The sequence below is a fragment of the Camellia sinensis genome, chromosome 9 (genome assembly GCF_055761805.1).
Source record: "Camellia sinensis isolate YWXY chromosome 9, ASM5576180v1, whole genome shotgun sequence".
In the NCBI taxonomy this organism is placed as follows: domain Eukaryota; kingdom Viridiplantae; phylum Streptophyta; class Magnoliopsida; order Ericales; family Theaceae; genus Camellia; species Camellia sinensis.
The window spans coordinates 140,408,715-140,480,803 of NC_138969.1; the positions used below are offsets into that span (position 1 = coordinate 140,408,715).

At 37.9% G+C, this 72,089-nt stretch overlaps 3 long non-coding RNA genes across 3 annotated transcripts; 2 read left to right on the forward strand and 1 right to left on the reverse strand.

Annotated features, from left to right (window-relative positions):
• The first annotated feature begins 48,539 nt into the window (after nucleotides 1–48,539).
• On the forward strand, nucleotides 48,540–53,782 carry LOC145798779 (uncharacterized). The gene is made up of 3 exons (XR_014340384.1): nucleotides 48,540–48,701; nucleotides 52,688–52,740; nucleotides 53,508–53,782. It is a non-coding gene; the product is annotated as an uncharacterized LOC145798779 (long non-coding RNA).
• Nucleotides 49,292–52,337, reverse strand: LOC145798778 (uncharacterized). Its single transcript, XR_014340382.1, has 3 exons — nucleotides 51,345–52,337; nucleotides 50,557–50,632; nucleotides 49,292–49,719 (listed from the first exon to the last, which is right to left on the reverse strand). It is a non-coding gene; the product is annotated as an uncharacterized LOC145798778 (long non-coding RNA).
• A 3,836-nt stretch (nucleotides 53,783–57,618) lies between the features above and the next one.
• LOC145799191 (uncharacterized) lies at nucleotides 57,619–59,993 on the forward strand. The gene is made up of 3 exons (XR_014341213.1): nucleotides 57,619–57,894; nucleotides 58,817–58,869; nucleotides 59,637–59,993. It is a non-coding gene; the product is annotated as an uncharacterized LOC145799191 (long non-coding RNA).
• Nucleotides 59,994–72,089: the final 12,096 nt, after the last annotated feature.

Genomic DNA, 72,089 nt, shown 5'->3' on the forward strand with positions numbered 1-72,089 from the left:
GGTTCACTCGGGTGTTGACACTCTCCTTTTGGGCTCTAACTTTTGCCAAAGTCGCCCTTCCAAGTTTTCAACCTTGCGAGCTATTTTTCTTTCTTCTTCTTTTCTTTTTCTCTTTTTCTTCTTTCTTTTTTCTTCATTTCCATTTTTTCATTTTTGTTCCTTTTTTTTTGGCTCTAACTTTTGCCTGGGTCGCTCTTCTGGGTTTTCAGCCCAGCGAGCCTCTCAAGGATAGAAAAGTTTAACTTGTCTACGACCTCAAGCCATCTGAATCCATGAGAATGGTTGTTGTTGCTGACTAAATAGTCTTGATGATATACGAGCCAATCCAATTGGGGTCTAAATTTTCCCGTAGTGTTGTGGATAGGAACTCAATTGTCCTTCAGCAATAATTTCTCCTCTCTCAGATTCTAGGATTGGGCTTTCTTGCCAGTCTTCATTAGCTTGAGAAATGACCCAGTTTTGAATCTTCGAGCACATCTGACCTTTTGTTGCCTCTAGTTCAAGGGATGCTTCTCATCCAGCTTTACAAGCTTCCTTTGATGACATCTGACCTTATTGCTCCTAGTTCCAGGGCTGCTTCCGATCCGGCCATACAAGCCTTATGCTTTGGTTGATCGTTGAACATTCTGAATTAAAGTTTGAAAGCAAAGAGGTCAAGTCTCGAGCCCGAGAGTGATCTTATGATGTACAATCCCAAGAGCGATTCCACACATGTTTTCGTAGGACCATGCAAAACATTTTTTGAAATCTTTTAATAAAGCAACTAGTCGCTCAGGCTCCTCTAAAGACAATGTAGAACCAATCTAGATCACACCAGGATTCTTCTTAGTACTCACATTAACAAGCACGATCCCATTCATTAAGGGCTTAGCATACCTCTCTTTCTCTCAGTGGATCAAATTTTTGCAAATCCTGAGGAATTCCTTTATCTTTGTTTTCATCATAGTGTTAGAAAAGTTTTGAAAAACTTAGGTCAATGCAATAATTTTAAGGCACAAAAAACTAAGTGAAAATCTCTGCTATTTCATTCAGATCTTCTGGCGCAATTGGCTCAATGGCAGAAATAGACGCAAAAGAAAGAGTGTAAAAGACAAACATAAAACAAGATAATGATGTCCGAGGTAACACCCTTAAAATCACCCGACTCTAACACAACAGGATTGACTCGATACAACAAGACGGACTCAATACAACACAACAGAACTGACTCAATACCCATCAGCAAGTGGTTTATCCCCTGATCACATAGTCACATTATCCCCCCAGTTCATTGATCTGGTGCTGATAGACTTTATAGGACCTGGTGCGGCAATGACCTCATTGTCAACCAAATCTTGTATTTCATGGCGAAGACGAAAACAACTGTTAGTGTAATGACCGGTTTGTTGATGGAAGGCACAATACTTGGCATCATTATGCTTGGCTGGAAGGGGATCGGGGAGAGGTCGAGGGTCAATGGGTTTGAGATGGCCTTGTCTTACGAGGATTTGGAGAGCTTTGGATAAGGTCATGTAAAGGGGATTATTGGTGCGGTTACTAGTCCTAGAGGGAATGACAGAGGGGTTGGCAGGTGCTGATTGGGTTTGATGATCTCTTATGGGTGTGGGATTAGAGCTGAAAGTGGTGTTTCTGGTACGATAACCTTTTTCTTGGCTTGCCCCTTGATTCGAAATGCCCCGAACCTGAGTGGAAAAAGTGTTATCCACAGTCTTGCAACAATTGCAAGCACTTGCTGTTTATTCAGCCCTTCGGCTTTCAAAGCCTCAATAGCCCACTGAAGATGTTCATAGGGACCAATGCCTACCCCTACCTTGTTCTTTCCATTTACCTCCACTTTGCCAAGGGATTGGCCTTCTTCCAATGCAGCCCGTCCCAAGATTGGGAAGCCTTTTGACATGAAATTCCTGGTATGTGATGTGGTCGATGATGGAGCCAATATCCCAAAGGCTAGATCTGCCACAGTTCTCTGAAGATTTTCAATCATGCTCATTAGCTCAGAAGTAGTGGGTTTTTGGGTTTTAGATGATTGGGGTTCAAGTGCATCCATCATACACAAGTCCATGCATTTTGCAATGAACACCTCAGGCTTGGGTAAATGGGCTAGGGTGATGTATATGCTGGGGTTTTAGGTAGATGGCAGTGCATGGACTAGATTGAGATATGGAGGTAATAGGTTAGGGGTGGCTTGAGGTCCTTTTGGTGGAGCCATGATCTCTTCGTCAATAAGATCCTGAATCTTATGACGGAGACGGATGCAACGGTTTGTATCATTATTGTGCTGTTGATGATAGGCATAATATTTAGCTGGGTCATGTCTTGTTGGAAGAGGATTTGAAAGGGGTCGGGGTTCTAGGAGTTCTAGGTACCCTTTTTCTCGTAACATTTTGAAAGCTTGAGAGAGACTAATGTAAACAGGATGGAAATTTTAAGCTTGGGGCCGAGTTGAAGTGGTTGGTTTTTGGCCATTAAGGGGAGTGGTGACAGTGTTTACTTCTGAGCATTTTGCAGCTGTGCTACCATTAGTAGTAACATTGAAACTGCGAACAACATTCTTCTTCAAAGGCTCATTATCTTCCACAAAGATCCCTTGTCAGATGGCATCCTCGATTTGAACCCCCATTTCATGATGCTTTCGAAAGGTAAACAGAGGTAGAACGATCATCTTCTGTAGCAACTTGCCATGCAGATTCTGAACAATCATCATGTTCTGATCTTTTTCGGAAGGCCATGTAGTCATTATCGAGGCCTTCACTCTCCATCTCGTCATAAACTCTGAGAAACCCTCTTTTAGCTCTTGACGGATGGCTTCGAGATCATGAGTTGTGACCTCCATCTGTGTGTTGTAGGAGTATTGAACAATAAAGGCCTCAACCATCTCTTCCCAGCTCTGTTTCACAGAGTCCTCTAATTTCGCATACCAGATTGCGGCTATGCCAGACATGGTTCGGCCGAATAGTGACAACTTCTAGGCCCAGGTCAAACCTATTGGCCTTAGAATATCAGAAAACAGATGCAAATGCACCATCAGATCTCCCGAGCCATTGAAACAGTCAATATACGGCATCGTAAACTGCTCCGGTAAAGTAATTTCCAATTCAGTGTGCCCATCCTCTATATCTGAAATAGAGTTGACCCCTTATGCCTTTTTGAACAGCTTTTCCAACTTGTTGACTTTAAGTGCAGTTGGATCAACCTCAAATTCAAACGGTGCCTTGGTTTGATACGCCAAGGCTCTAGGAGTTTGTACTGGGATGGGTTCTACTTGGATTGGGAAAGCTGGAACAACCTCGGTTTGTGGATCTCGAGCAATGGTAGCATTAGTGGTGGTACTAGGCATTGGGATAGCCACAGTGGGTACATGTGATGTAGAGGCCGTTGCTGGCTATGGTTGCTATTGCTGTAGACTAGTTATAACCTCGCTCTGACGGGCCGTAACCTCGGCTTGACGGACTACGTCATGCTAGAGGGAGTCAACTTTTTGCTGCAGATGAAGCAATAATTCCTCCAAATTTGTCAAAGGCTAAGCCATGATAAGAGTAGATGCCCGGGATGAGCTGGATAAAAGTAATCTAACTGGTGAATGCCAGAACAATGGAATCAATGAGCCCTGTTTGGCCCTTCTTCGCCTTGCCACCGGCGAAGGAAACACTGATTGCCTTTGAACTAAATTTATGTCCTGATAAACTCCATCGACACGAGTCCAGAGTTTCTGGAGGATATTGGAGCCTTCTGAAGCTATGGTTTCAGGGCTACCTAGAAAAAGTGAAAACAGACAGCACCTCAGCCTTAATTCACTATAACAAATATGATCACAGCTGAATGACTATTCTCTCTACCAAATTATGCCCCAAAACAGATACCAACTTGACAACTGATATGCACATCCCCGTACAGTTTCACTGTAAAGCACATACCAGCTAAGTAAGAGCCAAAACACCCCTATGATGGGGTAGGGTTACCCTATCCTAGTTTCATCAGGAGCTAGGGTTTTCACTATGCATAACAAGTGGTTTCACACAATCTTGCATTCCGGTAAGCATCCTGTCCTAGTTTGAAACAATCTCTATGGTTCCTGATATGCAACTAAGCCGATTGGTCAAAAAAGGGTTCCTCAACAAGACTACCTAATATACCTTTCACACCTAACACCGAGAAGTGAAAGGAGGATCAAACGGTACAGCGGTAGTCCAGATCCAAGGTTTGTGTTCCCATCGTGGCAGAGCCCGTAACCGGTCAGCCTTTTGGCAAGCTTTTCCAAGCGAGCCTTCGGAAAACTGTTCAGGAATAGCATATGGCAAACACTATGACTTAGGCGCACATGTCCGTTATCACCAAAGTTGCCTCGGCTCGGGAACTTGGGTACGAGGGGGGAAGGTCATGAATTGAGCACCCCCGCTGGCCCGATCAAAGATCGACCTCTACTAATCATGATATGATTTTTTATAAACATTGTGCGTTCTTATTCCGGTTATTAAACTAGTTTTACTGTGTGATGCGTACAAGCAAGTATAGACTAGTTTGCTCAATTTGGAACAATTCAACTCTTGTTTGTTTGCGAAAATAGTTTGAATTTGGCACCTCAAGTAGGCTTAAAGTTTGCAAATTTGCCACCAAACATAGTGGACTTAAACTGATTTGCCACTTAACAAAGTGGGCTTAAAACGCACATTCGTTGAATTGTTCCAATTAAAATAACAAACCTTCATCCACAGGCATTCAAGCAGTTTAGCATTTAAGCACATAGCCTCATGGCAAGAATGCTAATCATGGCAACATTCACATTTATGCAAGCATGCTAAAGCATAAAAACTCACCCAGTACTCCAAGCTAAGAAGATATGAGTTAGTAAAATATGCATGATTCCTAACTATACAAATGCCTAAAGCCACACATGCAATATGCAATTAATGGGCTCAGCTACTAATATGGCATATTGATCGATTTGATAACATGCGATTAAACACGTACTCAAAGATGTATTGAAATGACGATGCAGTTTGAATGATGCGCCGAGCCTCGGTGCATGCAATACGAATGAATGGATGCAAGCATAAGGTATGGTAATTAAAACATGTCCCTAATATAACCATCAAAAGTGATTAAATAAAATGGAGAAAGACTTGGGGTTGAAAACATACACACGCACGCACACTTATTACAACATTACGCCCTCACGAATGAGGGTTCAAATGAACAAAAGCTAACTGGCTACACTAATTAAGTTAACTAATTATTACAAACCAAAAATGAATAACTAGTTAAATTGACTAATTATTTACAACTCTTAATTAGCTACAACTAATTAATTACAACACATATTTGATCTATTGCTAAGTAAATTAATTAGCTAATCTCGGGAAGCGAGGGAGCCTCGTGTATGCTCAATTTCCATCCGAAAAGCCACTGCCTTGCCACTGAAAGCCTCTGTTTGCACATATGAACACCAACAAAGCTGTCCACTTCCAAAACACCTATGCTCCACCTTACCAATACACTGTGCAAATTTCATTGGTGGTCGATAGGGGGCCGGTCGGCTGCCATTGGCAGTCGGTCGGCCAATGGTGATGGTTGTCGGCCACTGATGAGTTGACCTTCCTTGTTGCAACAGAGAGCAAAACAGAGCAAAACAGTGTATTCTCACAAGTTGTTTGTACTGTATACCCTCCTTATCATCACACAAGCTCAAAAGAGAGAAACTCTTGGCCCTCTAACCATCAATCAACCAATTTTAATGCATGTTGGCTAAGGGACCAAGTTGGTACAAGTTCAATAAATGCACAAACATGACCAAAATGACCACCACCCTATCATGCATGATCAAGGGCAATGGAGACCTAGGAAAATGACACATTTCATCACTTTGAGTATGAAATGTCCCATTTTCCTTGTGTTCAAATTAACATTCGATTTGAACACATGCAATGCAACACAAAGGCATGCTTATCTTGCCTCTTTTACTTGCCAATTTTGTTTACACATTTTAGTTACCAACCATCCTTTAGTCTATTAGTCCTTTGGTGAGTGTCCTCTAAGGGAAAGAAGGCTCAAACCACAAGGTTGTTTTAGGCATGAAAGAGACCTCATGCCCCTGGTAATGAACCCCAAAAGGGATTAAACCATCTCAATTTCATGCTTTAAACAAGCAGATGGTTTGAACCACTTTCAAAGCAAAAATAAAACCAAGAAAGGAGGGAGGTTGTAGAGATGGTTAAGTGCTGAAAATGAGTGATAAAAGCATAAATAAATGCTATCAACTCAAACAAGAAGGTGTCTAGTGCCTAAAACACCATGCTTGTGAGGGTTATTGCACTACAACCAAGCAAAATAAGACTCAACTGACCCAAACAGCCCAAAATAGAACTAAAGTAGGCTATTTTAGAAGCAAAAACATGTTGGAATTAAGCTAAGTTAAGCTAGAAAAATATGCTAACATATGAAGCTAACTAAGCATGCAAACAAGACACAAGGAGGGGAGGCAAACCCCTCCAAATTTGGATTTCAAAACATGATTTTGGCCACTAAAATAGTTTCAAAAACAGTGTTTAACAGCTCTGAAAAGGATGATGCAAAGATGGGAAACACAAGGGAAAAGGCCTCCAAAACAAGGTACAAAGAAAGGCTATCAACCCCTCAACCTTTAATGGCCTTAGCACCCAAGTTTCAGCCCAAAAACATAGACTTTTTATAGCCCAAAATCAGTTGGAAAACATGTTGTAATGAAGACAAAAGTAGCTAAAACAGTAAGCTAAAACACAGAGCTTTTGAGCTAGTAAACAAGCATAAAGAGGGGTGGCTAACCCCTCTATTTTTGGGACCTCAAAACAACATTTTTAGCCTCTGAAAACCTCTAAAAATCAGTTGTAAAAAGGCCCAAAAAAGTTGATTTGAAAGTGATGAACAACGACCCAAAAACTTTACAAGCAAATAAGCAAGAAGGGTGAACCACCCCTTATCAAAAAATGGCCTCAAACCACCATTTTTAGGCCACAAAATTACAGTCCAAAGACAGGCCAAAAACAGTCCAAAAATACTGGAAAGAGATAGGAAAACAATTGTGCAAAGCAAGCTTAAACGGAGAGTGTTATACCTCTTGCAGCCAAGACACAATTGAGGCAATAAAACAAGCCAAGGCCGCCTTCTAGAGCTCAAAAAGGGTCCCAAGTAACCTCAACCCAAAGATAACCAACTTTGGTTAAGGGTTGATAGGCAAACTTGAAGTGTATCTTCACTTGTATGCACAAAAATTGAAGAGAGAAAAAGAAATCTAGAGAGAGAGAATTGTCGAGAGAGAGAGAGAGAGAGAGAGAGAGAGAGGCTCCCAAAATTTTTCCAACCCTGAAAAACATAGAGAATGCCCTCTACATATAGAAAAAAGTGGCTTCAGGTCGAAAATATCCATATAGGACAGCTAGAGCAGCGTGAAAATAGCTGCAGGAAAATATTTGCAGAAAACTGCCTTTTTTTGCACCAATGGTCGATCAGCCATCACTGGTGGCTGAAAAACCTCATCCTTGGCTGACACACTTCACCCCTAGCCGACACATGGCCGTCAAACCTCACTAGTGGTCGACAAGCAAAAAACTGGTTTTTGGCCCCGACTTCAAACAGGCATATCTCCTTCATCCGAACTCCGTTTCAGGTCAGTCTTGAGTCTAAATTGAGTCCCCAAAAGTAAGCTTTCCAATGGTGAAAGTCTCATATCAAAATTCCAAGTGTGCAGAAAGATATGTCTATTTAAGTGAAGACTGCTCAGTTTTGGCTTAACCAGATTGATGCCTAACTCCAACCAGTCATATCTCCCTCATCCAGTCTTGGCTTTAAGAGATTCTTGAGTGTAAAATAAAGCCCCACAAGTCCTCTTTCCAATGGTGGTGGCCTCACAACTTAAGTCCAAGTTTAGAAACGGATAGGCCTGATTTAGTGAAGGTTGCCCAGTTTTCTCTTAACGGTTTATGCCCAACTTCTTCCCCAAATAGGTTTCTTTCCTCTCCTCCAATTTTCTTCAACTCCAAACCTCTAAATAAGATGTTTTGAAATATTTTTGAAAGAGTTCACCTCTCTTCCATTTATTTTCACTTTGCCCTTGCTCAGTTTACTGAAAAGTGCAACATTTAACGAAATGCAAGCCTTGGAACATCGTAGAAACTTTTTCAAAAATTTTTTGAAAGAGAGGGTTTTCAAGGCTAAAATAATTTTGGTCAAAAAAATTTTTGGCCCAAAAATGGGGTGTAAGGTTGGGATTTAGAGCTCTTCTTGCTAAAGAAATCAAACATTTGCATAGCACAACTCTCATCATCGAGTGATCAACCAATGGCACCCAAGTGCTAAGGGCGGTAAAAATGGGGTGTCTACAATGGGTTATGACCTCGATCTGGGTGTTGTAGGAGTACTGCGGGACAAAGGCCTCAACCATTTCTTCCCAACTCCGCTTCACAGAGTCCTCGAGTTTTGCATACCAGATAGCCGCTATACCCGACAGGGTCTGGCCAAAAAGTGACATCTTTTGAAGTCTAGTAGGGCCCATTGGCAATAGGATGTCGGAGAATAGTCGGGGATGGACCATAGGGTCTTTAGAGCCATCAAACCGATCTATGTATGGCATCTTGAATTTGTTCGGCAGGGTTACTGCGGAGTCAGTATATCCATCCTTGATGTCAGGGATTGAGTTCACATCCTGTGCCTGCTTCAAAAGCTTTTCTCGCTTGTTGACCTTTAATGCAATGGGGTCAACCTCGAATTCAAATTGCGCCTCAGTTTGGTACACTGGTGCCATGGAGGCTTGCAGTGGAATGGGGTCTACCGGGTTGCCTAGATTCTCTTGGACATTGATAGTGACTCTAGGTGCTGGAATACCCACTGGAGGTACATAGAATGCGGAAGCTACTGTCGGCTGTGGTTGCTGTGGCTGCAGCCTATTTATTACTTCAGCTTGTCGGGCAACATCTTACAGCATGGTTTCAATGGTTTGCTGGTGATGACGAAGCATGTCTTCCATGCTAACCGAGGGATGTTGAGCCATCAGAACTGGCAAATAATCTCTTATTAGAGTAGAAGTAGAAGCCTGAGCCTGACTGGGCACAGGTGAAGTAAAAGGTGACTGTTGGACTGGTGACTTGTGTGAGAAGCCAAATATAAAAATTGAGTAAATAATTAAATAATAACAATAATAATATTATAATCTCAAATATTTTCATGGTGAATCCTAAAGTGCAAATTAAATATTTGGGGGATCTTTAATTAATTTTTAAAGTATAAATAAATTTTTATGGAAGTTCACAATTTTTTTAAGACTTTTGATAATAATCTTAATGATAGTAACAATAATAATAATAATAATAATAATAATAAACTAGTTAGTAAGGGGTCATTTTGGAAATTTATATTAGGTGGATAAAACCCTAATGGTGAGATATCAATTCTTTTTTATAATCAACGCAATAGAAGCCACTTTAGGCTTAGCAGCCGTGAGTCATTAAGGGAGAGAGAGACGAAGAAGCTTGTGGCAAACAAGGAGGGAGAGGAATTCTATGTAACCAATACTTTGTGGGTAATTTAATTGTTTATTCTCACTTCTATTATTATTTTTGATCTTCTATAGTTGAGTTCATGAAATGCATGGTTTGATCATTCAGGTATATATTAATTTATGGTCTGGGGTGAAGGGAAGTTTAGTATATCAAACTTGGGTTATGGGAAATAATGATGGAAGAAGAGCTGCTGTGTGGTTGCGTGAGTCTCATTGTGGAAGAGATGTGACATTATTTTTGTGTGTTTTGTTGACAGTGGACTGGTGCCCTTGTTTGGTATAGGTCTAGATATAATGTTTAAGGTTCAACACATTCATGCATAAAGATTGGGTATTATTCAAGGAAAAATTCTGTGCAGAATCATAGACTTTAAAAATCAAGAAACCATATCAAACGAATGAATTTTAATCTGAAATTTTTACAGTAGATTAATTACATATTGAATTGCATATATGAATTTTTTTATAATTTTTGGGAGTCAAGATCCACATAAATTGAGGTATTCAAATCTATCCAGGAAACCAGTCCGAAATAGTAAATTCGGGAGTGTTGTTCTCTTTGGGTATAAATCCAAAAATTATCAAATTAGTGTCATTAGAACCAGTTACGAGTCTAGTTTCGTGTATTGATTTCTCGTGTATATTAAGAGAACCGTCAATTTCTTTAAAGTGCTGCAGAAAACAACCCGTTTGGGTATAATTAATTGTAGATAATTATTTTGATAAGCAAATCAAGTGAAACCAATTGGGTTTGAAACTTAGGATATATTAGATCATATCTGGAGGTTATTGGAATTTTTCGAATAGCGTGGAGTGGGTTTTGTAATTTTCAAAATTAGCGAATAGGTTGGGAAGGCTTGTTTGAAATTATGTTTTATCTTAAAGTAACAATTAATTAAGTTTTGACCAGAACCCGTGTCTTGGGTGATTTTAAACATTGAAGAACATGAACTTAGCTAATATTTAAGAGTAATGGTGAGTTGGGTTGAGCCATGTTAGTGCGCTTTAGTTGAGGTTACTTAGTTCCTACTTTGTAGTATTTTAAATTAGTTGTGACGTGTAGTTTTTTTTTTTATACTTCGTTTAGGGCACTAGTTGGACTTTTACACTCTATTCGATTCAAGGATTATATCATTTCGTTTCAGGTGAGTAGTTTCATGCTACGTATTTTTATAAATGTTCCCCTACCCTGAACTGTTGGAAAATTAAATTTTTGTTTTAAGACTAAACTGTTTTGATAAATTATTATATTATTAATTGAATCAAATTATTTCCGAAACATGTGTGAACTTGGCATACTGTAAACTATTTGTTTTGGTCTCATATTTATAATGATGAACTACTATGTTTTACAAAACTGATGTGTATTGATTATTGGGACCATGTGTGTATTTAATCTAGGGAAATTATTCCACTGTGTGTGGTGACTCTGGCCACTAGGGAACAGATCCGGGTTGGGCCGTGATGACTCTAGTGCTCAACGATTGTAAGGAAAAGACCATTAAAAATAACTAGGTGACCTTCAATCGGATCGTCTTTGAGAAAAGGCCCAGGTGCCACCCTGAGGATGACTCTTAGTTCGGTATTGGATCCAACGGGGCTTATAGCCTGAGAAATGTGTGGCAGATTATTTGTTTTTCTTGGTACCCAGAAAATTATTGGTGTTCATGTTACATTCTGTTTTAAGTGGAAAATGTTGTTTATCATGTTCTTGCGAGACATGAGTATTTTAAGTGTTGAATTGTGGAACATTCTTTTTGAAACAGATTGTATTTACCAAACTGTATGCCAATCTAGTTTCTGTGATATATATCTTATTTTGGAATTTATCCTTGTTTTCAAAACTGTATTTACTATCCATGTTGCTACTCACTGAGCTATCAGCTGACTTAGTTTTATCACTTCCAGGTGTTAGAAGGACTTAAAGTGGATTCATGGCGTAGCGGGGACTCAATTGCATGGACCTCTAGGGCATTTATTTAATTTTTTTTAGGTTGCTTGTCGAGTTTTGTGCATACATTGTGGTTGTGTTTTATTTAGGATTATTTTATGTTGTGGGCGGTTTGTGTCCTATTTAGTATATATATTTTTTGGAAGTTGGTTATGACTTGTTTTTCACTTGTAGCATGTCCTGGATTGAGTTTTGGTTATTTATTATTGGACCATGGTTTAATTGTTCAAGGTGATATTGAATGCGTGTTTAGGCTTACGTGTGCCTTGGGTTAAGGCCCTGTGGGCCACGGCCGGTCATACGCAGGTTTGGGTTGTGACAATTGTGGTATCAGAGCTGTAGATTTATCAAGTTACATACCTTGTATTTCATCATTTAGACGAGGTCCGAGTCCCTATAGTCCTTAGTAGTGTTTGGTTAAGTTAGTTTTGTTTAAGCTTGTGTTAAATCATTCTTGATTTCATTTTGAAGGTTAAGAGTTGACAGCTTGATATTTATACAGATTGTCTATTCTTTGTGAGACTTTGATGTTTGTATTACCGTGTCTGCTCCATTAGGAGAAACAGTTGTATTGGGAGATATCTGTAGATCTTGTGTGGTAAACTTGGATGGTTGGATTTTTCTAGTGGATTTGAATTCTTTAGAGATGAAGGATTTTGACGTGATTTTGAGTATGGATTTGTTGACGAAGCATCACGCCTCTGTTGATTGGTTTAGAAAGAGGTTAGTTTTTGCTATGCCAAGGCAACTTGAGTTTTTCTTTCAGGGGGATGGGAAAGGATCTTCTATTTGTTTTATTTCTTTCCTTCAGGCTAACCGAATGTTGAGAAAAGGGTGTCATGATTCTTTAGCTTGTTTGGTGAGTACTGAACTACCAGAATAGAAGTTAGAGGAATTGCCCATAGTGAGTGATTGTGTTGATGTTTTTCTAAAGGATCTACCTAGACTTCCTCTAGATCGTGAGGTAGAATTTTTTGTTAACTTGGTCCCTGACACAACACTTGTTTCTAAAGTGCCCTGTAGAATGGCATCGTTGGAGTTAAGGGAGTTACAAACTCAGTTACAGGAGTTGCTAGACAAAAGTTTTATTAGGCCTAGTGTCTCACCTTGGGGAGCACCTGTGTTGTTTGTGAAGAAGAATGATGGGTCTATGAGGTTATGTATTGATTGTAGAGAACCGAACAAAGTCACAGTGAAGAATATGTATCCTTTGCCACATATTGATGACCTATTTGACCAATTGTAGGGAGTTCAAGTATTCTCTAAGATTGACTTGAGGTTAGGCTATCACTAGTTGAAGGTAAAGAATAAGGATGTTCCTAGGATAGCTAGGATGTTCCTAAGACAGCTTTTAGAATCCGTTATGGGCATTATGAGTTCTTGGTGATGCCTTTTGGTCTCACATATGCACCAGCCGCATTCATGGATTTAATGAACATAGTATTTAAACCCTAGCTAGATAAATTTGTGGTAGTGTTTATTGATGACATCCTAATTTATTCGAGGAGTAAGGAAGAGCATGAGCAGCATTAGAGGGTAGTACTGCAGATCCTTAAAGAGAAAAGACTGTATGCAAAATTTAAGAAGTTTGAATTATGGTTGAGCAGTGTATCCTTTTTGGGTCATGTAGTGAGTAAAGATAGGGTATCTGTGGATAGCACCAAGGTGACAGCAATTGTTGATTGGCCACGACCTACTTCTGTGATAGAAGTACGTAGCTTTCTAGGGTTTGCTGGATATTATAGACAGTTGTGGAAGGATTCTCTTGTATTGCTTTGCCATTTATAAACCTCACTAAGAAAGAGGTAAAGTTTGAGTGGAATGATGATTATGAGTGCAGCTTCCAAGAGTTTAAACAGAGATTAACATCAACTCCAATCCTTGCCTTATCGATAGATGGAGGTGGTTTTGTGATTTATAGTGATGTTTCACGATAGGGTTTAGGATGTGTGCTTATGCAGCATGGGCAGGTGATTGCTTATGTGTCACGATAGTTGAAAGTACATGAGAGAAATTATCCTACGCACGACTTGGAGTTAGCAACAATGATTTTCGCTCTTAAGATCTGGCGACATTATTTGTATGGAGAGTCATGTGAGATTTACACTGATCATAAGAGTTTGAAGTATATTTTCACACAGAAGGAACTAAATTTGAGGCAAAGAAGATGGCTTGAGTTACTAAAAGATTTCGATGTGAATGTTTTATATAATCCGGTGAAGGCAAATGTGGTAGCAGATGCCTTGAGTAGGAAGGTCGCAGTTGGAGATGTAGCAGCTTTTTCTATTGAGAGTTGTTTGGTGGAAGACATGAGACGTTTGAGGCTTGAGGTTCTTATGCCTGGTAATAGGGCTTATTGTAGTCAATTGACAGTTCAGCTGACCTTGAGAGAACGGATTCGTTTAGCTCAGGAGATTGACCCCCAGTGTGAGCGTATTAAAGGAGAGTTGGTAGAGGGTAAGTATGTAGATTTTGTGATTAGTGATGTTGGGTTGCTTCGATTCCGTAGCCGAATAAATTGTGTTCCTGTTGGTGGTGATTTGAGGAAGGAGATTATGACGGAGGTACATAGTTCTAGTTATAGCATTCATCTTGGAAGTACTAAGATGTATTGGGATCTTTATGAACATTTTTGATGGAATGGTATAAAGGGAGATATTGCAGAATTTGTGGCTCAGTGATTGGTGTGTCAACAAGTTAAAGTAGAATATTAGAAACCTGCGGGGAAACTAAAACACTTACCTATACCGGAGTGGAAGTGGGATCATGTTACCATGGACTTCGTGTGTGGATTACCTCGTACTACTAGTAATCACGATACAGTTTGGGTAGTTGTTGATAGATTAACCAAATCAGCACATTTTATTGCAGTACGGATGACCTATTCTCTAACTCGATTTGCACAGTTGTATGTGAAGGAGATTGTTAGATTGCATGGTGCACCAGTGTCAATAGTGTCAGATCAGGACCCTCGTTTTGTGTCTAAGTTTTGGGGTGCGTTACAATCAGCTATGGGTACTCAGTTAAATTTTAGTTCAGCTTATCACCCTCAGACAGATGGGCAATCGGAGAGGACTATTCATGCCCTTGAGGATATGTTGAGGGCTTGTGCCTTGGAGTGGAGAGGTAATTGGGATGATTATTTGCCGCTCATGGAGTTTGCCTATAATAATAGTTATCATTCTAGTTTGGGAGTAGCTCCTTATGAGGCTTTGTATGGGAGGAAGTGTAGGTCTCCTTTGTGTTGGTATGAGGTTGTTGAAAGGCAAATGTTGGGACCTGATTTGGTGGAGGATGCTACATAGAAAATTATCACCATCAGAGAGAGATTATTGACTGCCCAAAGTAGACAAAAAAGTTATGCTGATCATCATAGGAGAGACTTAGAGTTTCATGAGAGGGATATGGTATTCTTGAAAGTATCACCATGGAAAGGAGTGATCAGGTTTGGAAAGAAAGGAAAGTTGAGTCCTAGATACATTGGTCCATTTGAGGTATTGGAGAAGGTTGGTGAGGTTGCGTACCGTGTTGCTCTACCCCCTAGGTTGGCAGGAGTGCATAATGTGTTTCACGTGTCTATGCTGAGGAAATATGTGCACAGTCCGTCGCATGTGATAGATTATGAGCCGCTTCAGATTAGAGAGGATTTTTCATATGAGGAGATACCTGTTCCGATTTTGGATTCGAAAGAGAAAATGTTGCGTACAAAGGTCATTAAATTGGTTAAGGTATTGTGGCGTAATCATCTAGTTGAAGAGGCGACTTGGGAGCGCGACGACCAGATGAGCGAGAAGTACCCACATCTATTCACATGATTTACTCAGGTTAGTTTCGAGGACGAAACTTTTCTTTTAGTGGGGGAAAATGTGAGAACCCAAATATAAAAATTAAGTAAATAATTAAATAATAACAATAATAATATTACAATCTCAAATATTTTGATGGTGAATCCTAAAGTGCAAATTAAATATTTGGGGGATCTTTAATTAATTTTTAAAGTATAAATAAATTTTTATGGAAGTTCACAATTTTTTTAAGACTTTTGATAATAATCTTAATGATAGTAACAATAATAATAATAATAATAATAATAATAATAATAATAATAATAATAATAATAATAAACTAGTTAGTAAGGGTCATTTTGGAAATTTATATTAGGTGGATAAAACCCTAATGGTGAGATATCAATTCTTTTTTATAATCAACGCAATAGCAGCCACTTTAGGCTTAGCAGCCGTGAGTCATTAAGGGAGAGAGAGACGAAGAAGCTTGTGGCAAACAAGGAGGGAGAGGAATTCTATGTAACCAATACTTTGTGGGTAATTTAATTGTTTATTCTCACTTCTATTATTATTTTTGATCTTCTATAGTTGAGTTCATGAAATGCATGGTTTGATCATTCAGGTATATATTAATTTATGGGCTGGGGTGAAGGGAAGTTTAGTATATCAAACTTGGGTTATGGGAAATAATGATGGAAGAAGAGCTGTTGTGTGGTTGCGTGAGTCTCATTGTGGAAGAGATGTGACATTATTTTTGTGTGTTTTGTTGACAGTGGACTGGTTGGTGCCCTTGTTTGGTATAGGTCTAGATATAATGTTTAAGGTTCAACACATTCATGCATAAAGATTGGGTATTATTCAAGGAAAAACTCTGTGCAGAATCATAGACTTTAAAAATCAAGAAACCATATCAAACGAATGAATTTTAATCTGAAATTTTTACAGTAGATTAATTACATATTGAATTGCATATCTGAATTTTTTCATAATTTTTGGGAGTCAAGATCCACATAAATTGAGGTATTCAAATCGGTCCAGGAAACCAGTCCGAAATAGTAAATTCGGGAGTGTTGTTCTCTTTGGGTATAAATCCAAAAATTATCAAATTAGTGTCATTAGAACTGGTTACGAGTCTAGTTTCGTACGTTATTGGCCTTGCATTGATTGCCCGTGTATATTAAGAGAACCGTCAATTTCTTTAAAGTGCTGCAGAAAACAACCTGTTTGGGTATAATTAATTGTAGATAATTATTTTGATAAGCAAATCAAGTGAAACCAATTGGGTTTGAAACTTAGGATATATTAGATCATATCTGGAGGTTATTGGAATTTTTCGAATAGCGTGGAGTGGGTTTTGTAATTTTCAAAGTTAGTGAATAGGTTGGGAAGGCTTGTTTGAAATTCTGTTTTATCTTAAAGTCACAATTAATTAAGTTTTGACCGGAACCCATGTCTTGGGTGATTTTAAACATTGAAGAACATGAACTTAGCTAATATTTAAGAGTAACGGTGAGTTGGGTTGAGCCGTGTTAGTGCGCTTTAGTTGAGGTTACTTAGTTCCTATTTTGTAGTATTTTAAATTAGTTGTGACGTGTAATTTTTTTTTTATACTTCGTTCAGGGCACTAGTTGGACTTTTACACTCTATTCGATTCAAGGATTATATCATTTCGTTTCAGGTGAGTAGTTTCATGCTACGTATTTTTAAAAATGTTTCCCTACCCTGAACTGTTGGAAAATTAAATTGTTGTTTTAAGACTAAACTGTTTTGATAAATTTTTATATTATTAATTGAATCAAATTATTTCCGAAACATGTGTGAACTTGGCATACTGTAAACTATTTGTTTTGGTCTCATGTTTATAATGATGAACTACCATGTTTTACAAAACTGATGTGTATTGATTATTGGGACCATGTGTGTATTTAGTCCAGGCAAATTATTCCACTGTGTGTGGTGACTCTGGCCACTAGGGAACAGATCCGGGTTGGGCCATGATGACTCTAGTGCTCAACGATTGTAAGGAAAAGACCTTTAAAAATAACTAGGTGACCTTCAATCGGATCGTCTTTGAGAAAAGGCCCAGGTGCTACCCTGAGGATGACTCTTAGTTCGGTATTGGATCCAACGGGGCTTATAGCCTGAGAAATGTGTGGCAGATTATTTGTTTTTCTTGGTACCTAGAAAATTATTGGTGTTCATGTTACAATCTGTTTTAAGTGGAAAATGTCGTTTATCATGTTCTTGCGAGACATGAGTATTTTAAGTGTTGAATTGTGGAACATTCTTTTTGAAACAGATTGTATTTACCAAACTGTATGCCAATCTAGTTTCTGTGATATATATCTTATTTTGGAATTTATCCTTGTTTTCAAAACTGTATTTACTATCCATGTTGCTACTCACTGAGCTATCAGCTGACTTAGTTTTATCACTTCCAGGTGTTAGAAGGACTTAAAGTGGATTCATGGCGTAGCGGGGACTCAATTGCATGGACCTCTAGGGCATTTATTTAATTTGTTTTAGGTTGCTTGTCGAGTTTTGTGCATACGTTGTGGTTGAGTTTTATTTAGGATTATTTTATGTTGTGGGCTTTTTGTGTCCCATTTAGTATATATATTTTTTGGAAGTTGGTTATGACTTGTTTTTCACTTGTGGCATGTCCTGGATTGAGTTTTGGTTATTTATTATTGGACTATGGTTTAATTGTTCAAGGTGATATTGAATGCGTGTTTAGGCTTACGTGTGCCTTGGGCTAAGGCCCTGTGGGCCACAGCCGGTCATACCCAGGTTTGGGGTGTGACAAGTTATGCCTAACTGTAGACATCCCAATTTTAACCGACCTTAAGAATCAAGCGTCATTGATAGAGCGCTCGGTGATGACGCATGTTTTGCTCGTTCTGAGGTTACAGAGTTTCGGCTGAGAGCCTTACCCCCGGACTTCGGGACCCATTTGTGTCTTACCTCGGTTTGCAAACCAAGTCTTGTTTTCTCTTTTCGAAGGGAGGGAGAGGTCTTGCAGACCATCTCTCAGTGGTCGTAGGCTACTTTTCGTGGTCGTAGACCACTGTTTCCGTTTGGAGACCAGTTTCTGGTTATCAGAGCCGTCGGCCGTGCGCCTCGGTTCGGGACCGCTTAACTTTCTCCGTTTGCTCTGGTTTTTGGCATGCACCTTGTTTTCTCTCTCTAGAGGAACACTGTGGCCCGGGAGACCACCTTCGTGGTTGCACGCCACTTTCGATGCTTAACAGTCAGTTTTCGGGGCACCCGGCTGCGCGTTTTGGCCCCCGAACCCTCGTTTTGCATCCGCCTTGGTTGATTTTTGGCATGGACCCTAGTTTCATTGTTAGGAATGTGGTACGAGGGTGGGAGACCACCTTTTCTCCTTGGAGACCACTTTTCTCCCCGCTTGTCCGTTTTCTGGTTTTCTTGTCGGGAAGCTGGTTTTCTTGGTTTTTGGGCCACATTTTCTGGTCTCCCATACCACCACTGAGTTGCATTCACCTGGGAGACCGCCAATATGGGCTGCCAACCACCTTTTTAGGCTTGCCCCTTTTGAACCTAGTCGGCCGACCAGGGGGAGTGGTCGACCGACCACCTGAACTAGTCGGCCAGCTCTCTGCAGATTTGTCTCAGTGAGTGTGTTTCAGTTGTGCCAGTTGGGAGGCATTTGCTGCATCCTCCATACACGTGTATGGAGGATGTTTAATCTTGGTTTTAAGCTTCCAATAGAAGCTTTGGCTTTTCTTCTCTATAAAGGAAGGGCCTCCCTTCCTTTGCAAGGGTTCTAAAGTTGGCTGAGCATATACACCATATCTCCCTTTGTTTCTCTTTATTTTAGCTTCAAAGGGTGAAGTTCTTGCCCTCCCTTGCACACCACCTCCTATCCTAACACCTCCACCATCACTCTAAGCACCTTGGAGCTAGTTTTCAGAGGTTGAAGGTTTGCTATTTTGGTCCAGAAGCTGCTGGAGGTCTTCTCTACAAGGGTAACACTTCTTTCCCTCTTTTTAACATTATTTTGCTCCATATCTTAGCTCTATTTGCAAGCACTTTTGGGCTTTGTGATAATCTGAAAAAAGTCTTATTTTGAGCTCCTCTTGAAGTTTGTTTAAGGTCATTTTTCTGTTGGGGGTCATCTACCCCCTTGCATGCTTGTTTTCATCTTGTTTTGAGCCATGCATCTAGGCCTTTGAAGTGAGCTTTGTTTGGCCTTCTAGCTACTGAAATCTAGTGGATTTTCAATGGCTAACATGTGTTTTTGAGCATCAAAATCAAAAAGGGGTGACCCTCTCACCCCTTATCTTGTTTTCTAGCATTATTGGCCTTACAAAACAGCCCCTATTTGCATGTTTTTAAGCCATGTTTCAGGCCATTATTTGTGAGTTTTATGACCTGCATGAACTCTATCCAGAGTTGTTTTTCCCATGTTAGGTGTCTATCTTGCATGTGTAGAGTAACCCTCTTTATGGCCTTTCAAAGGAGCCTTCACTTGCATGCTTCCTAGCCTCATTTCAGGCCCTTTTTAGTGAGTTTTAGGGCCCTCATAACCTCTTTCTAGAGGTGGTTTTTCCATTTTGTATGTCCATTATACATGTGTAAAATAACCCTCTTATTGGCCTTTCAAAGGGACATATCATTCTTGCATGCATTGATTAAGTTTCAGTGGATTTTTGGTCATATTTTGGCTTGGCATACTTCTGTTTTTGGTTGTTTTGGTGACCACTCATGTGCTTCATATAGTTGTAGTGCAAATCATGGTTCACTAGCTTGTTTTGCATGATGTTTTGGCTGCCTTTCCTAGCATATTTTGGCCATGCCTTAAACTGATTTTGTGCATGTTTTGGACTACCTTAGCTCTGTTTTTGGGTCTCATGGTCGAATGATGTTTATTTTGCATGCCTGTAGTTCAATATCCATGCTTAACTTTGAGTTTTATGGTCCATCGCATGCATATACTGAGGTGTTTTAATGTTTTGGGGCCATTGCACTTCATATTTAAGAGCTTATATGCATGCCATATTCCCATGATTTCCACTCTTTAAGTGCATTAGAGAGTCGAGCTTGTATGCCTCATTTACCGACCATTGCATGGGCTTCATTTGAATGCATTCCGAGCCATCATTTTAGACCAATTTCCCACTGTTTTGGACCTGCCTAGGGTCTGTTTGGGGTTGGTTTTTCCATTTGTACATTGCTTTGTGTACCTCTAGTGTAACCCGCTTCACTAGTTTCGGTATTCGAGCCATCTTGCATGCATTGTGTGACATATTTTCATGATTCGGGACCATTGTACATTATGTTTCAGAGTTGGAAAATGTGTGTTTGCATGCCACACTTCATCCTTTGCCATGCTTAGTTAGAGTTGCATGTTGTGCCTTAGGATCAGTCCTTTGCATCTGTGCATGTTTGCATGTATTTCGTTCTCATTCCATCATATGGCCACTGATGTGAGTATGGCTAAGGTCCACTCATATTGGTGTAAGTCCATCTTGCATTTGTATATGCCATTTAGTTCATGTGTGCATGATAGTCTTCGTAAGTGCATTATGTATGCCATGTTATGTCACGTGCATTGCGTATGCCATTTTAGCCCATAGCATTGCGTATGCTAGGTTACATGTTAGTCACATTGTGTATGTCATCTCATTGCTTTGTGTTTGGAGTAGGGTTTAGTCCGAACACGGGAAACAAGGGACGTTTCGTACTCCATGTGACGAAACGTGCCTCAATTCTCGATCGCCGACACTCTTGACTGTCCATGATAGAGTTGTTGGCTTTACTTGCTTATATGTGCATTCATTTCACGTCGAGACATGCAATTCGAATTCTCGACCATCATGCATCGAGATATGTGATTGGTGGCACGAGGATCGAGAACTACACTCTCTTGAGCTTGTGCAAGGATGGGGAGAGTGGTCATGCACACATTTGTTGAAAATACATTACTTTTTCTCTCTCTTGCCTTTGTTGCAGAAAAACCAGAAACCAGAGGTGGAAACTGGTCAGCCGACCAGGTTTTCTGGCAGGCCGACCACCCTCTTTGGTCTCTACCACAAAGGGTGGTCGGCAGGTGGTCTCCCATGCTAATAACTGGTCAGTGGCCTTCCCAAGGTGGAGTTTCTGCCTTCTGAAGCTTTGTGTAAGTTTCTGAGATCAATTGCAAACAAAGGCGAGGCGAGGCGTCGCGATGGAATTTCTCGACAAGGCAACCCGAGTATGCATGCATCCTTCATCATTCGAAACAGAGCTGAGGCAGTCCATCGCACGTAGCATAGCATGCTAGTTTACTTTGCTTACCTAATTCATTTGTTAAGTAATTAGTATTGTGTAATAATTCGTTATTTATTTTGGTTGTGCAATATTCTTTCAGACCCTCCGAGAGAGGGCCAATTGTTGTAATAAGTATGCGTGTGTGTGATGTATGTCTTCCAACCCCACGTCTTTCTCCCTTTTATTTACCAGCTTATGATGGTTAGTTTAGGGCATGTTTCAATTAGCATACTTATGATAGCATGTTTGCATTCATTCATCTGTTTTGCATGCACCAGGCTCGGCGCATCATACTAACTGCATTGTATTTCAATTCTGAGTTGAATACTTGTTAGTTGTAGCATTTCACATGCCATCTTTAGAATAGCCGAGCCTCTTGTAGTTGCATTCCTGCATGTGTTGCATTAGGCATTTCAGCATAGTTAGGATCATGCATGGATTTCTAACATAGCTTCTGTTTTGGCTTGGAGTACTCGGTAAGTGTTTATGCTTTAGCATCCTTACATGTGTGTGAGTGACTGCCATGATAGCATGCTTACCATGAGGCTATGTGCTTATGTGATATACCTGCCTGAATGCCTGTGGGTGAAGGTTGGATTATCTGAATTAGAATAATGCATTGACTGTGAGTTTTAAGCCCACTTGAGAGTGGCAAACCATCACGTTTTCTAAGCCCACCCGAGGGTGGCAAATCCACGTCTTAGCCTACTTGCGGGTAGCACCATCAAACCATTTTCAAAATAAACAAACATGAGATGTGTTGTTCCAATTCAGGCGATCCAGTCTATACTTGTATGTTGTGCGCATCACGTAGTAAATCTAGGCTAATAACCGGAATAAGAATGCATAATGTTTTCAAAACTCGATATCATGGTCAGTAGAGGCCGATCTTTGATCGGGCGAGCGGGGGTGCTCACGAAGTGACCTTCCCCAATCGTACCCAAGTTCCCAAGCCGAGGCAACTTTGGTGATGACGGACACGTGGCCTTCGGCATGAGTCAGGGTTTCCTAAATTCCCCCAAAATAAAATATTTAGGTGGCGACTCTGTATCTGGCAAAGCAATCCATGTTTGGCACTTCTTTCTAAAAATCTGTTTTCCAAAATGATTTGCCAGATTTGGACTCTTTGATGATTCATCAGTCTTGCATTGCACTCTGTGAGATTAGATACAGGACCGTGACTTTTGAGTCCGAACTGTAGTAAGCCCAATGAACAAAACAAGATTTCCCTCCCGGGACGTTCGGGGACATCTACACTAACCCTCATTTGTCTCGTAACCAGTGGGAGTGAAGCAAACACTGGTTGTCTCCTAACAAGATCCCTGGATCTGTAAAGTCTTCTCACACAGGTCTAGAGTGCTTGGGGGGTAATAGGACTGTCCGAAGCAATTGTGATTAACTACCTTGCAAAAAGAAATAAAGCAAAAAAGAAAGCGAAAATCAAAAATCGCACAGCACCTGAGCCCAGATATGAACAAGACACAGTTGTAATCAAAAGCTGCAACACTGATCTCTGCCCCCAAATCTAATACTCAAGCTTGCAGCTGATACATACATTCCTGTAGAGTTTCACTCTAAAAGCATACACCAGTTAAGTGAGAGCCAAAACACCCCTATGATGGGGTAGGGTTACCCTGTCCTAGTTTCGTCAGGAACTAGGGTTCACTACTCAAGCAATGCGGTTTCACACACTCCTGCATTCGGGTAAGCAACCTGTCCTAATTTAGGACAGTCTCTATGGCTTTCATTATGCCACTAGGCCGATTGGTCAAAAAGGGTACCTCAGCAAGACTACCTAATATACCTCTCACAGCTAACACCAAGAAGTAAAATGAAGATTAAACGGTAAAGCGGTATTCCAAATCTAAGGGTTATGTTCCCATTGTGGCAGAGCCCACAACTGGTCAGCCTTTTGGAAAGATTTTTCAAGCAAGCCTCCGGCAAACCATTCAGGAATAGTAGATGGAAACACAGTGATTTAGACGCACCAATGCAAATGCAAAGAAACACATAAGTATAGATAAAATGTCATATCATGAGTTTGAGTCAAGTTCTCTAAAGATTCCCAGCAAAGTTGCTAGAAAACTGTAGCTTGCCTTTTTCGCGCCTCTTTTCGGAAACTCGAAAATAAGCCCTACAGTTCGGACTCCTGCTATTCTGAATCTAATCTCACAAGTGCAATGTAAAATTGATAAACACCAAAGAGTCCAAATCCAGCAAATCTTTTGAAAAATCGATTTTTGAATCAAAAATGCCAAGATTGGACTGTTTTGCCAGATACAAAGTCGTCACCTAAGTATTTTATTTTGAAAAAATTTAGGAAATCCATGACTCGTGCCAAACGCCACGTGTCCTTCATTACCAAAGTTGCATCGGCTCGGGAACTTAGGTACGAGAGGAGAAGGTCATGAATTGAGCACCTCCACACGCCCAATCAAAGATCAGACTCTACTAATCATGATATGATTTTTATCAACATTATGTGCTCTTGTTCCAGTTATTAGGCTAGCATTACTATGTGATGCGCACAAGCAAGTATAGACTAGTTTGCTCAAAGTGGAACAATCCAATTCATGTTTGTTTTGGAAAAGGATTTGAATTTGCCACCTTAAATGGGCTTAAGTTTGCGAATTTTCCACTTAACAAAGTGGGCTTAAAACTGTGAATTTGCCACTAGACAAAGTGGGCTTAAAACATATATTCGTTGAATCGTTCCAATTCAAACAGCAAGCCTTCATCCACAGGCATTCAAGCAATTTAACAAGTAAGCATTTAGCCTCAAGGAAAGCATGCTAGACATAGAAATTATTTACACTCATGCAAGTGTGCTAAAGTACTAAAAACTCACCTAGTACTCGAAGCCAAGAAGATATGAGCTAGAAAAATATGCATGATTCATAACTATACAAGATGTCTAATGCAACACATGCAAAGAATGCAATTAATAGGCTCAGCTACTAATATGACATTTTCAATGATTTCATAGCATGCGTTTAAACATGTATTCAAAGAAAGTATTGAAACAACAATGTAGTTTGAATGATGCGCCGAGTCTCGATGCATGCAATACAAGATGAATGGATGCAAGCACAAGGTATGCTAATTGAAACGTGATGCTCCAAAACTAACCATCGAAGGCGGTTAAGTAAAAGGGAGAAAGACGTGGGGTTGGAAGACATACACATTATTATAACATTTTAATCTCACGAATGAGAGTTTGAATGAATAACTAAGCTAATTATCAACTAATTAAAGCTAAGTTAATTATTACAAACCAAAACGAATAACTGAGCTAAACTAATTAACTAATTATTACAACACTTGAATGAACCAACTAGTAAGCCAACTAATTAAATAATTACAAAAAAATTACAACTAATAATTTAATTAAGTAATTGGACTAAACTAATTACTGCTCCACCTCGGGAAATGAAAGATATGCATGCACATGCTCGGTTTTCGGCCGAAAAGACCTCTGTTTCACTCTCGAAAGCCTGTGTTTGCACATTTGAACACTTCCAGAACTATTTTGCAGCACCTTACTAGCATTTTGCTGAGGTTTGCATTAGTGGCTAGCCAGCCACTGGCAAAGACTGCCGGCCACCTGCCAACCATCAATTGTGCCCTGCCGGCCACCTGCCAGCCATGGATAGTGGCCTACCAGCCACTAATGCGCTGGTTCATCTTGCTATAACAGAGGACAAACAGAGCAAAAAGAGGGTATTCCCACAGATTATTTGTACAACTCACCCCTCCTTTTCATGAACAAATCCAAGAAGTTGTGAACTTAAGCCACAAACCACCAACTCAATCAATTTCATTACATGATGGCTTGTGACTCAAGAGGTGCAAGTTCAATAAATGCAAAATAAGACACAAACCTCCTCCCTTTCATGAAAGAGCGATGGAAAAAGTTGACTTTGGAGACTTGGATCATTTCATCACTAACAAGTATGAAATGGTCCAAGTCCCATGTGTTCAATTAACGTCTGATTGAACACATCAAAAACACAACCAAATTCTTATCTTGGCTCACTTTTAGTTCCAAGTTTTAATTACTCATTTTACTTTACCAACCATTCCTTAATCCAATTAAGACCAAAAGATGAGTTAAAATCCTCTAATGGAAAGAAAAGCATAAGACACAAGTTGTTTTGGATATGAAAGAAGTATCATACCGTTGGTAATGAACCCCCCAAGGGAATAAACCATTTAGTATGAAACCTCAATTTCATACTTAGGCAAACAAGTGACTTGAAACCACTTCCAAAGCAAAAAGAAAAACCAAAAAAAGAGAGAGGTTGCAGAGGTAATTAATGCTGAAATTAAGTGTGAAAAGAACCATAAACATACAATCAACTCAAACAAGTGGTGTCTAGAAGCCTAAGACACCAAGCTTGTGAGGGCTATTACACTGCAACTATGCAAAACAAGACTCAAATGCAACAACCAACCCAAAACATAATCAAACCAGTCCAAAATAGAGCCTAAAGCATGCTGGAATAAAGCTACCACAAGCTAGAAAATTAAGCTAAAGCATGGCACCAACCAGGCTAGCAAACAAGTCACAAGGAGTGGAGGCGAACCCCTCCAAATTTGTACTTCAAAACCTGATTTTTATCACTGAAAACACTCTAAAAATTAGTGTTTAAAGGCCCAAAGAAAGATGATTTCAAAATGGAAAACAAAGGTGCAAAGGCTTTTTAAACAAGGAATAAAGAGGGATGAACCACCCCCTAACGTCAAATGGCCAAAAACACCAATTTCAGCCCATAAAAATAGTTTTTTTTATAGCTCAAAAACAGCCCAAAACAATGAAAAAAATATAGGAATACAAGTTTGTAAAGCTAGCCTACGAAGCTAGTATTATACCTCTTGAAGAGAAGAGTGATTCCAAGCAACAATTCTAAGCAAATACCACCTTCTAGAGCTCAAACCAAGCCCAAGAACACCTCGGCTCAGAGATTAGGGGATTTGGCTAAGGGTGTATAGGCAAGAGTGTAGGAATTGTAGGCAAAAGTGTAGAAAATTTGTATAGAGAGAGAGAGAGAGAGAGAATTGTAGAGAGAGGAAAATTTTGAGTCTAAAATTTTCAAACCCCAAAACATGAGAGAGGGGGTCCCTATATATAGAAAACATGAAATCTGTACAAGGAGATCCAGCCCTCCACGTGTGGATAGATGCAAGTATCTGTGCAAATAGCTGGCACAGCTGGCAGAAAATATTTGCAGAAAACACTGGTGGCTAGCCGACAAGGCATCATTGATGGCCGACAAGGCACATCAATGGCCAGGAAAAAAGAAATGATGGCCGGTAGCCTCCAGGGTTGGCCAGTAGGCCACCAGAGATTGTAGAAAGGAAAGACCAAGGCATGGTCCAAAAATGAGACAAAATGAATGCAGGGTTTGAAAGGCTCAAAGTTGTGACATTCCGCTGAGGACTTCAAGCGCCTGGCGAGCAAATAGACTCATCGTCGGATGTACCTGTAAGAACATCCAAGTCTTGAAGGGCCGTAAAAAATGGGGTGTCTACAGAGGGCAACGACGCCTAATGTGGCTTGACTGATTACACCTCCCTAAGGATGAGTTCGAGGAAGCAAATGTAGCCTAAGGCGAATATTGAGCTTGTGACAGAGATCTTGTCCATCTCTCGCTCTTACTAAACCTAGTGCGCTTTTGAATAGTAAGGACCGTCGATATGGCCTCGTCCTTATCCTGGCCAACACCTAAAATTATGGCCTCTACGAGTGTGTAATAATTCTTGTACATGCTCGCATCAATTATATCCTTTATATCAATGCACAACCTTCTCTCGAATTCAATACAACAACGCTCCTCTGTTGCCATAAACTCTGGAGCGAATCTAGACAAACTATTGAATTACGCCTCAAATTACGGTAAAGGAGTTGTATCTTGGTGCAACTCAACAAATTGTATATCATCAATCTTTCCCGTGTAGATGAAGGAAAATACTTGGCCAAAAAGGTCTCAGGGAAAGCAACACTAGTGGTGCCTATAGTGGTCTTAGAATACTTCCACCAATACCTGGCATCTCCTCTGAGTTGGAAACCTGTTAGTGCAACCCTCAACCCATCATCCTCGACTCTGAGCATGTTAAAAGGCTTGGTGATCTGCTCTAACCAATCATCTGCCTTCCACGGCTTAAGCCCTCCTATATACTCGGGTGCATTAAAATAGAAAAACTCTTTAGTAAGCTTGAGGGTACGAGCATCATCCCTCTCATTGCGAGATAGGGCCTCCCTCACTGCCGGTGTGGTTGTCACTGGGATTATTGTACCTCTACCGGCACTCATACTCCTAACGCCCCCTCTATTTCCTCATTTAGACATCCTATCAAAGGAAAACCCAATTAATAAACAACTATAGCCTCCTTTAAGGTGCTCATTCACCACCGCTAAGCCACAAGACACACTTAGCACATAAGAAACAAAACACATAAACAAGTTAAACACGTAATGACATAAACGAACCAAGTTCACAAGGATAGCTACTTGTCCCATAACTCTTAGAGATTTCTCACCAGAAAACGAGACCTCAAAGTAAGTTAACCGGCAATAAGCATTATCTATGAGACTTAACCCCGTAGTCACATAAATGCAACATATAATATCCTAACACTTAATTCCTCTACATGCAAACGTCCTCACCAAGCGTTAAAATAAAAATAAAAATAAATAAATAAATAATAAATAAATAAATAACCCATTATGGTAAAAGCCACTTCCCACAAGCCCAAGTATTCAAACCCGGCTCGCTCTGATACAAAGTTGTAATGCCTCGACTTTTATTACTCGAATAATATTACATTTTCTCCTTAAATCACTCCATTCAATAATAATAAGCATGCGAAAGTATTTAGGAATGAGTAAATTACAATAGCTTCTCTCGTATATATGTAGTGAATTATAATACAAGCTAGTAGGCATACATCATCAAATACAAATAAATAAAATAATGAGGGTTGAACCCTTTGACATCATATTGGCATTCCACCTACAAGTGTAAGACTTTGTGGCCAACAAATAAAAGACATCTAGTCTTGAGCAAGTCTTCACTTTATACCTAAAAGATGATTAACAATGTAGGATAAACACAAAGGTCCAGTAGAGATCCCAATGATCCTAAACAATAGCAACCTGTAGATAATTATGATCATGAATGCTCCACGTGTATACACATATAGGTGATATGACATTTAGTATTCAAAATATACTTGCATAAGTACATTTTTCTCAAAGATTCCTCTTTCACATAACAGAAAAACTGAAGTCGTATCTTATCTTCCAATCCTTCTATTCAAATTCAAGAAAATCCCAACTATCCCCTCATATTACCACAATTTCATAAATTGGTTAGACAAAGACATTCGCCATGTATTTCCAACACATTACAGCTACAATAACTACTATGTTTTATGGCCTTAAACACAAGAGTAGATGGAGCACCCACACTAATGTTTATATGCAACAATAGGCACGTCAGCATGCATTAACATAATTTACCTGTCATAATCACAAAAATCCAATCCATTTTCATTGCATTCAAAGTATAAAGATAAACTACACATAACTATCACATAACGTAACTCAGTTTTGTCAAGCCACAACCACCACAACCCACTTTACCGAGTGCGAACCATAGGGGAGAGGGACTTATTTCAAAGCACCAAATTTTTTCGGACCTTGAGTAGGCAGGAAGAGGAACCTATGTGCATGCGCTCTTTTATTCATCTCAACAATTGACAAATTATTCCAAATTTCACAATTTATTTAACAATGCATGAAGCACAATAAAGGTCAAATCTCAATATCCATACCATCCTCCAAAGATAGCCTAGTACAAAACCCCTAGAACAATAAAGGTCAAATCTCAATATTTAAGTTCACAATTTCCGTTCATCAATAATTATGACATGAGTCAATTCCATAAATTCAATTCCATCCTTCCAGTTTAGATTTTTATATACATTCACAAGTTGCATAATTTCTATCACTTAGTTCCAATTAATTCAATTTTTCCACTTCATGCCATTTTCAAATTTCATAAATAAATCCCTGCCCTTTCGTTCCCTTACATTTTCATAATTTAATTCAATATGTTAAATTGGCTCAACAAGTAGTAACTCATCATGAGTGCAATTATTTATTTTTAAATAAAATCATAAACTTTTCTTTCTTCCCATTCTAATTTCTCATTTCACAAAAGTTTATAAATCCCTTTTTGGTTTCAATTTCATTTCCCCCTATTTCAAATTCTCATTACACACAACAAAATATCAATTCTATCTTTAGTTATTAAAACCCAATTAGTTAGTTTATGATCATAATTCAGCACCCTCTTTGTTTTCCCAAAAATCACAATCCAACAAATCTAGATTGGCCTAGTAGAGGGAGGGAACCCAATCACATGTACATAACAATGTGATATTTTTGTTACATGATGTGTTGCTATATTTCTAGCTATTATATAGTGGTAATTGTTCCACCATTAAAAGTAAAAACCTGCGCTATTCAGTTAATTAAGAGTAATGTGCATTTAGGATTGGATGTCTGCTGTGTAGAAGGTATAACTAGGGATGCAACTTAGGCAGATTTAACTTGAGTGCAATCTAAAAAATTTTAGGATATGCGTAACAAGTTTTTTAATTTGGTGTGGGTTTGGGCAAAAATTGAAAACCTCAAATTAAATTTGAGTAGAGACACTAAACAACCTGAGTAACCCAAAGTTCGAATTGTATATATAAATAGATAAAAACATTAAATACATATATAAATTATTAGTCATTGGATGATATTAAGATAATTTAGATCATTAGATCATATTCACTATATATAATATATGTGATGTCTCGAGTCTCGAACTCGACTAAAATGTGCCTTTTGGATTTACAGCTTTCTTTTTGGTGCCTTGAGGGGTTGTGTTTCGTTGATATTTAGGAATTCGAACTTGTTTAATCCTCTTAACATTACATCAAGTTACAATTTTTTGAGTTTCGGTCGTAAGGACGAAACTAAGGAGAGCGCGATCAAACCTGCCAACCTCTTTAGCCTAGATACTCATCTCGGCTAAAGAGCGCAAAAAATGTTGTTGGTCAAACCTGCCAACCTTCATTACTACAGTTGGGCAATGAGTGCAAAAAAATTTACAAACAAAATAAATACAAGTACTGAAAGAAATTATACTGGGAAAAATGTCTACTTGTTTTATTGAATGTCAAAGAAAATTATAGGCTGTTTTTGGTTATGTTTGCCAAACACATTTCCACCTACTTTTGAAAACTCCTTTCCAGGCGGGAAAATTTGGCTAACCCAATTGTCCTCCCGAACGTCCGGCCGATTGACTGAAACAATGTTCATTTTTTTGTTTTTTTATTTTTTATTTTTTGGCACCTATTATTTTTATATTGTAAATAGAAATATTTTTAGAATTTTTTTAATTTTTATATGAGTTTTGAATAGAATTTTAGGTTGTCTGTTTGGTTATGAATTGTAAGTTTTTGAATCAAATAACTTTTCTAATTTCAAAATCTCAAAACTCCCTCCAAAACTCAATTCAAAACTTTTTTCAAAACTCATAACCAAATAAATTTTCCACACTCAAATCATAATTCCAAAACTCACAAACTCAAAATACAACTCTGTTCTCAAATCATATTTAGAAAACTCTACCAAACGCTACCATAAGTTTTTAATGAGCTAAAAATAAAATACTTTGAGATTGGCCGTGTTCCATGGCCTTGGGATAGCTCGGTCGTCCATGTCTTTGAGGTGGTATGCTTCTTTTCCTGCTAGACCAATCACTTTGTACGGCCCCTCCCAGTTGGGTCTTAGTTTTCCATCCCCAAGCACCAAAGTGTTTCCCATTACTTTGCGTAGTACCCAGTCTCTAATCTTGAATTGCCTTGGATGCACCACCTTGTTGTATTTTCTAGACAGTTCCTATTGATACGAGGCGATGTGTACCAGTGCCCTTTCTCTTCTATCTTCAGCAAGATCTAGTTCCAAGGCTATGGTCTCTCCATTTAAATCTGGATCGAAATATTCGCTTCTAATAATAGGGAGGCCAACTTCCAGGGAGATTACTGCTTCCATGCCATAGGCAAAGGAAAAAAGATTTTTGTTGGTTGATCTCCTAGATGTAGTTCAGTAAGCCCATAAGACGTGGGGAAGTTTCTCAACCCATTTTTCTTTCTCTTTTTCTAGCCTCTTTTTCAGACCATCTAAGCCTACTTTGTTCGAGGCTCCGGCCTGGCCATTAGCTTGACGGTATGCTAGCATGGAATTGTAGAATTCTGCCTTGTGTTCTTCTCAAAAACCCCTAAAGATTCTTTCATCAAATTGGGTTTCGTTGTCAGATATCAAGGCCTTGGGAAATCCAAACTACGTTATGATGTTCTACCAGACAAACTTTTTGACGTCTTTTTCTTTGATGGATACAAGTGCGTCTACCTTCACCCACTTTGTAAAGCAGTTCGTTGCCGCAATAAAGAACTTTTTTGTTGCCCGGCGCGATTGGGATTGGTGCCACTATATCTAAGTCCCACATTGCAAAGGACCAATGGCTGGTCAAAGGTAGGAGCTCTCTTGCTAGTTGATGGATTTGATGCGTGAACTTCTGACATTTCTCGCATTTCTTGACATACTTTTCTGCGTCTTCTTGCATGTATGGCCACCAATAACCCTGTGAAATGGATCGGTAGGCCAGAGATCTTCCTCTTTGGTGACTTCCACAAATGTCTTCGTGAATTTCGAACCAGAATGCTTCAACTTTGCTAGGATGGAAACACTTCAAGTACGGTCTTGTGAAGGAATTTTTGTATAATGCTAGCGATGGAGAGAGCCAAAATTGCTGTGACTTCGCCCTGATCCTGTTGGTTTCCTTCTTCTCCACTAGCAAAATGCCATCTTTTGAGAACACCATGACGGGGTCCATCTAGGAGGGACCTAGCTCGGCACAACATACCAATGGGTGGTCAATGCTTGGTCTTGGCAGCAAGTCCGCTAGCAATGGGTGTAGGATAGATGTGTCTACTACTGACACAAAACCAGCCAGTGCATCTGCCTTGCTATTTTCTTCCCAGTCGATTTACTCTATCCTCACAACTTCAAACTTCATGATCTCCTTTCTCAACAACTCTTGCTATTTGGCCATTCTATCATCATTCGCCTCATAATCACCATAAATTTGGTTAACTACTAGTTGGGAGTCGCTGTACACCATCAACTCGGGGCCTTCATTCGGCAGGCTGACTTCAAACCAGCTACGAATGCTTCATACTCAACCTCATTATTGGATGCTGGAAAACTGAGGTTGATAGCCTATTCGATGGTTAAGCCATCTGGTGACATGAGGACTATCCCTAATCCAACCCCATGCGTGTTAGACGCTCCATTCACAAAGAGCTTCCACATCTCTCCTACAAACAACTCCAGCAAGTAGAGGGATTTGAGGACACTTTGGGATCAGGGATGTTGACGATGACCCCTTCTAGGTTTTTGCCCGTTGATCCTCACTATCTGACTGCCTCAGCTTTTCACTTTCAGGCGCATCCTTGCTTGTTGTTGTACGACATGCTCATTTCTCTCCTAGCGATAAGCTATTGGCACTAGTGGACGACGCAACTGTTGTAAGGCTAAATGGTTCACTATGTTGTTGAGCGACTTGTTGCGGGGGCTACGCTATTCCTATGAAACTTTCCCCCCTCTGCGCGGTTGCCTCGGTCAAATTGACCGAACAAACATAATGACTTCCTAGAGCAAACTCTGCCATGAAGTCTACCAAAGCTTGGGCTTTTATTGCAGTTCTTGGTTGGAACCTGATATCGAACTGTCCTAACTCCACGACCCACTATAATATTCACCCAGAAAAATCCACCCTCTCAGACAAGGCCTTTAAGGGGAATGTTGTTTGTATGATCACAGTGTGCGTATGGAAGTAGTGCAACAATTTTCTTGAAGCCATCATCAAGGCTAAAGAAAAATTCTCTTGTGGCAAGTACCTCGTTTCGGCATGCAGCAATGTCTTGCTCACATAAAAGATCGGCAAGTGTTGTATTCCCTTAACGTGCACCAATACTGCACTAATTGCATGCTGAGAAACTGCTAAGTAAAAAAGAAGTTCCTCTCCTAGCACTGGGGTTGCCAACAGTGGCGATAAGGTCATATATTTTTTTAAGTTTCCAGGGCTCGGTTGCATTCGTCATCCCACTGTAGCCTTAAATGCCCGAAAGAACGGCTGACACCTGTTTGACGACCGACTTATGAATCAGCTTAGCGTGGCAGCTAGGCTCGTGAGATGCTGTACTTCCTCGACTGTGTTAGGCCTCTTCAGATCCTAAATGGCTTTGATCTGAGAGGGATCAGCTTCTATACCTCAGTTGGTCACTAGAAAGTCAAGAAATTTACTTGACCCATGCCAAGCGCACATTTGGATGCATTCAGTCGCAACTTGTGGGTCTTCAAATTTTGAAACATCTCAGCCAGGTCATGGAGATGGTCTTCTTCGGTCTTTCTCTTGACCACCATGTCTTCTATGTAAACTTCCACTGTTCTGCCTAGCAATGGCTCGAACATTTTGGTGATCATTCGCTGAAACATTGCCTTTACATTTTTTAGGCCAAAGGGCAAGACCTTGTAGCAATATGATCCCCTAGATGCTGTAAAGGATGTGACTTCCTGGTTTGTTTTATACATAGTGATCTGTTGATATCCATGATACGCATCAAGAAAGCTAACTCGGTTGTGACCTACAGTTAGGTCCACCAGTTAGTCTATCCACGGTATAGGAAAACTATCCTTTGGGCATGCTTTATTAACTGTTTTGTGGTCCACACACATGTGCTTGCCGTTATTCTTTGGTACCACCACGATGTTAGAGATCCACTTGGGATAGTGAACCTCTCTAATTGCCCCTACATCTAGCTGGTTTCCCACGTCCTCCGCCACTATCTCGACGTAGCGAAGTGCTGATCAGCGAGTTTGCGGTATAATTGGTCTAGCGGTCGAGTGGACATTAAGTCGATGGTAAATGAAAGTTGGATTAATGCCAGGCATGTCATACGGTGTCCAGCGAACACTTCAATGTAAGAGATCAAGAATTCCATGATCTTTATTCTCTCGGTGCTGGACAAGGATGAGCCAAGCAAAAAGAACTTCTCTAGGACCTTTTCGTCTATTTTTACCTCCACCAGATCTTTCACTACTTTCTTGTGGGCTGCCTTGCTAACATACATGAATAATTCGTTCCTCTCTGGCTTTCCTACCATCTGTACGAAACCTTTGGCAGCCTGACTGTCGTTCACCATTACAAAACATTGCTTGGACATGATTTGGTCTCCCAATATTTCTTTAATTACATATTGAATTTCATATCTGAATTTTCTCATAGTTTTTGGGAGTCAAAATCTATATTAACTGCTGCGTTCAAATCTGTCCAGAAAACTAGTTTAAAATAGTAACTTTGGAAGTTTCGCTTTCTTTGTGTATAAATTCGAAAATTATCAAATCAGTATCATTAGAACCGGTTACGAGTCTAGTTTCTTAAACTTTTGGCCTTGCATTGATTGCTAGTGTATACTAAGAGAACCATTAATATCTTAAAGTGCTGCAGAAAACAACCTATTTGGGTATAATTAATTGTACATAATTATTTTGATAAGCAAATCAAGTGAAACCAATTGGGTTTGAAAACTTAGGTTATATTAGTTGTTATCTGGAGGGTTTTGGAATTTTTCGAACAGCGTGGAGTGAGTTTTGTAATTTTCAGAGTTAGCAAATAGATTGAGAAAGCTTGTTTAAAATTCTATTTTCTGTTTTTTTTTTAAAATAAATTTGAACCTATGTCTAGGGTGATTTTAGACCTTGAAGAACATGAGCTTCGTAATATTTAAGAGTAACAGTGAGTTGGGTTGAGCCGTGTTAGTGTGCTTTAGTTTGGGGTTACTTAGTTTCTTATTCTTTAGTATTTTTAAATTAGTAGTGACATATGGTTTTCATACTTGGTTCAGGGTACTAGTTGGACTTTTATACTCTATTCGAGGATTACATTATTCCATTTCTGGGTGAGTAGTTGCATGCTACATATTTTTATAAATGTTCCCCTACCCTGAACTATTGGAAAATTTAATTGTTGTTTCAAGACTAAGCTATTTTGATAAATTATTATATCATCGATGGAATTAAATTATTTCTGAAACATGTGTAAACTTGGCATACTGTGTGTCACACCCCAAACCCGGATATGATCGGTCGTGGCCCACACGGACTAAGCCCAAGGCACACGTAAGCCTTAACATGAACCCAAAAAAAAAAAAAAATCACGAATAATAAATGTGATGATAGCCCATAAATAAATAAATCAAAACTCAATCCAGTGACAAGTCCCAATTATAAATGGTAAAACCAACCATAACCAACTTCTAAAAATATATACTAAATGGAACACAAATCGCCCATAAAAAAAAAAAAATTATAAATAAAAAAATCCAACCACAAAGTATGCACAAAACCCGACATAACAAGTTAAAACAAAATAAATGAATGTCCTAAAGGTCCATGCAATTGAGTCCCCACTACGCCATAAGTCCAGTCTAAGTCCTTCTAACACCTGGAAGTGATAAACAACTAAGCCAACTAATAGCTCAGTGAGTAGCAACATGGATAGTAAATACAGTTTTGAAAACATGGTTCAATTCCAAAATAAGATATATATCACAGAAACTAGATTGGCTTACAGTTTTGATAAAGATAATTTGTTTCAAAAAGAAGGTTCCACAGTTCAACAGTTAAAATACTCATGTCTCTCAAGAACGTGTTAAATGACATTTTCCACTTAAAACAGATTACAACATGAACACCAATAATTTTCTGGATACCAAGAAATAACAAGTAACATGCCACACAGGTCTCAAGGCTATAAGCCCTATTGGATCCAATACTGAACTAAGAGTCATCCTCAGGGTGGCAACCCGAGTCTTTTCTCTAAGACGATCCGATTGAAGATCAGCTAGCCTAACCTAGGTCTTTTCCTTACAATCGTTGAGCACTAGAGTCATCACCGCCCAACCCAGATCTATTTCCCAGTGGCCAGAGTCACCACACACAGTGGAATAATTTCCCTAGACTAAAATACACAGATGGTGCCAATAATCAATACACACCAGTTTTGCAAAACATGGTAGTTCGCCATTATAAACATGAGACCAAAACAAATAATTTACAGTATGCCAAGTTCACATATGTTTCAGAAATAATTTGATTCCATTGATAATATAATAATTTATCAAAACAGTTTTGTCCTGAAACAACAATTCAATTTTTCAATTGTTCAGGGTAGGGGAATATTTATAAAAATATGTAGCATGCAACTACTCACCTGAAAAGGAAATAATACAGTCCTCGAATAGAGTACGAAAGTCCAACTAGTGTCCTGAACCAAGTATGAAGACTACACATCACTACTAATTTAAAAATACTAAAGAGAATAATAAACTAAGTACCCCACACTAAAGTGCACTAACACAGCTCAACCTAACACACTGTTACTCTTAAATAATACCTAAGTTAATGTTCTTCAAGGTCTAAAATTACCCAAGACATGGGTTCCGATCGAAACTTAACTAAAAGTAAGTTTAAGATAAAACAGAATTTTAAAAAAGTTTTCTCAATCTATTCACTAACTTTGAAAATTACAAAACACACTCCACACTATTCGAAAAATTCCAAAATCCTCTAGATATCAACTAATATATCCCAAGTTTTAAACCCAATTGGTTTTACTTGATTTACTTATCAAAATAATTATCTACAATTAATTATATCTAAATCGGTTGTTTTCTGTAGCACATTAAAGAAATTAATGGTTCTCTTAGTATACATGAGAAATCAATGCAAGGCCAAAAAAGTACGGAACTAGACTCATAACCGGTTCTAATGACACTGATTTGATAATTTTCGGATTTATACCCAAAGAGAACTACACTCCCGAACTTACTGTTTAAAACTAGTTTTCTGGACAGATTTGAACGCATCAGTTTATATAGATTTTGACTCCCAAAAATTATGATAAAATTTAGATATGCAATTCGATATGTAATTAATCTACTGGAAAAATTTCAGCTCAAAATTCATTCGTTTGATATGGTTTCTTGATTTTTAAAGTTTGTGATTCTGTGCAGAATTCTTCTCTAACGACTTTAGCTCCTTAATTCACTTTAAACTTTTGCACGATAATTATATACCCAGAATACTATCCCAAATAGCCAATCCGTTCCTTTTTCTTCCAACAAATCACAACACACACATGCACCATAACTATGTATACAACATACTATAATAGAACAAGAATAGATTTATTGTTACCTTAGAGAGTTGTTGAGCCACAAAGTTGCCTTCTCTCCCTCTCTCTTTTCTATCTCTTGCTCTCTCTTCCGCTCTCACGTTTCTACTGTTGCTGCTGCTATAGTGTTGTTAGGAATCCTAGGGTTGTTATATATATCTAAACAAAACTCTAAATAATTATCCTTTATTTTGTATTTTCCTCTCACCATTAATTTAAATAAATATAACAATTATTTTATCAAATAAACTTACAAACTTGCCCCCTATATTTTTATTTATTTATTTTATACTAAATCTTCCCTCTAAATTAAAGACTTCCACCAAAAATTTATTTTAGGTTTAAAATTAATTAAAAGACCCTCCAGCAATATTTAATTTGCACCTTAGGGTTCACCATCAAAATATTTGAGGTTTTAAAATTATTACTATTTAATTATTTACTTGATTTGTATATTCGGGTTCTCACACTGTGGACTACTTGTTATGGTCTCATGTTTATAATGGTGAACTACCATGTTTTGCGAAACTGAATTGTATTGATTATCGGGACCATTTCTGTATTTTAGTCCAGGGAAAATATTCCACTGTGTGTGGTGACTCTGGTCACTAGGGAAAAGATCCGGGTTGAGCCGTGATGACTCTAGTGCTCAACGATTGCAAAGAAAAGACCTGGGTTGGGCTAAGTGACCTTCAATTAGATCGTCTTAGAGAAAAGGCTCGAGTTGCCACCATGAGAATGACTCTTGGTTAGATATTGGATCCAATGGGCTTATTGCCTTGAGAACTATGTTGCATGTTACTTGTTATTCTTGGTACTTAGAAAATTATTAGTGTTCATGTTGTAATTTGTTTTAAGTGAAAAATGTCATTTATCATGTTCTTGAGAGACATGAGTATTTTAACTGTTGAATTGTGGAACCTTCTTTTTTAAACAGATTATCTTTATCAAAACTGTATGCCAATCTAGTTCTGTGATATATATCTTATTTTGGAATTGAACCTTGTTTTCAAAATTGTATTTACTATCCATGTTGCTACTCACTGAGCTATTAGCTGACTTAGTTGTTTATCATTTCTAGGTGTTAGAAGGACTTAGAGTGAACTCATGGCGTAGCGGGAACTCAATTGCATGGACCTCTAGGACATTCATTCATATTGTTTTAGATTGTTATGTCAAGTTTGTGCATATTTCTTTTTATTTTTATTGAGGTTCATTTAGAATTATTTTGATATGTAGGCTGCTTATATCCCATAAGTTTGGATGGTATTGATTACGGTTGGTTTGTCGTTTATACTTGTGGCTTGTCACTGGATTGAGCTTGGTTATTTATTACTGGACTTTTCTATAGTTGTTCAATGTGATTATGGATTTGGGTTTAAGCTTACGTGTGCCTTGGGCTAAAGCCCTGTGGGCCACGGCGGCTGATACCCGAGTTTGGGGTGTGACACAAGTGGCCCGCGACTACCAACTCTTCTAGATGCTGCCTTAGTGGCGTGCAATTTTCATTTTGGTGCCTCACCTCATCATGGAAGGTGCTCCGATATCTATCGTTGTAGCCCATTTGCGCCTCTCCCAACTTGGCTGGCCGCCGAACGAAGGGTTCGTTGCGTATCTCGTTAAGAATCCGATAGATAGGCTTTTTGAACACCGCGGTGATGGCGGTGCGAACTCTCAATCTTCTTGTTTGGTAATCCTCTCCGTTTGGTCATCTACCTCGACCATTTTTGTTTGGCCGTTCCTCCCGACTGACCGTGTTAACTTGTGCTGCAGGCTTTTTGTCCAAAACTGTTGTTGTGTCAAATTTTGCCTTAACGCGAGCGCCATCTTCATCTACTCTGATGTGCTGGTGCACTCTCTCTATCAGGGCCTCCATTGTGAGGGGTGGCATCATTGTCATTGAATCCCTCAGTTTATGGCCCGCCGGCTAACGCCGCTTATACTGTGCGATATCTAGGTTGGTGGGGCAATCGTCTATCTAGTTGAAGGTCTCTGAATATCTATTGTTGTATAACTTCAACGTTTCCTTCTCACCCATGTCAATAACGAGCAATTAGTCTACCTCCACGGGTGTTTTTCTGTTTGTCTTGAACCTGGTGACAAACGCCTTCACTAGTTGCGCCCATGAAGCGATACTACCTTCTAACATCCGCTCAAACCAAGTTAAGCCTAGGTCGCCTAAGCTTGATGGAAACAAGATACACATTAAAGCCTTGTTCCGTCGATGTATGGCCATAACGTAGCGAAAGTGGCTCAAGTGCATGTAGGGGTCTGACTTCCCTTCATAAATTGTGAACTTAGGCTGGTTGAAGCCCAAGGGTAATGGTGCGTTCTCTATCACTGGAACGAATGACGAGCTTTGCAACCTTGCTAACGCTTTGTCTACTATTTCGTAAGCAAGGCGCGACATTGGCATTCCAACCTCAACACTTCCATGTGTCCGAGGAGCCAGCCGCTGCAGAGCAGAGACCCTTCGGGGGTCGCGTGCCTGGGCATCTTATCTCCTTCAAGCCCTTTTCTCTAGCACGGTCCACAGGTCCTCCGACCTAGGTAACTCGGTATGCTGAGAAGTCGTTTGATGCGCATGAGAGGGTTGATAATTGTTTCCCTCCGTGTAAGACCTTTCAATCCTCATTTTCTCAGACCTAGAGTAACAAGTCCTGGAGGTTATTGATTATGCATCGCTTGTCCTAAGGCTTCTGCTTTCAAATTGCGATGGTGTGACTCGCCTATTGCAATCCCTTGAGTGGTGAGAATGCATTTTTCGTTTACAGATCTCTTCTCCTTCCACCCCTTTACCTTTCATCTAGTGCTTCATGATCTCCATGTTAGCCACCACCCACCTTATCAATTCGTCTTGTTCTTTCACGCTATCCTCCAGAACCTGAGAATCCACCCTTCGTCTCTGTCCATCTGGGCTTTGAGAACGATGACGACTTGAGCCCTATTTTTCTTGCATAACTCTCTGTGGGTTCCGTAGCTGGGGATCCAATTCTGCCATGGGTAGGATAAAAGACAAATCCCCATGCCTCCTTTCCTCTTCCGGAGTTTGTCTATCAATAGCAGAATGAGGCAAGTCTTCATTGTGCACCATTGTAATCAATTGGAAGAAAACTTAATCAAAAGGTTTGTTCTCTATGATGGTTCCCATAGACGGCGCCAATTGTACAAGAATAGAATAATCTTCGCGTATAATCCTATTGACCAAGTTTGCATTCTTCCAAGCGTCGTTGCTTTGCTACCTGAAAACACAATTGTGAGCTAGCTAGTGGGTGTGTGCCAGAAACCCCTCCGATGCCTGAGTCAGCAAGTAGACAATAGACAATAAGTTATGTGTATTTGAGAATAAGAATTGCAATACCTGTGCATAGGTTATGTCATGAGCTCTTATAGATTCCGCCTACAAAAATCCCAGTAGGACTCTAACTCTCCTTAGTAGAGTCCTCCTAGGAGTCGCATGCCCAAGGATAATGCTTGTCCTTGGAACACCCCCGTCACTGCAAGCCAAAGAGATAGCTTAGACCATTTACCTCGACTGGTGCTACAGTTAATCGAGCTTCCCTAGCTCCGTGCTACTATAGGTAGAATCATGGTAACCCTCATTGCAGGATGGTCCATTGCCGAGCTATACTCAGCTCGACCCTCTTCCTTGTTAAGACCTCGGTCTACCACACGGCTTAACTCTAGACAGCGCAGTCAAGGCCCTGGAGACACATCTCTAACTGGCTTGGTGCCTCAATGGCCTAGGACCGGGCTATCGTAGCTCCCACCTCGGCCCATAGCTCAGCCCAATGTCTAAGAACGATGGACTTAGCTCGGCCCAATTTACTCATATAAATTACCCTCTCACAAGTCAATATGCCATTTTTCTAAGATTATCCAGATGGAATCAGCACTTACCACTCGGTTTTTAGGTATTTCACCTTGGACAAAAAAGCTAACTTAATTCTGCTCTAACACCCCCTTACAACTTTACTACTTTATTCACCATTTTATTAACACAACATGTGTTCCAAAATAACATTTTCCAAAAAGATATAAATGTTCTCAATACAAAAATGAGAATACTCAAACAACCTTTTCGAAAACATGCAGTTCCAGATCCAGTTCCAAAATCCATTCCAAAACCCATGACGTGCACCATGATATGTATGATTTTATAAACCTTCTAGTTTGCCTAGTCCACATGCAATTTCTGATACGCAGCAATGTTATCCTCCACCGATAGCCAAAACAGTTATCTCTAATATAATAATTGAAAGATTACAATACAAATATACAATCTAATAACCCAAAACTCATATATATATATATATATATATATATATATATGTATTTCCCAATAATTCAATATTTTTCAAAAGAGTAACAATAGTCATTGTTTCCAAAATCCCGCAACATTTTCATTCCAACCAAATCGTTTTTCAAAAATCCGTCCAATTCCTAAAATTGATATCATTTAGGGTTTTTCACAAATTGGGCTTTTCTACTTTCAGAAACCCACATGCAATTTTCTATACCGAAAATAATAACAAAATCACAACCAAACAACCCCTCATTTGGAACAAACCCTCAACCCCAATCAAAATTCCAAAATCAACCCAACAACAAAAAAATCTATATAACAAAATGCCTCACAAATACACTACCAAACTCATATCGAGTTAAGGAAATAGACCCTACCTCTTCAAACGAAAAGGAGACAAGTTGGAAAAACTGTCGACAACGAAAAGACGATCTGCTCAGATTAAATAGAAGCCCTCGCCAAGCTCTACATTTTGGTAGATGAAACTAGGGGTGGAAAGTGGGTAAAAATAGATGAAACACAAGCTCAAAGAGCTTAAAGGGTCGGAAATGGCGAAGAGCAGAGAGAGAGAGAGAGAGAGAGAGAGAGAGAGAAAGAGAGAGAAGATGAAATCAAGAGAAATAGATATTTTCAACTTTTTAGGACTTTTATAGAAAAACAGACTGCGGGCATGAACCCACTCCCATCGTGGCCGCAGTTACCAACACCACGCACGCAGTCCAGCTAACTCACCCTGTCCGCGGGTGCAGCCTACCATTTGCTTGCACAGAGCAACACACTTGCAAAAGTACTAGGAGCTGTTTTTTGTCGTTGCCCCTCACGGGCATGACCTAGTTGATCGCAGGCACGACCAGCCCAACTCAAGAGACCTGGGCAACAGCTAGCCCGACGCACGCAAAAGGTCCAAACTATCCAGAAAGGTCCAAGTCACTCGGGACAACCCCATATCCCAACCAAAAATGAAAATAGGTCGGGTTAAACTGACCCGGGCCATTACAGACCTTCATGTAATATTATTTTGTTTGTCTAAAAAAAATATATATTTTTAAATATTTGTCATCTGTTTTTTCAGAGACATGTGATAAAATAAAATATTATACTTATCAGATCAATATAATTTTTAATTGAGTCCAACTACTTAATTGAATAGACACATCTATTATTTATTAAAAAACACATCATCTCTTATATAAGGTGTAAGTTTTTCATTATTTTTTGCATATACAACTTTTATTTTTGTTTACTGTACAAGAGAGAATCCAACTACTTTTTGATAACACATATTTATCTTTGTTATGAGGACTTGTACAAAATTCAATATTTTTTACTAGGAATTTGTTTAGAAAATATATGCGCGGTTGAGATTTATTTTAGAATTAGGACCCATCATTTTAGAATTGAATCTAAATCATTAATCAAGATTCTCGATAAATTCCAGATTTAAGTTTCTTCTTTCTTACAATTTTTGCTTAGTTATTCATTGGCCAAATCGTATTTGTATATCATTAGTTTACTTTATATCGGTGGTTCTATAACTTTCTAGTACCAAACCTCTTGCTCTCCCTTTTCTTATCCACTATGAAATACTATTTTTGTATTTGATTGATAAATCAACATAGTTTATAAATTCACAATAAAATAATATTTTTATAACGTCCATTTCCTTTATATTATTATGAAAATTTTGATTTAAAAAATATAACTACACTAGATGAAATGCAACGTGTACCCCACCACTAGTTTATTAGAAAATGCAAAACATATACAGTACTTTAGAATTTCCCCTGTTTTTCAAAAATAAAATTTCAAGACAAAAATTGACGGCATTTTCGCATCTACCAACTGCGCCAAGGTATGTTTACAAAGATGACAGACAATTGCACTCAATGCAGACAATAGCTTGGGGGCAGATCTCAAATTTGGTCTCATAAGAATATTGATGTGGTTAAAATTATGGAAAATAATTACTTTGAAACGGAGAGTGTTATGTCTGTAAAGGGTAGTAAATTGCTCTTAGATGATTTGGGTTGTTAGTTTCAATTCTATATTCAGGTTGTTCATATGGTTTGTTTCCCAATAGGGACTGATTTGTTTCATATAAGGCCATTGATGGTGATAGTGTCTTGATTAAGACAATTGGAGTAGGTGCAGTTTGAATTAAGATGCGTGATGGCATTTTTAGGGCATTGATAGGTGTTCGACATGTTGTAGAATTGAAGAAGAATCTCATCTCTTGGGACATGCTTGACTCAGTTCGTTGCAAGTTCTCAGTTGAAGGTAGTTTTAAGGGTCTCTAAGGGTACTCTTGTTGTGATGAAGGGGAAGAAGAACCATTGGTAGCCTTTATTTCCTTCAAGGTAGAACAATGACTGGTTACTGCAACAATGTTACTATTAGGTCATACAAATTCTAAGAAAATTGTGGCAATATGTGAGTTTGGGGCTCATGAGAGGGGTATAATAGGGTTGATGAAATGTGGAATTCTTTTTGTTAAAAAAATTGGGAAACTGAAATTTTGTGACCATTGGGTCTTCGACCAGCAGCGCAAAGCCAAGTCAATAAAAGTAAAAACCATGCATGGGACTAAGGGTACATTGGATTATCCATTCATACCTTTTGGGTACCTTTCCTGGCCATTCTTAGGGAGGAGCTTTATCGTGGCATTCATTGATGATTTTTCAAAGAATGTCTAGGTGACAAAAGAATGATGTTGCCGAAGTTCAAGTACGGAAGGCTATGATTGGAAGGTAGATAGGTAACAAGGTCAAGTGTCTCAGAACTAATAATGAATGGAGTTCTATGAAGGTAAATTTAATAAGTTTTGCCGAAATAAGGGTATTGTGAAGCATCACTCTATCAAGGCTACACCACAACAAAATGGAGTTGTCTTACACATGAATATCACACTCTTAGACAGGGCTTGTTGTATGTTTTTCAATACGAGGTTGTCTAAGAAGTTTGGGCCGATGCAGTTTGCTAGGCAAATTACTAGGTGAGTAAATCTCTTCTCTACAGTCATTGAGCTAAAAACACCCAAAAAAAGGTATGGTCTAGCACTCCTACTCATTAGTATGAGAACTTTTAGTTATCTTTCATATGCTCATGTGAATGATGGGAAGTCATAGCCTAGACCTAAAAAGTGCATGATTGGGATGATGGGATACAGGTTGTGGTGCCCGAATTACAAGTCAACCAAGATTCTCAATAATAAGGATATTAGATTTAATTCAAGAACGGAGCCTTTTGAGGCTAGTAATGTCTAGGGAGTGTGTGAATAGGTAGAGCTACAACTTTACGCTCCAGGGAAGTGCCAGAATGAACTTCAGTTCGACTCATTCAGCAAGACATCCACAATGTTGTTGAAAGTAAGGCATCTCAGAAGCAGCAGTACGCTGTTGCTTGAAAAAAAAAAAAAAAAAAAAAGAGGAAGTTTGAGCCACTTAAAAGATATGGTTATTAAAACTTGTTTTCTTATGCATTGTACATGTTAGAAAATATTTCCACCAATCATAAAATTGCCTAAGTGTGCTTAGAGTAGACAATAGATCTTGCGTTCGAACTTCACTGCCCACCTAATAATTAAAAAACATGCACGTGTTTGGCCCCTTTTATGAAAGAGATTTTGGCCAACAGCTTGAGTTTTTAGATAAATTGATGGTGAATAATTAATAGAAGTTAATAGGTGCAAAGCAGCTTAGTGCTAAAAGTGATATAGTCAAAGGAACGTGATGCCTTTAATGAAGTGCTTCAATCTAACAACTTAGTTTTCAGATGAAATGGTGGTCAACAATTAACAAACGCTAATAGGTGCAAAGTAGCTTAGTGTTAAAAAGGCTATCTATAGTCAAAGGAGCATGAAGCCTTTAATATAAGTGCTTTCTCTAATTGTGAAACAGAGATCTATCCGCATGTTATTTGCTATAATTGCTTTTTTTTACTTAGAGGTTGAGCAGCTTGACATTGAGATTGCTTTTCTGCATGGTGAGCTTATTCATCAGCCAGAGGGAATTGTTGTTGAGGGCAATGAATACCGGTGACAAATGGAGTCATACATTTCCATCATTAGAAGACTATTGAAATACCTATACCTTAAGAATGCATTAATCTTAGTTTTAACAGAGCATGTACTTAGACGAGGGGGGTAGCAAAAAAAAAAAAAAAAAAATTAAAAAATTAGAAAAACAAAAATTAGTTTTTGTTTGCTTGCACTCTTACTTCCATAATTAATTTGTAATGACACTTCTAAAATCAATGAAGAGAACTGGTTGCATTAGTTAAAAGAATTGTACCACATTAGCTAATAAAATGATTTAGCAAATTATTCCAGTAAAAAAAGGAGCTTTCATGTAGAAAAAAGAGTTCAGCAATTCGCAAACATTTAGCTTGTTCACTTCTTAGGACAAACATCTGAAGTGCATACCAAAACTAAATGGTTAACATACATGCACCATAAACCTAACCAAGCCTTAACTCTCATCAAATGAGATCGGCTACATGCATCATCAAATATGAAAATCAGTGTTACAAAATTCCTTAACGCAGTGTTTGGTCAAGGGATTTGGGCAGGGATTTGGAAAGATAAAGGAAAAAGGTGCGTGAAACTATGTGAAATATAGGTATGTTTTATTTACATTTCACCTTCCTTTTCCATTTCTCTTTCCGAATCCCTTCTCAAATCCCTCAACCAAACACAGCATAAGGGAATGGTCCCTTGAGGTGATTTTTAGTGATGCTGAGGATCAGGACCCCCGGGACTAGATTGTTGGGACTCATCCCCACTTCGATTAAATTCCTCGTTCCTCACTCTACAGTTGTAAGTGTCTGCAGCATCCTCAAGGACAACACGATGTACTTCAGTGAGATGCTTTCTCTGGACTGATGGATTGAGAGAACGCGGCTCAGACCTCACCTGGAAGTTTAAGACCAATGTTAGGCACAACCAGAACCTCCAGCTAACCATTTTTCTCTCAAGGTATGTCAAGAAAGTGTTGTGAATTGTAAGCATTCTATTCCAGGTGAGTAGTTTATATAGGAGTCATTGATAACAAAGCTGGGCGAAAAGGGCCTGTTTGGCTATGGGTTTTTTAGCCACCTTTTGACTTTAACTATTGATAACTATTTTTTGCCACCATCTCCCACCACCAGCCACTCCTTTCTTAATTTTCAAAACAAATTTAAAAACACATATGTGTGCCAAACATGTTAAATAGTTTTATTTTTACCAAAAATAACTTTTTTAACATTTTTTTTTTAATGCGCCAACATTATTAGCGTTAATTATCCTTAAAAAAATAATAATAATAATTAAAAAAAATCACTCTATTTGGTCTTGAGCTTACAAATACATTTTTTTAGTTTTTGAATTTTTCATTTTCTGTATTATTGTGTCTTAAGTAAACTTTTTAAATATTTTAATTAAAAAAATTTGAAACATTTTAGATATACCTAACCTAAATGCACCTAAAAAGTAAAATATTTATGAAAAAATAAATAAAAAGTTAAGTAAATATAAAAAAAATATAGAAATTTAGTATATTTTCGTATTTCTTTTTGATTTTTCTCAATATTTTTTATTTTTGAAGTGTATTTAGGTTAGGTTCGCCCAATAATAATAATAAAAATACATAAATAAATAAAAAACTTAACTGAAATGGTAAAAAAATTTCACTAAATACAACGAAACACAAAAAAGAAAAAAATTCAAAATTCAAAACCAACCAGATTGAATATTGTCAAACTCAATATGAGTTTCATTATGTTATGAAGCTATTTGATATAGTTTATTTGAGGTCCTAAAATATATATATATATATTTTAAAGAAGTTTGTAATTGACTATTTAGTACAACTTCTACTCCCAACTTATTAGATAGATTTAGCTTAAATAAATTGAAAAAAATAAAATAAATTACTATATAGTCCCTAAAATTTAACACTTATTTCGTTGAAGTCCCTAAAGTTTTAATTTTGTCAATTAAGTCCTTAAAATATTAAATTCAAATTAGTTTATGTGAGAACCCGAATATAAAAATTTAGTAAATAATTAAATAATAATATTACAATCTCAAATATTTGGGTGGTGAATTCTAAGGTGCAAATTAAATATTATTGGAGGATCTTTTAATTAATTTTTAAACCTAAAATAAATTTATGGTGAAAGTCTTTAATTTAGAGATAAGGTTTATTATTAAAAAAAAAAAAGAGAGAGAGAGAGGAGGGTGTGACTTGAACTCTAAACCACAAGGTTAATATATAAGACTCCTACCATTTGAGTTACATATAACTTATACATATATTTTGTATATTTATTTATTTATTTGACCTATGTGTGCCCACTGCTAGTATAAAATAAAATAAACACAAACCCTACTCTATTATTTGTTCACCACATAGGGCAACAACACAGCAGCCACGGGAGAAGGTTTGAGAGAAGGAAAAAAAGAAGAAGATGTTGCAATCAAAGAACTTTTGGGTGTGTTGTGTTGTGTTGTGTGTGATCATCAAAGGTTAGTCCTCTTAGGTTTTCTTCTCTTCTTTCTTTGTTCTATCCTTATTCTATAATTATTTTATTCATTCATGGAGAGGTTGTAGGTTTATGTATTGTGTATATAGATATCCTATTAAGAAACTTGAGGAGCTAAATTTATGTGTAAAGATTGGGTGTAATTTTCAGTCCAAAAAAATTCTGCACAGAATCGCAAACTTTAAAAATCAAGAAACCATATCAAACGGATGAATTTTAATCTGAAATTTTTACAGTAGATCAATTACATATTGAATTGCATATCTGAATTTTTTCATAATTTTTGGGAGTCAAAATCCGTATAAATTGAGGTATTCAAATCTGTCCAGGAAACCAGTCCGAAACAGTAAATTCGGGATTGTTGTTCTCTTTGGGTATAAATCCAAAAATTATCAAATTAGTGTCATTAGAACCGGTTACGAGTCTAGTTTCGTACGTTTTTGGCCTTGCATTGATTGCTCGTGTATATTAAGAGAACCGTCAATTTCTTTAAAGTGCTGCAGAAAACAACCTGTTTGGATATAATAAATTGTAGATAATTATTTTGATAAGCAAATCAAGTGAAACTGTAATGACCCAATCTTGGCAAGGCAAAACCCTGCCAAGGGGGTGCACCTCAAACGCTATAGCACCTTTACACCACAATTCCTGTATAATTCTTACATCACACCACCACAACCAAAAGTGCATAAGACCTTTCAATTGCCTAACATGTATGAGATGATCTATTCAAAGACAAAAAAAATATTATCATGTTACAAGATAGTTCCCAAGCATTTCCTCCCAAAAAATATAATATATATACTAATCACGAATCCATCAATACATCCAACTTCATAAGCAATATTTACAATCAACCTCCTTCAAAAAAAAAAAAAAGGGTAAGCTTACATCCTAGAATGACCCTAAGCAAAACCTCAACCACAAGATGCCCACCTGTGATCCTTCAAAAAAAATTCTAGTCTTCCAAGTTGAGGCGAGCCACACAAAAGTCTATGAATCTGAAAAAAAAAATTTATTTAAAAGAATGAGCTAAAGCCCAATGAGTATACCAATACCATGGAGTTATAAAACTTGCTCCTACCAATAGGGTTCAAAATAAAGATACTAAACATAAGAGCTTAATTGGACTTAAATTTATACAAAATAAAAATAAAAATGATGAAATACAATTTTCATAAAACGTTATCAAGATTTTTCCAAGGAATCTCATAAGGCAGAAAAAAAAATACATTTGGATAATGAAAGTAAACAAAAATATAACTTTTCAATACATTAAGATTTCCTGTCCATCATACAATCCACTACATAGCCTTAGGGTCGCGTTACCTCGCGACTTAGGTGGTGACGGTACCGTTACCCAAAACATAACCATAGGAACATAGCTCATGTCATCGTAGCACTTCAATTCTCGTTTCAATGTTTCGGTCCCCGGGACCCCTTATACATACAACGACCCTTATGGTCCTTAAAACATTTCGGTCCCCAGGACCCCAAAGCATTTTGGCCCTTGTGGCCCCAAAGGCTATATTCGGTTATATGATCAATAAAATAAATACCCTCACATAACATTTCTCTGTCATTCAATCATCATCATCATAAAATTTGAAAGACTCAACTTAAATAAATTCTCAAAAAAAAATAAATTAATACTTCATTATACAAATGAAATCATATCTTTATTAAAACTTAACCCTTGGCCTCAATAAATTTATAGATTTTCTTTTTATACATATATCATGATGAAATGTATCATTCATTTTCTTTAATTCAAAAATTATTTTCAAACTTTGTAATAAAGATAGAGGTAAGGTAATTTCCATGGTAAGTATACTCACCTCCAAATTAGCAAAAGCATAGATTGAAACTCTACGAATTAATTCCCAAGAGGTGTAGAGACGCCTTCCTCCAATCCTAACAATTGGTAAATAGGATCTAAAATTAAGGAAAAGCTTTCAATGAAAATTACAGCATCTACAAAATTTATCCTAAATAAGACATGCTATGGAATGACAAGCTAAAGAACTCCTCCAACTCTAAGTCACCCAAACAAACTTCTTATCCAATCTCCACAACACCCATCCTTTGTACATTTTTTTTTTGAGTTAACAAACTTTTTAAATATCCAATCAATTTATATGCACAATACCACCATCAATTAACTACAAAAGTCAAAAATCAACATTTTCATAAACTCAACAACTTCAGTAAAACCACTTCAATCATTTATAAAATTCCTCCATAGAACATAGAGATACCCAATCTACCATTTATCAATTCAATTTCAACATATAAATTTCCTAACACCAAAATCCCCAATTTTTACATCACATTCAAACCCTAGATTAACCCAAATCTTAATCTCCAACACAACCATCAAATTGATCATTTTTCTACATGTAAAACACTCATAGAAACTGATTAAGAGTATAAAACTCAACAATCAAACCCAAATCATAATAGATCTAAAATAGAAAAATTTCATAATCTTTAACTCAAAATATGTAAAACCCAATTTAAATAATTAATCTTCAAATCTTCATTTTTAATCCTCTAGAAATCCATCTTGAATCAATTTATGTCTAGATTATTTTAACTATACTAAAAAAAAGATGAAATTTCTTACCTTATGATAATTTTTCCACAATTTTTTTGCTTGACTCTTGGTATCCCACAAAACCCTCTTCTCCTTTGTTCTTCCTTCAATTCTCAAGCCTTGAGTTCCTTCTCTCTCTCTCTCTCTCTCTCTCTCTCTCTCTCTCTCTTTCGGCTCAAGCTCTCTTCCTGAATGTCAAAGAATGAATTCAATGGGCTCTATCTAATACAACGTATAAACAATGAATAAACACACACACAGCCTTCTTTTCACATCCAGATTTTCTCAACACACACACAAACCCACAAACACACCCAATTCTAGATTATTCTACAATTTACTGTATGATCAAAATTAATTTAACTAAGCAACACTTAGTCTTAATAAATCTTGATTAACACATAATTAAATCAATCATGACTAATCCCAAATCCCACTTAATTTAATTAGTCTAATCTGACTTCCTTTAGAGCCCAATTAATAATATTTAAATTTATTAATCTAAATCAGATTTTTTTTTTTTTAATCAAACTCCTAAAAGGCTCCAAATATTAAATTAAACTTATTGTCATCATCAACTTTGATTTCTCAAACCATTTAGGCTTTCAATTTCTAATCAGACTCCAAATTTCCGTCAATAAATTACATATTCAAATTGGACACCCCATAAATAAATTTAATTCGTAATAATCACAATTCTCAATCCTCATAATTTAATTAACCTAATTAACTCCAATTCAGACCTAATTAATCGAATCTCAATTCTACTAAACTGAATCAAATATTTAATTAAACTCCCAAATGGGTCCGTAATTAAAAATTAAAATGATTCAGCTTCTTAATTTCACGTCCTTAAGCCATTTGGACCCCTAATTTCTAATTGCAAAAATAAATCTTTAAAAGAATCATATACGAATCAGATTCCACAATTATCATAAATCCCAAACTAAATTAGGATAACGACTAATTAAAATCCCAAATCTCCTTAATTAACCAAATATAAAATATTATCCGTGGCGGGGTTGTCACAGAAACCAATTGGTTTTGAAACTTAGGATATATTAGATCATATCTGGAGGTTATTGGAATTTTTCGAATAGCGTGGAGTGGGTTTTGTAATTTTCAAAGTTAGCGAATAGATTGGGAAAACTTGTTTAAAACACAGTTTCATCTTAAAGTTTTTTAGTTAAGTTTCGATCGGAATCTATGTCTTGGGTGATTTTAAACCTTGAAGAATATGAACTTAGGTAATATTTAAGAGTAACGGTGAGTTGGGTTGAGCCGTGTTAGTGCGCTTTAGTTTGGGGTTACTTAGTCCGTATTCTTTAGTATTTTTAAATTAGTAGTGACGTGTAGTTTTCATATTGGTTCAGGGCACTAGTTGGACTTTCATACTCTATTCGAGGATTACATTATTTCGTTCCAGGTGAGTAGTTTCATGCTACATATTTTTATAAATGTTCCCCTACCCTGAACTGTTGGAAAAATTAAATTGTTGTTTCATGATTAAACTGTTTTGATAAATTATTATATTATCAATTGAGTCAAATTATTTCTGAAACATGTGTGAACTTGGCATACTGTAAACTATTTGTTTTGGTCTCATGTTTATAATGATGAACTACCATGTTTTGCGAAACTGATGTGTATTGATTATTGGGACCATGTGTGTATTTAGTCCAGGGAAATTATTCCACTGTGTGTGGTGACTCTGGCCACTAGGGAACAGATCCGGGTTGGGCCGTGATGACTCTAGTGCTCAACGATTGTAAGGAACAGACCTTTAAAAACAACTAGGTGACCTTCAATCGGATCGTCTTTGAGAAAAGGCCCAGGTGCCACCCTGAGGATGACTCTTAGTTCGGTATTGGATCCAACGGGGCTTATAGCCTGAGAAATGTGTGGCAGATTATTTGTTTTTATTGGTACCCAAAAAAAATTATTGGTGTTCATGTTATAATCTGTTTTAAGTGGAAAATGTCGTTTATCATGTTCTTGCGAGACATGAGTATTTTAAGTGTTGATTTGTGGAACCTTCTTTTTGAAACAGATTGTATTTACCAAACTGTATGCCAATCTAGTTTCTGTGATATATAACTTATTTTGGAATTGAACTCTGTTTTCAAAACTGTATTTACTATCCATGTTGCTACTCACTGAGCTATCAGCTGACTTAGTTTTTATCACTTCCAGGTGTTAGAAGGACTTAGAGTGGACTCATGGCGTAGCGAGGACTCAATTGCATGGACCTCTAGGGCATTCCTTTAGTTTAGAGTGTTATGTCAAGTTTGTGCATATTTATATTTATTCTTATCGAAGTTCATTTAGGATTATTTTTGCTAGGTGGGTTGTTTATATCCCATAAGTTTGGATGGTTTTTTATTACGGTTGATTTTGCCGTTTATAATTGTGACATGTCTGGATTGAGTTTTGGTTATTTATTATTAGACTATTGTTCAGTTGTTCAATGTGATTGGATTCGTGTTTAGGCTTACGTGTGCCTTGGGCTAAGTCCCTGTGGGCCACGGCCGGTCATGCCCGGATTTGGGGTGTGACAATTGTGGTATCAGAGCTGTAGATTTATCAAGTTACATACCTTGCATTTCATCATTTAGACGAGGTCCGAGTCCCTATAGTACTTAGTAGTGTTTGGTTAAGTTAGTTTTATTTAAACTTGTGTTGAATCGTTCTTGATTTCGTTTTGATGGTTAATAGTTGACACCTAGATATTTACACGGATTGTCTATTCTTTAAGAGCCTTTGATGTTTGTATTATTGTGTGTAATCCATTTGGAGAAATAGTAATATTTGGAGATGTCTGTAGATCTTGTCAGATAAAGATGGATGGTAGGATTTTTCTAGTGGATTTGATTTCTTTAGAGATGAAAGATTTTGATGTGATTTTGGAGATGGATTTGTTGACGAAGCATCATGCTTGTATTGGTTGTTTTAGAATGGGAGTAGTTTTTGCTATGCTGGGACAACTTGAGTTTTTCTTCCAGGGGGATAGGAAAGGGTCTTCTATCTGTTTTACTTCTTCCTTTTAGGCTAATCAAATGTTAAGTAAAGGGTGTAATGATTATTTAGCTTGTGTGGTGAATATTGAACTGTCAGAATAGAAGTTAGAGGAGTTGCCTGTAGTGAGTGATTGTGTTGGTGTTTTTCCAAAGGATCTACCTGGACTTCCTCTAGATCGCGAGGTAGAATTTTTCATTAACTTGGTCCCAACACAACACTTATTTCTAAAGTCCCCTATATAATGGCACCATTGGAGTTGAGGGAGTTTCAAACTTAGTTATAGAAGTTGTTAGAGAAATGTTTTATTAAGCCTAGTGTTTCAACTTGGGGAGCACATGTGTTGTTTGTGAAGAAGAATGATGGGTCTATGAGGTTGTGTATTGATTGTTGAGAACCGAACAAAGTCACAATGAGAAATAGGTGTCCTTTGCCATGTATTGATGACCTATTTGACCAATTGCAGGGAGCTTAGATATTCTCTAAGATGGACTTGAGGTCAAGCTATCACTAGTTGAAAGTAAAGGATGAGGATGTTCCTAAGACTGCTTTTAGAACCCGTTATAAGCATTATGAGTTCTTGGTGATACCTTTTGGTCTCACAAATGCACCAGCCACATTCATGGATTTAATGAACTGAGTATTTAAACCCCAACTGGATAAAATTTGTGGTAGTGTTTATTGATGATATCCTAATTTATTCGAGGAGTAAAGAGGAGCATGAGCAGTATTTGAGGGTAGTATTTTAGATCCTTAGGGAGAAGAGACTGTATGCAAAATTTAAGAAGTGTGAATTCTGGTTGAGCAGTGTATCCTTTTTGAGCTATGTAGTGAGTAAAGATGGGGTATCTATGGATAGCACGAAGGTGATAGCAATTATTGATTGGCTGCGACCTATTTCTGTGACAGAGGTACGTAGCTTTCTAGGGCTTGCTGGATATTATAGACAGTTTGTGGAAGGATTCTGCTGTATTGCTTTGCCATTTATAAACCTCACTAGGAAAGAGGTAAAGTTTGAGTGGAATGATGATTGTGAGTGTAGCTTCTAAGAGTTTAAACAAACGTTGATATTAGCTCCAATCCTTGCCTTACCTACAGATGGAGGTGGTTTTGTGATTTATAGTGATGCTTCACGATAGGGTTTAGGATGTGTGCTCATGCAACGTGGGAAGGCGATTGCTTATGCGTCACGATAGTTGAAAGTACATGACAGAAATTATCCTACGCACGACTTAGAGTTAGCAACAGTGATTTTCGCACTTAAGATCTGGCGACATTATTTGTATGGAGAGTCATGTGAGATTTACACTGATCATAAGAGTTTGAAATATATTTTCACACATAAGGAACTAAATTTGAGGCAAAGAAGATGGCTTGAGTTGTTAAAAGATTTTGATGTGAATATTTTGTATCATCCGGGGAAGGAAATGTGGTGGCAGATGCCTTGAGTAGGAAGGTCTCAATTGGAGATGTAGCTGCTTTGTGTATTAAGAGTTGTTTTGTGGAAGACATGAGACATTTGAGGCTTGAGGTTATTAAGCCTGGTGATAGGGTTTATTGTAGTCAATTGACAGTTCAGCCAACCTTTAGAGAACGAATTCATTTAGCACAGGAGATTGACCACCAGTGTGAGCGTATTAAAAGAGAGATGACAGAGGGTAAACATATAGACTATGTGGTTAGTGATGATGGGTTGCTTAAATTTCGTAGCCGAATTTGTGTTCCTGCTGGTGGTGATTTGAGGAAGGAGATTATGACGAAGGCACATAGTTCTAGTTATAGTTATAACATTCATCCTAGAAGTACTAAGATGTATTGGGATCTTTGTGAACATTTTTGGTGGAATGGTATAAAGGGAGATATTGCAGAATTTGTGGCTCAGTGTTTGGTGTGTCAACAGGTTAAAGTAGAACATCAGAAACCTGCGGGAAAACTACAACCCTTACTTATACTAGAGTGGAAGTGAGATCATATAACCATGGATTTCGTGTGCGGATTACCTCGTACTAGTAGTAATCACAATGCAGTTTGGGTAGTTGTTGATAGATTAATCAAGTCATCACATTTTATTGCAGTATGGATGAACTATTCTCTAGCTCGATTTGCACAGTTGTATGTGAAGGAGATTGTTAGATTGCATGGCGCACCTGTGTCAATAGTGTAAGATCAGGACCCTCGTTTTGTGTCTAAGTTTTGGGGTGCCTGACAATCAGCTATGGGTACTCGGTTAAATTTTAGTTCAGCATATCACCCTTAGACAGATGGGCTGTCGGAGAGGACCATTCAAACCCTTGAGGATATGTTGAGGGGCTTGTGCTTTAGAGTGGAGAGGTAATTGGGATGATAATTTGCCGCTCATGCAGTTTGTGTATAATAATAGTTATTATTCTAGTTTGGGAGTAGCTCCTTATGAAGTTTTGTATGGGAGGAAGTATAGGTCTCCTTTGTGTTGGTATGAGGTTGGTGAGAGGCAAATGTTGGGATCTAATTTGGTAGAAGATGCTATAAAGAAAATTATCACCATCAGAGAGAGATTATTGACTGCTTAAAGTAGACAAAAAGTTATGCTGATCATCGTAGGAGGGACTTCGAGTTTCATGTGGGGGATATGGTATTCTTGAAAGTATCACCATGGAAAGGAGTGATCAGGTTTGGAAAGAAACGAAAGTCGAGTCCTAGATACATTGGTCCATTTGAGGTATTGGAGAAGGTTGGTAAGGTTGCGTACCGTGTTGCTCTACCCCCTAGGTTGGCAGGAGTGCATAATGTGTTTTACGTGTCTATGCTGAGGAAATATGTGCACAGTCCGTCGCATGTGATAGATTATGAGCCGCTTCAGATTAGAGAGGATTTTTCGTATAAGGAGATACCTGTTCAGATTTTGGATTCGAAAAAGAAAATGTTGCGTACAAAGGTCATTAAATTGGTTAAGGTATTGTGGCGTAATCATTTAGTTGAAGAGGCGACTTGGGAATGCGAGGACGAGATGCGCGAGAAGTACCCACATCTATTCTCATGATTTACTCAGGTTAGTTTCGAGGACGAAACTTTTTTTTAGAAGGGGAGAATGTGAGAACCCGAATATAAAAATTTAGTAAATAATTAAATAATAATATTACAATCTCAAATATTTGGGTGGTGAATTCTAAGGTGCAAATTAAATATTATTGGAGGATCTTTTAATTAATTTTTAAACCTAAAATAAATTTATGGTGAAAGTCTTTAATTTAGAGATAAAGTTTATTATTAAAAAAAAAAAAGAGAGAGAGAGAGGAGGGTGTGACTTGAACTCTAGACCACAAGGTTAATATATAAGACTCCTACCATTTGAGTTACATATAACTTATACATATATTTTGTATATTTATTTATTTATTTGACCTATGTGTGCCCACTGCTAGTATAAAATAAAATAAACACAAACCCTACTCTATTATTTGTTCACCACATAGGGCAACAACACAGCAGCCACGGGAGAAGGTTTGAGAGAAGGAAAAAAAGAAGAAGATGTTGCAATCAAAGAACTTTTGGGTGTGTTGTGTTGTGTTGTGTGTGATCATCAAAGGTTAGTCCTCTTAGGTTTTCTTCTCTTCTTTCTTTGTTCTATCCTTATTCTATAATTATTTTATTCATTCATGGAGAGGTTGTAGGTTTATGTATTGTGTATATAGATATCCTATTAAGAAACTTGAGGAGCTAAATTTATGTGTAAAGATTGGGTGTAATTTTCAGTCCAAAAAAATTCTGCACAGAATCGCAAACTTTAAAAATCAAGAAACCATATCAAACGGATGAATTTTAATCTGAAATTTTTACAGTAGATCAATTACATATTGAATTGCATATCTGAATTTTTTCATAATTTTTGGGAGTCAAAATCCGTATAAATTGAGGTATTCAAATCTGTCCAGGAAACCAGTCCGAAACAGTAAATTCGGGATTGTTGTTCTCTTTGGGTATAAATCCAAAAATTATCAAATTAGTGTCATTAGAACCGGTTACGAGTCTAGTTTCGTACGTTTTTGGCCTTGCATTGATTGCTCGTGTATATTAAGAGAACCGTCAATTTCTTTAAAGTGCTGCAGAAAACAACCTGTTTGGATATAATAAATTGTAGATAATTATTTTGATAAGCAAATCAAGTGAAACCAATTGGTTTTGAAACTTAGGATATATTAGATCATATCTGGAGGTTATTGGAATTTTTCGAATAGCGTGGAGTGGGTTTTGTAATTTTCAAAGTTAGCGAATAGATTGGGAAAACTTGTTTAAAACACAGTTTCATCTTAAAGTTTTTTAGTTAAGTTTCGATCGGAATCTATGTCTTGGGTGATTTTAAACCTTGAAGAATATGAACTTAGGTAATATTTAAGAGTAACGGTGAGTTGGGTTGAGCCGTGTTAGTGCGCTTTAGTTTGGGGTTACTTAGTCCGTATTCTTTAGTATTTTTAAATTAGTAGTGACGTGTAGTTTTCATATTGGTTCAGGGCACTAGTTGGACTTTCATACTCTATTCGAGGATTACATTATTTCGTTCCAGGTGAGTAGTTTCATGCTACATATTTTTATAAATGTTCCCCTACCCTGAACTGTTGGAAAAATTAAATTGTTGTTTCATGATTAAACTGTTTTGATAAATTATTATATTATCAATTGAGTCAAATTATTTCTGAAACATGTGTGAACTTGGCATACTGTAAACTATTTGTTTTGGTCTCATGTTTATAATGATGAACTACCATGTTTTGCGAAACTGATGTGTATTGATTATTGGGACCATGTGTGTATTTAGTCCAGGGAAATTATTCCACTGTGTGTGGTGACTCTGGCCACTAGGGAACAGATCCGGGTTGGGCCGTGATGACTCTAGTGCTCAACGATTGTAAGGAACAGACCTTTAAAAACAACTAGGTGACCTTCAATCGGATCGTCTTTGAGAAAAGGCCCAGGTGCCACCCTGAGGATGACTCTTAGTTCGGTATTGGATCCAACGGGGCTTATAGCCTGAGAAATGTGTGGCAGATTATTTGTTTTTATTGGTACCCAAAAAAAATTATTGGTGTTCATGTTATAATCTGTTTTAAGTGGAAAATGTCGTTTATCATGTTCTTGCGAGACATGAGTATTTTAAGTGTTGATTTGTGGAACCTTCTTTTTGAAACAGATTGTATTTACCAAACTGTATGCCAATCTAGTTTCTGTGATATATAACTTATTTTGGAATTGAACTCTGTTTTCAAAACTGTATTTACTATCCATGTTGCTACTCACTGAGCTATCAGCTGACTTAGTTTTTATCACTTCCAGGTGTTAGAAGGACTTAGAGTGGACTCATGGCGTAGCGAGGACTCAATTGCATGGACCTCTAGGGCATTCCTTTAGTTTAGAGTGTTATGTCAAGTTTGTGCATATTTATATTTATTCTTATCGAAGTTCATTTAGGATTATTTTTGCTAGGTGGGTTGTTTATATCCCATAAGTTTGGATGGTTTTTTATTACGGTTGATTTTGCCGTTTATAATTGTGACCTGTCTGGATTGAGTTTTGGTTATTTATTATTAGACTATTGTTCAGTTGTTCAATGTGATTGGATTCGTGTTTAGGCTTACGTGTGCCTTGGGCTAAGTCCCTGTGGGCCACGGCCGGTCATGCCCGGATTTGGGGTGTGACAGTTTAGTCTTGAAAACAATATAAAAATAAAACATAAGCCCAAAGGTTATATAAAATTGTTATAAGGTCTGAATTTTAATTTATTGTTAACTTAATTATCCTCTACGCATGTGAATTAGAATTGATATCAGAGTTTGGTTTATTAATTTTTCTAATATTTATATATGAGCATTAGATACACTGAAGAAGTTGAATAAGATAATTGAAATAATAGCATTGCACTACAAATAATTATCGAACAAAATAATACTATAATCAAGTTATTAAAAGAACTTAACGCAAATACTAGGGAAAATCAATTATAAATTATAAATGAAGTTCGGCATCTATTATTAGATGAAGGTAAGCAGTTAGCTCTTATAGAAAATAATACAGATAATTATTCTTAACCTTACAGGGGAACTCTCCAGGAGATAACATTAGATTTTTTTTTTTTTTTAAAAAAAAAAAAATGGATCTAAGTAATTATTGTCTAGACGAATTATAAATAATGGCAAAACAAAAAAAAAATAATGAAATAAAATATATAATTGCAAATTAGAAGAAATAAATAAGAGTATAATAGAAATAGAAGAAAACCTATATAAACGATTATAATTAATTAGTCAGAGACAAGAAGACCTATATAAGCGATTAGAATTAATCAGTTAGAGAAAAATATACAAATTATAAAAACTTACTCGAAAAGGATAATTAAGTTAAAAATAAATTAAAATCTGAGTTTGATCACAATTTTATATAACCTTTAGGCTTATATACTATTTTTATATTATCATCAGGACTAAATCAATTCAAATTTAATATTTTAAGGATTTAATTGACAAAATTAAAACTTTAGGGACTTAAATGAAAAAGATGTTAAACTTTAGGGACTATTATTGTAATTTAATTATCCAAAAATTCAAGAGAAGTGTTTTTAATTTATATTTTTTAATTATTAATTTTAATTTTTAATAAATTACACCATACATGCTCTATGTAAGCAAAGTGGAATAAAAAGGTAGGGGGAACAGTCCAATGTTTGTCCTTCAATGATGCGTGGTTGGTTGTTCATTTTGTTTTACTCACTATATTGAATTGTTTGTTCGACAAGAAAAACATAGTGTCAAAACAATTTATATTGCAGAATGAGGTGTCCATTGAAGTAAATTTATGAGAAGAAATTGCAGTGTAAAGCTCAGCTGGAAATTTTGCTCTTTTGGTTATCCAATCCACATTTGGTTCAAGGTCTTTGGCTGCGCATGCATGGCTGAGTCATGATTCATATGACTTTGGCCACATTTGCATAAGAGAGAGAGAGCTACCCTCAAAATCTTACTTTTCACTTAACCGCAGATTATGATGAAATAGACAATTTGTTTTGGCTTTTTGCTTAGGCTCTCCTTTGCTACTCATCAATCTATATGCTTGCATCACGTTTTCGCATAATCCTCCACTCACACACAATTGGGTTATAACTCGGGCTTGTTTAATCGAGGAGTTGCCTAAGTTCAATCTAAATTGTCTTGAATTTCTCTGTCGAAATTCAACTCAGGTATGATAAATTGAGCTTAGACTATGCTCAAATTGCTTGAATTTTGAGCTAACTTATTATTATTATTATTATTAGATACGCTAATTAATGTGTCAAAGTTAAGCCTTATTAATATTTTTTCTTGGGTAAAATCATTACTAATATCAAAATAAATAATTTATGTGATGAGTGAGAGAGGATAGAGAGATGGAAATTGATGAGTTGTTATGCCGTTGTGGTGACGCACCTTCGTCTATAGAATAATATCGTGGCACTGTAAACCTAAATGGTCATATTAGTATAGATTATAATATCACGATTAATAATTTATATGTATATTTAATATATTTTATATATTTATATATATAATTTGAATTTTGAGTTACTTGAGTTGGTTAGTGTCATTGCTCAAACTCGATACAAATTTAACTTCGGCTTTTAATTTTTTCCCAAGATCACACTAAATTCAAAAATACGTTGTTTGATACCTAAAAAATTTAGAATTAGATTGCTCAAATTGAATTCAGCTGAGTTGCATCCCTAGTTATAACTAGGATTAGGAGTGCTAGAGATTCTCTTTTTGTACTCAGTTTATGCATACTACAGATATTTCTAGCTTTTTCTTTTATTTATTCTGAAAATTTATGTCAGATTGTTTGATGCAACTCCTGCTTATAATTTATTAAACCAAAATAATCTAAATATGTTGAAAAAAATTAATTATGTGAAAGCTGGATGAGAAGTGCTTTAATTTCTATTTTCTGATTATCATTAACTTTTAACTTACAATATGTTGCATCAAACGTGCCCACTATCTTTCTCTATATCTGTCTATTTAAACGACCAATAGAGTATATCCATTTTTTTTAATCGGCAAAAGAAAATCTTTATTGATGAAAACATACAAGGTATGATAGATTACATCAATAAAGAGGAGCTTGGAGCTAACACAAAGCTCCAAGTGCCAGTTGGTGAGGAACCAACAAAAATAGAGAGCAAAAGATTGATGCCACAACATCAGACATAGACGAAAAAACACAAAAACCAGATAGAAAATCAAACTTGAAAACAACACCACAAAGGCAACTCCTAACAGCATAACAGCACACACTTTCTGATTTGCCTCAAATTAATAATGAAGTCCTGCGTTCAGCCCATTCAACCAGTAGACCTGCAATCAGCGCATTTAACCACCTAACACGTCAACATTTAGCCCATTCAACCAGCAGACCAGCATACAGCCTATTCAAGCATCCAACATCAATGCCACACAGCCTGTTAATAGTAGATAAATAACAATACACACCCACTAGCATCACATGTTATACCATACAATACACACTGTAAAGCACACACCAGCACACACCCACTAGCATCACATGTTCGGATCACACTGTAAAGCGCACACCAGCACACACCCACTAGCACACACCAGCACACAAGAAAGCTTTAGCAATAGTTTAATGTATTGTAATATACACTTTCGGTCACCTTCTCCTCTCTATAAATAGAGAGAGCTCAGTCTCTTGTATGATATATAAAAACACAGAGCTAATTTGCTCTCTCAATCTCTCTCAATTTCTTATATGGTATCAGAGCACAGGTTTTCTGCCTAGCCTCTTCTTCCAACATATTTTTTTTTTCTGCAGATTGCATTTCATCTGTATCCCTTTTTCGTCCATCTCTGAAATACAGTTTTCACCACACCAGAGCCTTCGTCTCCTCCGGACGATTCCAACGCCACCAATTTCAGTCCAATCAGACGTTACACGCGCTGTCACGCGCCACTTCTGTGAACGGCGCGTCGCCTGCCTCCGCCTTCTGCCTCACACGCGCTCTACGCGTCCTCCACACTGTCCCGTGCTAACGTGCACCGCGCACTATCTTGCTAACGTGCGCCGCGTGTTTCTGACGTCAGCACACGTCAGCCCTTCTGCTACCGTGCACTGCCTGGCCTGTTTTGCTAACGTGCGCCGCGCCCTTTCTTGCTAACGTGCGCCGCGCCCCTTTGCCTCTCATTTTTGTGCCTCTGTGGTCATATTTTGGGTCGTTTCACTCCTTTTCCCACTAATTTCGGCCTTCTGAATTCACTGGTAACCTCGGTTTTTTTAGATTCTACCACCATTGTGCTATTTTTCCCTCATGGATCGCCTGGATTCCTCTAATCACCCTATTTCCGTTATTCTTGACGGGACTAATTATGTCCTTTGGGCACAAGCCATGTCTGGCTTCCTCAAAGGCAAGAAACTTTGGCGTATCATTACTGGGGATGTGTGCAAACCAGTCCTAGCAACCACGGAATCCGCTGCCACGGACTCCGCTGCCAAATATATCAACCGACTAGAAGATTGGGATAGTAAAAACTATCAGATCATCACCTGGCTTCGCAATACTTCTATTACATCCATCAGCCTTCAGTTTGGTAGGTTCCAACTTGAGTCTGCTTCCTCTCCAGCCAAGGCCATCTGGGATTTTTTGCAAGAACGCTATCAGACTACTGGTCTTGCTCACCAATATCAGCTTCTGAGTCATCTTCACCGTATGCGCCAAGAAAGCACTCAGACCATTAATGATTTCCTCTCCCAAATGTATTATGTTTGGGATCAACTCGCTCTTTCTGAGCCTCCATGGCCTCATACTGAGGATGCTGCCTTGTTTACTACCTACCGTGACCAACAATGCTTGGTTCAGTTTCTCATGGCTCTCACTCCTCGTTTTGAGCCCGTCCGCGCATCTCTCCTACATCGCACTCCTTTGCCCACTCTTGAGCAAGCCGTTTCTGAACTCCTGTCCGAGGAAACCAGGTTTGGTACTCTCCATCCACACCCTGTGGACTCTGTTCTTGCTACTCCCCAGATTCGGAGTTCTCCTTCACCACAGCGGTCCACTACCTGCAACTATTGTCACAACCGCAATCTTCCATCGACTCATCTTCTGGTTCATTGTCCCGTTCGTCTTTGTCGATTTTGCAACAAGACTGGCCCCGGTCATCTCCAACAAGATTGCTTCCGCAATCCTACCCGTGCCTCTCGCCATGGTCCTTCCACCGGGAATCTTTCCCGCAGCAACTCTCACCGTTCTGGGACTCCATTTAAAAACATGCCTGCTCCACGCACTGCTGCTGCCGCCTCCGAAGATTCACCTTCTTCTGTCCCTGTAGATCCTTCCACTCCGGTCTTCTCTCATACCGATGTTAAAGCCATGTTTCAACATTTTTGGCAGCATTCCAGTACTCCTCCATCTACTGCTTTGTCTACCACCGTAGGTAACACTTCCTGGTACTTTGACTCTGCTTGTTGTAATCCCATGACCTTTGATCCTACTATTTTTACTCCTCTCTCTTCGACTCCTCATGTTTCTTCTATCCATACTGCTGATGGGTCTCTCCTGTCTGTAAGTCATGTTGGGTCTGTTTCCACCTCTCACTTATCTTTATCCCATGTATATCTTATGCCTGCTCTCACTTTAAATCTTATCTCCATTAGTCAATTATGTGAGCATGGTCTAACTGTTACCTTTTCCCATGCTGGTTGTTTGGTGCAGGACCCTCGGACCAGGCAAACTCTTGGGATAGGCCGTAAGCAAGGGCGTCTCTACGAACTTATCCATCTTCATGTTCCGGATTCCTCTCAAATCACTGCTCCTACCACTGCTACCACTGCTCCTCCTTTATCTCATTTTCAGCTTTGGCACTATCGTTTGGGCCATCTTTCTGTTGGTCGTTTGAAGTCTTTAATTTCTAGTGGTCATTTGGGTACTGTAAGTTCTGATGCTTTCAATTGTGTGTCCTGTCAACTTGCAAAACAACCTGCTTTGTCGTTTAATAAAAGTGATTCTGTTTCTCTTGCGCCCTTTGATCTCATTCATTCTGATATTTGGGGACCCTCTCCTACTCCTACTATGGGAGGCGCACGTTATTTTGTTGTTTTTATAGATGATTTTTCTCGTTTTACATGGTTGTTTCTTATGAAAAATCGCTCTGAACTCAAACAACTTTATTACAATTTTGCTGCAATGGTTAAAACCCAATTTTCTAAAACTATCAAGATTTTTCGCTCCGACAATGCCATGGAATATAAAGATTTTGACTTTCTTTCTTTCCTTAGGAGTCATGGTACTCAACCTCATCGTTCCTGGTCTTACCGATTGCAAGACTGCCTCAACTCCCCTGGAGCCTCAGAGTCGTCTTACCCCTCTTGATGGCACTCTTCTCTCTGATGCTACTCTATATCGTCAGCTGGTTGGCAGTCTTGTCTATCTCACTGTTACTCGTCTTGATATTGCCTATGCCGTCCATATCGTCAGCCAGTTTATGTCGGCTCCTCGTACCACACATTATGCTGCATTAATTCGTATCATTCGCTATCTCAAAGGCACCATGTTTCATGGTCTTCATTATTCCGCCCGCTCCTCTCTCCAGCTTCGTGCTTTCTCTGATGCTGATTGGGCTGGCGATCCTACTGACCGCCGCTCTACTACTGGGTTTTGCTTTTTTCTGGGTGATTCTCTTATTTCTTGGCGCAGTAAGAAACAATCTCTTACTGCTCGTTCTAGTACCGAAGCCGAATATCGTGCCCTTGCTGATACTGCTCAGGAGCTTCTCTGGCTTCGTTGGCTTCTTGCTGACATGGGTGTTACTCCCTGTGGTGCTACTGCCCTCTTTTGTGACAATCACAGTGCTCTTCAAATTGCTCACAATGATGTTTTTCATGATCGCACCAAGCACATTGAGATTGACTGCCATTTTATTCGGCAACACGTTACTCATGGTACTGTCCATCTCCATCCGATCTCTTCTGTTGATCAACCTGCTGATATCTTCACCAAAGCTCATTCTCCTGGCCGCTTCGTTGACCTTTTCTCCAAACTCAAGTTGGTTGATGTTTGTCCTCCTTGAGTTTGAGGGGGGATGTTAATAGTAGATAAATAACAATACACACCCACTAGCATCACATGTTATTCCATACAATACACACTGTAAAGCACACACCAGCACACACCCACTAGCATCACATGTTCGGATCACACTGTAAAGCACACACCAGCACACACCCACTAGCACACACCAGCACACAAGAAAGCTTTAGCAATAGTTTAATGTATTGTAATATACACTTTCGGTCACCTTCTCCTCTCTATAAATAGAGAGAGCTCAGTCTCTTGTATGATATATAAAAACACAGAGCTAATTTGCTCTCTCAATCTCTCTCAATTTCTTATACAGCCATTCAGACCTGTCCACACAATAATCTAACTTAGTAGCAACCAGAGCAATCCAGCAACCAGAGCATAGCATACCACCATTTCTTGAAAGCAGCCACTGATAGCAATCCAATCCTACAAAACAGCAAATGCCAGTGCATACCAGCCAAAGAGATGCAGACACAGAACACAATAACAGCACAAACCAGCCCAGAGATAGAATTTCTGCAACCTCAGCCACTGCCATTCTAGCCCAGAACTGACCAGCAACCCAAACCAACCACTAATTTGTCTGCAATTGAAAATTAATAAGGACCTTAATAGAAGCTTTCAGCCAGAGTGCTCCTCTGAGGCCCGAGAAGTTGGGTTGAGCCTCTGCAAAAACACATTCATTCCAACCCAAAAAATACAGCCATTAAAGCAACATATACTATCACACTGAAAAGAAAAGTGGCACAAACCAGCCCATTAATTGATTTGTAAAACCCAGCTGTGAAATCAAAAATAACCTCTGATTTGTCTCCAATTGAAAGTTAAATCATCAACTGAGTAGAGAAGGTCCTTAATAGATGCTTTTAGCCAAAGTGCTGCTTTGATTTTGATAGTTTCACTCATACCAGAGAAGTTAGGTTGAGCCTTTGAAAAAATACATTCATTCCTGTGTTTCCAAAGCGACCAAAAGAACAATGAGTAGGATAGCTCTCCAAATTAACCTATCAAAGTGCTTGAAGTTGACACCCATCCACCATTGGAGAAGGCCATCCACTGAACCTTGAATGCACCAAGAAAGCCCCCAATCTATTTGTCTTGGTGCTGCCATATTTTCAAATCCAAAGAAGTCCTAAAACAAGACAATTGAACCACATACAACTATCTGATCTTTCGTTGTTAATTGTTGTGGCACAATTTTTCTTTGTCTAACTCCTCAAATATTTGATTCAAACACAGCCTAATTGAGTGTCTTCCTAGTGACAACACTACAACAATTTACACTTTTGGCAACCAAATTTGGTAAAACAAATTTAGTCTCCGAAAGTGTAACAATAGGCGACTAAAAAAGTGATTGGTCGGCCTTAACTTAGATTTTAGGCTACTAATTTTTTTTAGTCGTGGTATATTAATTTTTGCCGACTAAAAAAAATTTAGTCGCCAAAAGTATAACAATGGGTGACAAAAAAAAAACAATTGGTTGGCGTTAGTTTAGGGTTTAGGCTACTAAATATTTTTTTAGTTGAGCTACATTAATTTTTTTTCGACTAAATAATAATTTAGTCGCCAAATAATAATTTTGATTGTAAATGGTGTCATTGCTTTGAAAATGCCATAAATTTACTCGAAAAATGGAGAGTTTGACATCTATTAATTGTTCAACATTTTGATCGTAAATGGTGTCATTGTTTCATCATATACGGTGGTCATTTGGGTGGTAAACATATTAAGAAAGTATGATATGGTTATGGAGACAATCCCGTAGATTACTCATTTATTTTACTATAACTAGGAAAATGGGAATGAAGAAGTGTTAAAATAAATTTACAAGTAAAACATTATACCAATAAACATTTATTTTATGAAGAAGAATGCTCATAAAAATTGTATTTTTTGTAAATTGAAATCAAGTTTGGAATAAATCTTTTATCATACATACATATGATTGTATTTCGAAAAAGGCTTTTATAGATTGCTCTACCTTAAATGCATGTTATTACAACATTTTTCCTATGTCTGAAGCAATTGATATTTTGTAATGGGTGCAATTTTTTAAAAATTTTTTGTAGATGGATTTTGGTGTGGACTTATAGATAATCAATTTTTGTGTATAGAGGACACTTGACACTTTTTATAATTCTACTAAATATGTCGTCCTCTGCTTTTGTATAGGTTAGAATTACCGATACAAATAACTTTTGTAATCCAACTGATAGTTACTGGCATGGCATATAGATCACCTTTTGTCATGGTACAAATTACGATGGTAATTTATACCACGGCAAATGGCCATTTCACATGGTACTAATATAATTTTTTTGTATATGGAGGGTTGGATTTTTGTATGCTTCTCTATTTTGTGTGGAAATGTAATTTTAGTTTGGACAATAGTTGGTTTGTATGGAATATATACATTTGAAATTATTCAATTTTGGATGGTTGGAAGTAATTTGGATTGTGGAATGATTGATAAAATATGTATTGTTTTGTTTATATACATACTACAGGTTGCACGGAATATAGACAGGTTGTGGGGAAATTACAATTTTGTGATAAAACATAAGATCATTTTTTTGGTGACTAAACAATTTGTACTAAAAAAGGAAGTACATATTTCAGTGACTAAAATGTTAGTAGCTAAAACTTAATAACAAATTTCAGAAAACAATTATGACAACTACAAAGCTTAGTGCCAACAAAAAGCAGACATTAGGAAACTAAAACTTAAAAAATAATCAAACATTTGGTGACTAAAATATGTTGTAGCCAAAAAACAAAAAACATTTGCCGACTATAAGTTTAATAGCGAAAAACGTGAGACTTTAGCTGACTAAATGTTTAGTAGGCAAAACACAAACTATTTGGCTCCTAAAAGCTTAGTAGCCAAAAAAGTCAGACTTTTAGTGGCTAAAAAATTGGTAGGCAAAAAGAAAACCAGACTTTAGGCAACTAAAATCTTAGTAGCCAAAAACAATCTAACATTTGGCAACTAAAATATTTTGTAGCCAAAAAAATTTTGATGAGCAAGAAAAACACTTTTGCCGACTATAATTTTAGTAGCAAAAAATTTGACACTTAAGGCGACTAAACTTGTAGTAGCTGAAACACAATCACACTTTAGGTGACTAATATATTTAGTTACTAAAAAAATAATAGGAGGAACCAAAAAAAATTTTAGTGACTAAAACTTTAGTAGCTGAATATTAGTAATGTTTTTCACGACAAATATTTTTAGTCACTTAAAAGGTGATATTTAATTTTTTTTCAATACTTTTGGCGACTAAAAATTTAGTCGGCATCGCATTACATTTGGCGACTAAAATAAGTTTAGTAGCGAATTACCTTCCCCGACAATCCTTCAGCGAATACTCTTGCGACCAAAATATTTAGTTGCTAAAAATTTTTGGCGACTAAAAGTTCAGTCGCCAAAAGTGTAAATTTTTGTAGTGCAACAAGCATAGCCATAGCAAGATTTTTTTTTTTTTTTTTATCAGCAAAAAGGAGGAAGCTTTATTGATGGAAAAGCATATAGAGTATGATAACATACATCAATAAAGAGGAGAGTGCAAAAAGCATCATAGTGAAACATTCAGATCCTAACTAGGTTGACACCTAAATGCACACCAAATCATCTGCTAGCACAAACTCCAGGCTCCAAGTTGGTGACTAACCAACATGTAGAGCAAAAACAAAAACAAAACAAGCAGATCATACATCCAAAAACAAAAATTCACAGCAGCCTAGCCTAACATAACACACCCTTTGAAGACCATTCATCCACAAAACCCCTCTGCTGGAGCATTATTCCACAACTAAAACAAAACAGATCATAATGCTACTATTTCAGCAAAGCACAGAAACAGATTCATGAAGCAGTTGTTGTCCAGTTTCATCAAGAATTCCAGATTCCCCAGATCCATAATTTACGCCATGAGGATGTCCTGGCCTCTTGCAGTTGCAAATGGTTGTATAAACTTGTCAAAACCTAGCAGTTGACACTGAAAAATTAACAAGACATTAGCAGGCAACAGACATCAGTTCAGGTCCCATTCATCCAGCCATAGCATAGCAGGATAGGTCATCCAGCAGAATAGGTCCTAATGCAGAACCATCTAGCCAAATTCAGATTCAGCTTCTACCCCTCGTAGCTACTGATTTGTGACTTAGCTCTGCAACAACAAGGCACATTCCATCTAATTGGCTAACCTCACCAAGCAACAAGGCACATTCCATCCTTTTATTTTTCTCCACCATATCAATGTACTCCTACAATCTGCTACATACCAATCAGGTTAGTGCCAGAGTAACAGCTTTGGTGACAGGTTAGAGCTAGAGTAACAGGGTCACATGCCAATCTGCTCAGCCTTGGTGACAGATTGGCAAAACAACAGAACAAAATTGACAGCAGCCATAGCAGCATACAGTTTTAACCTTAAAACTAACTAAAGCCACAAGCAGACTTCCAAAATTTACTTTGGGGCACCAGCAGAACTTCTATCAGCAGACTTCCATCAACAGTAGCTGCTCAGACCAATAAGCTGCACAAGCCAGCAAATCAGCAGCAAGCAACCTACCAGTTGACAGCGGCCTAACAAAATAAAACCTAGTGTACAGCAGCAAGGATAGGTCTTGAATCTGAAGAAAATAAAGCTGAAGGCCTTGAATTATTATACTGCTAAGCAGTCCAAGCATATCTATAAGGCAGCCCAAACAACAAACTAGAACCTGAACCAGCAACTTGAATCTGAACCAGCAAAGCAAACCTATGAACACCAGTCTTACTGCTCATCCAAGGGACCTCATAGTATCTGCACACACCTAGTAAACACCCTCTTACCTGCACCAAACACCACAGGGAATGCCTTCAACCTTATATAGCACACCACCACACCAAAGCACTATCAAGGCAGTCCCACAAAACAGTCCACCACTAAGCCTCACAGTCCAGCAGGGCAGACTCTAAACCTGAACCTCAGATACACACTCCAGCAGGAACTGAACCTGATATACACTCCAGTAGATACACACTCTAGGGTCAAGACTCGACTCCTATGACGAATACAATATTGGACCTGCTGTAAGTTAAGGACTATATCATTGATAGAGAACTCCAGTTTGACTGGGGAAGATTTGACCCACACAGCTATTCTTACTTTGACCAGCTCACAGAGATCTTCAACATTTGGCTGCAACCCATTAAACACACAGTCGTTTCTATGCTTCAATATGGACCAAAGGACAGCCAAAGGTACAACCTTCCATAGCTGCTTCTCAATCTTTTTCATCTTACAAAGTGACCACCATTCCAACAATCTTTCCACTGAGTTTGGTATAACCCACTGTACACCCCACAATTTCATAATATGGGACCATAGCAGCCAAACAAAAGGGCAAAATATGATAGACTGTTTCCACCTCATCATGACAAAAGACACAACCCTTTAGCATTCACATCTAAGATCCCTATTCTTTGCAGGAAACTTGACGTTTTCACCTTACCTTGCCATGCCAACCACCCAAAGAATTTAACTTTAGGTGGAGCACAGTTCCAAATTGCCACTACCATATTCCTAACAGGCCTCAAGGACAATTCACATCTTTTGTACACTGATGCAATAGAGAACAATCCAGTTGGATCAGCCTTCAATTTCCAAATATCTAGACTT